Source organism: Micromys minutus, assembly GCF_963924665.1.
Source record: "Micromys minutus genome assembly, chromosome: 5".
Taxonomy (NCBI): domain Eukaryota; kingdom Metazoa; phylum Chordata; class Mammalia; order Rodentia; family Muridae; genus Micromys; species Micromys minutus.
In genome coordinates, this window is record NC_137974.1 from 80,584,059 (window position 1) to 80,656,147 (window position 72,089).

The 72,089-nt window shown below is 45.0% G+C and overlaps 1 protein-coding gene across 1 annotated transcript; it reads right to left on the reverse strand.

Moving 5' to 3' along the window:
• Nucleotides 1-20,382: 20,382 nt before the first annotated feature.
• CHST10 (carbohydrate sulfotransferase 10) lies at nt 20,383-34,097 on the reverse strand (the record flags this gene model as incomplete). The annotated part of the gene is made up of 5 exons (XM_080917350.1): nt 20,383-20,920; nt 23,251-23,356; nt 26,948-27,182; nt 29,338-29,429; nt 33,998-34,097. 5 exons carry the CDS (start codon nt 34,095-34,097, stop codon nt 20,383-20,385), a joined length of 1,071 nt encoding a protein of 356 aa, XP_080773476.1.
• Between the last annotated feature and the right edge of the window lie 37,992 nt (nt 34,098-72,089).

Genomic DNA, 72,089 nt, shown 5'->3' on the forward strand with positions numbered 1-72,089 from the left:
GTGAACATCTAGGTGCATCAGAACTGTGGTCTTAGTTTAGCTTTTGTTTCTGTTTTCGTTTCTGTTTCTGGTTGTTGTTATTTTGGGGATTATATTTTAGTTACATGTATATGTGTGTGTATGCACATGTGTGCACATACCTTCAGAAGCCTTATGTTGGAACCCCTTGAACTGGAGTTCCAGGCTCTTGAAAGCCATCCAGTGTGGGTGCTGGGATTCAAACTCAGGTCCTCCACGGAGCCATCTCTCTAGCCCAGGACCGTGTTCTTGTCTTAATCATATTGGTTATCTTGAAGGCAGCTCCTTCTTGGTCACCTGGGTTCATCCAGAAGAGCCTTGCTGTAAAGTCCAGCAGGTACAGCAAGGACAGTGCCTTATGTCTCGATGTTCAAAGGGGATCTAGCAACCGGCAGCACAGGTGTTTGCTAATGCCGCTGTGAGAAGTATTATCTCCTGTCTCAGGTCCTTCCTTAGCACTGCTAAACGGGACTGTGCATTTGAACCTGAGCCACAGGTAGTTTGCATCTTTATGGGGCGATACTCCATTTCCCCAGCCCACGGAGCCTTATTAGTAAACAGGAAAGATATACTCAGAGGTACAGTTTCTGTGTTCTGGATAATTATAACTTCAAGCCACAGCATTCATCTAAACATACTGAAACCAGCCAAAATGAACAGGTCAGAAGGAAGCCTAAGGATTTATATCAAAACCCAAAGCAAGAAACAAAGCCGACACTCTGGGATCAAAGTAAGTTAAAGAAAACGGTTCTTATGTTCTTCGTGATAAAGTGTTTGCAGGACTGCAGAAGACAGTCAGGACCAGAAGATGCCATCCAAAGAGAGCCAGAGATCAAGAGTTAGAAGTCCCAAGTTTGAATCCTGGTTCTACCTTAACACATGACAATTTCAAAGCCTTAAACTTGGAACAATCTTTGATAGAACAAAGGTTATAAAATGTATCTCGAGGAAGACTTCTGAGAATTAGCCAGGATATCTTCATACCTCCCACTTGGTTGATCCTGGAGTCAGCGCAAGGAGTCCCAGTTGCTTCCCCGTTTCTTAGCCCGAGGAGGTGTACAGACTCTGGCAGGGTACAGCTTCTGCCAGTCAGCCACACATGGGCTCCTTGTAATGAGAAGGCTGGAGAACAGAATGGCCCATCTATTGCAATACGATTCCGTTTCCCAGACAGAAGCCCTCACGGGGCCTTTGAGTGGTTCCCTGATGCATGGGGTCCAAGCCTGAGAACCCATCTCAACTTTTACATCGGCCAAAAAGATGCAAGGTAAAAGTGAGAACCAGCTTATTATCAGTTCTGAAAGTCATGGGACTGCCCAAATCTCTCCACTGTGTTTACATGCTTCATTCACATGTGTTTATTTTATGGACCCTTCTTTACTTTAACCCAGCTAAGCCTAGATACCCCCCTTACCATTTATATTACGGAGAATATGCCTATTTAAAAGGTACAGGGGATGGGGCTGTGTGGTTTAGCAAGGGTGCCTGCCTAGCATGGGAAAAGTCCTGAGTTCAACCCTTATCATTATGCACACCTACAGAAGTCAGGGTACCCTGATACCCCAATGCACATAGCACATAGTACCAGAAACACAAAGAAGAAAAGAAAACAGCATTGGGTATATGAAATCAGTGGGCAATTTCTATGTCCAGTGTGAGGAGCAAACTGGCAGGGAGGAAGGACTAGAAGAAAAACTTTGAGAGAAGTTTGTGCTGAAGAAAAATATAAGTCTTTTGGGTATCAGATTTTATGCACCTACTGGTTGAGCCAAATGGCTATTCAGCCCAGCAGCCCATAGCTCAGGAGTGTGAGCCAGGGAGGACCAGGACTTGTGTGACTGAGGACATGAAAAACAAGGCTTTCTCTTGCTGGATTGTAAAATGTACTGGACAATGATGATCTGCAAAAAGACAATGGCTGAGCAAGTGGGTGGGAAAAGCCATCAAAGCTATACGGCCAGCGGGAAACTGAGAGAAGGTTTTCCCGACATGCCTCGGAAACCAATAGGCTTATCTACACACATGTTGGCTGGTGAGTTTGTTCTCCTTTATAATGTTTTTAAGTATTTAAAGATATTTGTTCTTATTTATATTTATGCATGTTAAGTCTCTACCTGTATGTGGCACAGGTTAGTGAGTGTCCGGGAGCAGGAAGAGGGTATCAGAGCCCCTGGAACTGGAGTTAATGGTGCTGCCTGCTCTGGGTTCTGAGAACTGAACCCAGGTCCTCTGGAAGCAACGCAGCAAATGCTCTTAACCGCAGAGCTGCCTTTTCACCTATATTTTAAAATTATTTTTCTTTTCTAAATTCATCACTTTAGAAAATGGCAAGGGAGAATTTTCAGGAGAAAAGGGAATAAGCTTTGAAAAGCCAAATAAAGGCTAGTTCATAGAAGAAGGATGGGGGGGGGCGAGAGGACAAAGAGGAGGAAAGAGAAGGAAGAGGAGGAAGAGGGGAGGAGGGGAAAGAGAATGGAATCTGAAACAGACAAGCAGTGTTTCTCTGATTTCAGATAAAAGGAAAGGTTGTTGCCGCCACCCTGGACCAGAGTCATGATGAGAAGCAGTATTGTGATGTGTTGAGGAAAAGGGTGGGTATTGCCATGGCTAACAGCAGGAACAGATCACATTTTAGGAAGAATACAAGCTCAGAGTCCACAGAAGCTTCTAGAAGCTACTGCCATATCCCTTGTGTTCATGGGGTGTCTGTTGGAAATGATGCTGAGAGGCCACTGGGGTTTGTCAGCTCAGTGCGAGCTATGCCACTGCGCTGTGAAATGTTGCTTCTTCCTCGGGGTTTCTTTGAAAACAATGGTTCCTGAAATGTAAGATAGACAACGGAGGTCTGAAGGCTGAGTTTTTTCCACCGGGGCTAGAGGACTCACTGTGCTGGGATGGGTTGTCATGGTAACCCCTGGGTTCTATGGCAAGGAGTGCGCACAGAATGAGGAACAGCTAAATCTCTCTTTTCCAAATCAATCATGTTTAGGCACTGGAGAAGTCAACTCAAATAGAAACAGCACCTATGACGACGGGAACGAGGACTGGAGAGCATACATACATGTATATGCATACATATATGTATATATGCATATATAATGTATGTATGCATACACATACAATACATATACATATATAATATCTTGTTCATTCAGATATAATATGTGTACATATATATCATGCTCATTCATATTTACTATATATACATCCTACATACACAAACACACTCACATACATATATGTATGTGTACATACATATACACATATACATATATACACATATATATGTGTGTGTATATATATATATATATATATATATATATATATATATATATATATATACACATTATATATATGGGAAAATGCAAAAAGCTTTTGGAAAGACTGGTGTCATGGGCAACAAAGTTAAACTGAAGCCGAGGGTGAAAGTTTTGGCAGAAGGTATCTGGGAGAGGCAGACACATTTATTGCATATTTAGGTCAACTGTGGATCAACCCTTCTCACAGAGTTGCACAACAGAAGGAGACAGAATTAATTTCAAAAGTTAGTTTGAAAGAAAATTGGGCTGAAGGAAACGTGTTTCCAAAGGATCCTAAAATTGACTGGATTAGTCCGTGAAGCAGTTTGTGTGCCAGGCACTGATGAACCCAATAGAGAGACCAACAGGCAGTTAGTGAAGCTGTAACAGCTGAGTGTAATAAAAAAAAAAAAGGTAGAGAGATCTGCTCTAAGTCGCCATTATCCTGAGGTGGCCATCAACAAGCCAAGCTTGGCCTCTGTAGAAAAGACCTCACCAAAATAATTCAGCCAGTCACTAAATGAATAACAAAAAACAAAACAAAACAAAACAAAACAGTGTGGGAAGGGATAGTAACAGTCACTATAGCATGCAATGCACAGTTTCTAACACATACACACACACACACAAAGCAACAACAAAAGACCTATTCAAAGACACAGGAAAAATCGGCCGTGATTGTGATTTTACCTCTGGTTTTTCAAGAAAAGATTTCCAAACTGTCATTTAAGAATGCGTTCAGGTCCTAATGAGAACTGTGGCTACAGGTCTGAAAGAAGAAACAATGACTGTTACATTTCAAGGTCGCTGGGCTTTGAGTGGCTAAGCCAAGTACTTTGGTAGGGATTTACTAAGAAAGTTAGTAAGTCACAGACAGCCTGGGGGCTCACAGGAGAGTTTAAGCCTATGGGTCTAAGCAGGGGTTCCCTATGGTGTTTTTCAGGGAGGAGGGCTGGCCCCATGTTCTGTAGTTGGTGAGTATCCCATAGAGCTCTCTCTGTGTCCCTTATGTAACAGGTGTCCACCATACAGATGTGCCCCCTATAGGCACTGAGAGCTAAAAGTGCTTGGCAAATGTCCGTCCTGGTTACTTTTTTGTTGCTGAGATAAAATACCAGGACAAAAAAAAAAAAAAACTTAAAAGAAGAGAATGTATTCTGGACTCCAATTCCAAGGGGACATAGTCCAGCAGAGGGGGTGGAATGGTGACAGGAACGTGAGGCTGGCCAGCACATTGCATGGCCATGCTAGAAGCAGAGAGAGGACAGGAACTGGTGCCAGGCTACCAAACCTCAAGGAGCACACCCAGTGACATCTCCTCCATCCAGGCTGAACGTCAAAAGGGTTCCATAACATCCCCAAATAGTGTCACCTGCTGGGGACCAAGGGTTAGAACACAGGGGTCTGAGGGGGAAGCTTTCTCATTTTAACTGCAGGAACTTCCTTTGAAGAGGTGAGAATTACAGTCTTAGACAATGGAGGTAGAGGGCCAGCAGCTGTGAGAGGAGAACGTTCTGTAGGTGAGTTGCTGGCCCAAACTCAACATATATGAAGTATAGAATTTAGTAAGAAGATAGCATGGACACACACACACATATATACACACACATACACACACACACACACAGTAGAAAGCAGAATAAAGGAACCCCGCGCACGGAGTCTCAACAGTAGATTTGAACTGACAAAAAGGAGAATTCGGAAGGTTAGAGGAAAAGCCAGCGAAGAAAAGAAAGAAACCTCAGAACACAGGCCTCCATGAATCGTCCTAATGTACATGTGACAGAGAAGCAGCGTGTGACCATGAAGAGAGGGAGATCAAGACCTGGCCACACGGATGGAACTCTTCAGTGTGGGAAGCCAGTCTGTCGGTGGGCTTCACGGAATGACACCTACTGCTGCACACATCAGAGTTGAGCTGCCGAAAGGCCAGGCAGGAAGAAGGTCCTGAAGGCAGCCAGACAGAAACGACTGGTCTCTCCCAGGGAAGTCACAGCAAAATCGATAGCTGGCGTCTCGGCAAACAACGGAAGCCAGAGAAGAAGAAAGGATAATGTACTCAAAAGGCTCAAAGGATAACAAGACGAGCTCCCAAATCCCATATCCAACAAAGCTACCATTCAAAACCACAGGGGCGGCCAAGACATTTACAGACAAACAATGCCCAAGGGTACTACTTACTGTGGCCAGAATGCCTTTACCAAAAACTGCAAAGAAGTTTACAGACTGAAACAGGTGACCTCGGACCAGATGAAACGGGAACCGACTGTTGGGGAAGATCGTGTCGATCTGAACAGCAGCATGTACCATCTTTTACTCTCTTAGCAACTTAACAAGTAGCTGTAGAGGACGGTGAGTGTGGGACCTGTTGGTGAACCCTCTGCAGTGTGTACGAATATTCACAAATGACACAAGGTCATTCAGCTAATAACAAGCAAAGAGTAACAGGGTTGAGGTTGGGAGCCTACAGATAACAGAGTTACTGCTGCACAAAATAGGGTTGGGTCTGGAGGGAAAATGAACGCCAGGTGGTGAATTGAATGCAGAGAGACATTCAAGGAGATGCATAAATGGGGAATAAAGATGTTGATACAATAGGAGCTTATTCCTTCCTCTTCTTTCTTTCCTTGACACCTGTCAGTTCCTCAAGGCACCCCAAGGAAGTATCACAACCAAGGTGAGAGGTGACGTAAGGGCCCAGGAGGGCTGGGCTCTCTCCCAAGGACAGTACTCCATCCTTCTCTTCTTAGCTTCTGGGACTTTGCAATCACTGAAATTATTTTTTAATAATAATTATTATTAAATAAGTAAAAATAATTTCAATTATTTGTGTTCGAAAACTTAGATAATTCAAAGGATTATAAAAGTGCCCCCAAGTTGTTTAAAGTAATGTAGAAAACTTGTACAGGCTGATAACTATGGGAAAAGTAACGAACTATTCCAAAAGCTTGGTCTTTGTCAATGTTTTCAGGCATTTTTTGATGGTTACAGGGTTTGTTTCCCAAGGATTCTGGAGAACGGATAACTCTGTGGGTTTCCAGGACACGGACAGAAGGTAATGGTGCTGGGCCTAGCCAGCTCACAGTGATCCCGTGTAACCTATAGGGAGATGAGCCAGTGTGACATGTAGCCTTTCTCACATTCACCTGCTGCTTACGCACACTATCAGGATACTGCACAGGTGTGTTATTCTGTTCGTTCTGCCTAAATTCCTCATGCCAGGGAGCATGGCACATTCATCTCATCGTGCCTTCGCCTCAGTGCCTGATGCTTCTAGATCCTGTGCCAATCTATCTCGGTTTGGGAGTCCCTCTTCCTATGCCTTAGCTATGGTGCGCCATCTGTGGTGCTCTTTCCTCCAAAGGTGGGAGGGAAAGAAGGACTTCCTCCCAAGTCAGGGATGAAGTGACTCATTTCCTTGTTTCTGCTTAGGGTCATTGCGACATCTGTACTCCATAGGCACCCCAGGTCTCACTCCAAACTGAGAGCAAAGTTGTTTGCTTTGTCTGCTTTGGCAAGAGCTGGGCAAAGAGCCAACCGGACAGGGTAGTTTTCCGGACTGTCGCCATATGGTACCCACAGTCCCGTTGCTCCTTCTGTCTGATGGCCTTGAGCCTGGAGCATCCCCACAAGGGTGAGCACCCTCTGCTATACTTCTTGATGTGCTTGGCGGCTGAAGGGGGGGGGGACTGTGGTCTCCTTTCTTGGCTCATTTTGTCGTTTTCAGTGGTTACTCGGAATCCATGTCCGTCTGATAATCATCTTCCTCTAACAGCCTTGTTACTGGGCTGCTCGGTTAAGATAATTTTCTGTTATTTATTGCTAGGGAATTATCTTTCTGAGCTATTGTGTCTGTTGCTTTTATATCATCACGAGGTTGGATGTGCCCTTTTTACACGACAGTAGCTGCTGTTCTTGTTGCATTGATGGGATAATGGGGGGAATTACTGCATCAGAGGGCGAGAAGGGAAGCGATGTGAAAGAAGTAATGGGAACAGATGAAGGGAGATGGGGGGATCTGTGCTCAGCTCTCTCTCACTCTCTGATATTTACATCATCTAATTTCAGCTCCTTTCACAGCACCACAGACCCTCCAGTGCTTCTGGTCACGTGTTCCAAGTCCCGCAAATTGTGAACTAACCTATATGGGAGGGTAAGGTAGGTCCTATGCTAATACTTAAACAATAGCAATACAGGTAACATTGTTACTGTTTGATGTTCTGGGAAGCACCGGATGCTCTTCGCCTCTGCAGTGAGATAGGCCCTATGCTAATAATTAGACAATAGCAGTGCTGGTAACATTGTGACTGTTTGATGTCCAGTAGAACACCCAATGCCCTTCATCTCTTCACTGAGATGGGCCCTATGCTAATAATTAAACAATAACAATACAAGTAACACTGTGACTGTTTGATGCCACAGCCCTCTCTTTCCTCTTCCTGTTCTGAGGAGCTCCCAGTGTTTCGCCCATCCACTTCCTCAAGATCCTCAACTGAGTCAAGCTGCTCAAAGTCTTAGTCTGACTTACTATGTATCCATGGATGATTGTGAACTCTTAGTTCCCTTGTCTCCATCTCCCAAGTGCTGGGACTGCTGGTGTGTGCCACCTTACCCAGCTTAAAAGAATGCATTAAGTGGTGGCAATGTCAAGAATACTGTCCTTTATTCATTGCATCTGTTTTCCTGATAGGTGGGTTTAAAAACACAACTGTACCTAGTTGTCAACCGCAAAGTAGAGAAGAAAACCAAGATCTTTTACTGTCATTGTTGAATTTATAGTTGTATTATTTCCTAAGGCATCCAAGGTCTTAAGACATTCACTAAACCCTAAAGTTTAAGAAAATGTTATTAGTCCTTGTGGTACAACACCTCCACCTAGCAGGTGGTATTGTTGTACTGGAAGAAAAGCCAGCATGGCACACCAGGACAAAGTGATTGCTCACAAGTCAAGATGGTGAAAGAACAGAGAGCCCACTGTCCTAGGGTGTGGGATGGCTCCTGTTGCAGTGAGAAGAGAGCTTACAGAGGGACTGGCTGTGTTTGAAGCTTAGGAGAGTTTCAGTCCATAGCTGATTGGCCTTGTGGCTTTGGGGCCTACAGTGAGGAAAGGCAAGGATGTGGCAAGGAAAGGCTGGTCACATCATCATGTGGTGACATCAGGAAAGAGGAGAAGAGGGGAAGGAGGAGAAACAAGAGAGGCAGAAGTGAGATATTCACAGAGAGGAAAGAGATAACAAGAAACATAATGACAGAGACAGAGTCAGGCTGGGAAAGAAGAAAAATGGACTGGGGATGGACATAGCAGAGAGACACACATAGAGATAGCCCCTCCATTAAGCTATGGGTCTTTAAATGGATTGGTCCATTGGTATGGTCTGAGTCACCATGATCCAATTATATCCCAAGGACCCCACCTCTGAACACAGTTGCATTGGTCCCTGATATCTACCCATGAGCTTTTGGGGGTCATTTAAGATCTACCCATAATGCCCATTAGACTCTGATGTCACTGTGGGCATTGCCTCTAAGACCTCATCAAAGCTGCCTGGAAGCCAGTCTTCAACTAGCAGCCTTCAGATGAAGATGTAGAACTCTCAGCTCTGCCTGTATCATGCCTGCCTGGATGCTGCCATGTTCCCACCTTGATGATAATGGACTGAACCTCTGAACCTGTAAGCCAGCCCCAATTAAATGTTGTCCTTTGTAAGACTTGCCTTGGTCATGATGTCTGTTCACAGCAGTAAAACTCTGAGAGAGCTGGGGTTATTAGTGAATGCCAATCTAATAGTAAGAAAAGCAATGAAATGGTGTCTCTATGGAGGACACAGGGTTTAAGGGGAGAAAACACCTTTGCATACACAAAGACAGAGGGCACATGCATCTTACGTCCTTGCCTTGTATAGAAGCTATTGGCTTACTGATCTCATATCACATTCATATACGGACATACATGAAGTTTTGTAAAGGCAGCTTGTTTTTCCTGTTTACCACATCCCCCCTGCCCCAGTGTAGAATAATTTGCCTACAACTTGACTAGAAAGACCTCTCACTAGTGCAAAATGCTTAACCATCACTTAGTCCTGTTTGGGTGGCTTTTGTTGACATTGATGAATATCCAAGCCCAGATGGATGCAGAGAGACCACTTTTCCCGACTCTCATCCCAAACCCTAGGAAGATCCCTGCAGGCTGAAACAGGATGACCACAGCATGCCGGAGAGCTCTTTCCTTCCTTCTCTAACAGAAGCTCTGCTCTGAGCCCATAGCTGGGCTCTGTTCTTCTCAGAGCAGGATTTGGACTGATTGCAACTCATCATAGTTGTTTCTGGAGCTGCTCCAGCAGGGGATGAAAGCACTCTGACGTACAAATGACCAATGATTTGCCACCATCATCCCGCAGGTGCGGGCAGCTTTTTGTTAGGGATTGCCTTCTGAGAAGGGAAGTTTTCTGTTATTTGCTTTAAGAACAGATGATCGATAAAGCAGATAAAACTGCTTTATCGGCTCTGTCACGGCTCGTAGGTGTTTAGCAATCGCTCTATAAACTTGGCGCTCGTTCTGATCCCACCTACATTTAAGCAAACAAATTATGACCCACAGATCCTGGACCTAATCCCAAACAGCAGTATTTTCTAACTTTTTATCCTTAGAGCTTCCAATAAAATAGAGTGCCTCTCTCAAAGTGAATTTACTGAGGGAGGCAGGATTTAACCGGAGCCTGACAAGGAAGAGCAGCGCCCCCTGGAGGAAGATGTGGACGTGCAGCTGGCTGGGAACTTCCTACACAGGACATAAGGCTTGAGGACCTCCTAACATACCTTGGACGGAGTCTAAAATAACATACAGATTTGAGGTCCTCAACTACTTTTTTCTAAAGCTGCATCAGTGTCAGTATTTGGCTTTGTTCTTTATATAACCGGTGAGAACCAGTGGGGACGTTGGAATTGTGAGACACTACATAATTAAAATTAACCTCAGTGGTTTATGTAGTCTTCGTGGGAAGAAGGAAAAGGACATCACTCTTTTACCATCTAGAGCAGTTGTCCCTGGGTCTGCACATCCCTCTTGGCCGTTCTGTAGGCTGACCTTTCACCTAATTACCTACAACCTGGGTTGTAAGTATCTAATGCTACCGAATAACTAGAAAATGTACTGCTGAAAACATTTAGTTATACTCAAATTTAAGTGTTTAAGGTATGGTAATCACTTACTTTATTTTCATTAGTTTTCTTTAAGTTTTTTTTTTTTTTTTTTTAATGTGTATGGGTATTTTGCCTGCATGTGTGTATGGGCATGCAGTGCCCGTGGCAGCCAAAGGAGGGTGTCGAACCCACGTGGACTGGATTACAGATGTGAACCGTTAAGTGGGTGCTAGGAATCAAGCTTGAGTCCTTTTCAAGAGCAGCTGGTGCTCATAATTGCCGAGCCATCCCTCCAGTCCTTCTTTTATTAGGCTTTTAAAAGCACACAAAGCAATGGGCTTCAGGGGGAGATTGCATTATCTCGTCCCTGCTCCTGGAGAACTCATGTGATCTGCCTATATCCGTCTCTTCCGTTCCCCCTCCATGAAATACTGACATTGTCTCTAGTTTTACATTAACCACTTCCTTAAGTCACAACATTTGTTTTACTTCCTATACAAAAATAGTTGGGGTGGGGTGTCCCCCAGTGGCAAAATCCTTGGCTAGCATGTTTTAGCTCTGGATTCAATCCCAGCACCACAACCACGTGTGACCTAGCGGTAGCTTAATGTGATGACCTACTATTCATATAAAAACATATGCATGCATTCATACCCATTTTAGCCACTGGAATAGGGCATAACACCGGATGCACCTAAAGTTTTTCTATCCAGGACTGAATGGACAAGCAGAATGCACTGTTCCCTTCGCACACACTATCCACCCACGTTCTGATGGAACCAACAGGACGCACAACACAAGTGACCCTAGAAGACTGTGACACAAACTCTCAGAATGTGTAACCCCAGGGACATGAGATTTCTGGAAAAGACAGAAGATATGCATACAGATAGAGAGGTAAGTATTTTTGTGGGGGAGGGGGAGGGGAAGCTGGTGCGAATCAGACAGGATTGTGCCTGGGGCAGAGGAGGGAGTTGTGGAGAGCGTCTTGGGCACTACAAATCTCCGGAGAAAGCACTAATATCTACAGTGGCAGAAAGTCCTAGATCCAGGACAGATAATGCTGGAAATCCACTCACTGTCTACAGCCCAAGCTTGGAGTCTGAGGATGAACCTTCAAGACTTACTGGAACTGTGAAAAGGGCAGCGTCCAGATAACACACGGCTGGGCACCAAGCCAGAGGTCCATCCACAGAGCTCCTATTTACAGAAGGAGAATGCTAGGTTTATGGTGACCCTGTATTAGTGTCCCACTGCTGTGAAGAACACCATGACCATGGCAACGCTTATAGAAAAGAAAAAGCATTTAATTGGGGACACATCTCCTAGTCTCTCTCAAATAGGCCACTAATGACCAAGCATTCAAATAGATGACCCTATGGGGGCCATCTTTATTCAAACCACCACGGACACCATGTTCAAATTCCAACAGATTATGGCCAGTTGTCGTCTGTGCGTATACAAACCCATGTGGACTATTGAGAAGTATGACTTGACCCCGGAATCAGCACACATCTGTTTATCATGTGCAAACCAAGGAGGGAGGCAGAAGGACTACTCCCCGCCAGCACTTAGCTGTCCAGCATGTTTTCTGCAAGGATCTTGAAGAGATGCTCACAGGTTCTCACCCAGGCACTAAGAACCGCTTCTGTCTATGTGCACTGATAAATATCAGTACCAGGACAGTGTTGGAACAGACAGTCACATTCCTTTCCTTCTGCTTTTCCCATTCAGGTTTCACACGGACACATATATTTCTCCCTTCCTTTAAGCAGCTGAGGGATTCATCCAGAACCCTGGGGTCTTCATTCTGGGCAGGGCAGCGGGAAAGGAGATCCCTATGCCCCAATTTTCATGTGATATTAAGCTGCCCCCTGCTCACACATCAGCCTTTTAAACGCGGACGAAGATCCCAAAGCAGATATTAAACTTGTTAGTTTAAGGACTGGCAGGAAGTGTAGACTGTCTTTTATCTCTGGTTCTCTTCCTTAGGAAAGAGTAACAAGGCAAACAGAAGAGAATACTCATTTAGAGAGTGGCATCTGTTGGGTCAGTGAAGGAGCTTATCCAGACAAGGGGCTTGTTGCTAGGCCTGATCACCCGAGTTCCAACGCTGGTTTGCAGTCCAGATGTTTAGTCTGTTATCATGGCAGGACGCATGACGGCACGCAGGCAGACATGGTGCTGGCGAGGTAGCTGAGAGTTCTATATGTGGATCCATAGGAGGAGAGAGTGACCAATTAGGCCTGGCTTAAGTAAAACCTCAAAGCCTTCCTGCCCCTCCCCCACCCCCAACTGCCCCAGTGACCTACTTCTTCCAAAAAGCCACACCTACTCCAAGAAGGCCACACCTCCCAACTGTGCAGGTCCCTGTGAGCCTCTGGGGCCATTTTAATTCAAACCACCATAATACCAATAGAAAAGAAATACCAAGGGAGTCAACAAGGTTCCCTGAAGGAAACCATGGGTAGCATGTGCACATGCTCAGACATCTCAGTACTTCTAGAAGCTACACTGATAAGCACACAGTTAAGACTTAAATCCTCATTCCCTTTAAAAGTCACATCTTGATCCCCTGGTTCCCAATAGGATGGGGACCCCTGGGAGACAGATGTAGAAGAGGTCATAACTGTAGGGCTCTGAGGTGGGATAAATAGCTTTTAAGGGATGGGGAGACCAGAGCACACCCCACTCCTTCTGCCTTTGAAGACAGCAAGGAAGCCACCTGCAAATCACCAAGTATGGCGTCTGCCTGCATCTGGAACTTCCTGGCCTGTGGTCCAGTGAAAACAGAATGTTCTTTTTAAGCCTCCTATTCCAGCACCCCAGGCAGTGAAGTGGAAACTTCTGGTTTCTTTGAAAAGCCAGAATACTTTTCTGAAGAAGACACAGGTGAAAGGATGTTTTGCTAAAGCAAACATGTGATGAAGGATGGAGTCTTCGCTAATACGTGGATTGGTCCACCTTCAATTGCATTGAAGAGCTCCGCTGGTCAAGACTTCATAGAAAGAAACAGACCAAACACCTTCTGGTGGTGTTCTGGGGCTTCTTGCCGCTTCTGCAGACTCAGACTGATTGGCAGAGTGATGTCAGCTGATACACTCACCTGGAGTTTTGCTGAGACAGAATCACGAGGTGAGGCAAGAGCCATGGGAAGACTTGTGATGTTTGGAGGGAGTATAAATAGAACTCAGTGGACAGTGATGGGGGCTTTCATAACTAGCTTTGCAATGTTTCTTGGTCTCAAGTCTTTGCTGATCTTTACTTTGTTGAAAGAGGTGTAAAGAACTGGAGTCCCTGCTGACTCTTGCTGATTCTGCCGAGCCCTGGCTGTCTCTGCTAGGACATGCCACTGCTGCTGACTCATGTTTGCTATCCTGACAGTACTGAACCAGACTGCTGGTGTATTCATGGAGTGTTTGCGAGTGGATCGAGCTGCTGCTGCTGATTCCTGTGAACTGGACTGCTGATTTCCCAGTGCAGATGAGATGTGCTCCAAAGAACAATCTCTAAACAGGTCCACTTCCCCCGCATTCTTATAACCTCTCTTTTCCACTACTTCTGGCTGGTGGTGGGCTAGAAGGGAGGTTAAACCATTTAAGAATCAATTTTATAAGTAGGCTATACTGAGCACTTATAAATGTGGGTGGGAGACGCTGCACAAATCAAAGATGGAGGAATTCCGAAGTGCATGCAATGAAAGAGTTAACATTTTAATTTGGCCCCACTGACCCTGCCTTGAGGACAAGTATGCCTCAAGGCTAAGAGCAAAATAATGTGTTCAAAAAAATGGTCCAACCCCAGACCATCTAGACTCGATAAGGTCTGGCTCCGCAGTCCTGAGAAAAACAAAGTATGAAGGTCAGCATGCCCCAAAATAGAGTGGCCTAGAGCTAAATCGTGTCCAAAATAGACAGTGTGCCAATTTAAATTAACCAAAAAATTGCTATGCGCTTGTTGCTAACTGCTTATGTGATTTTCCCTATAAGTACTTCTCCCCATTTGAGTTTGGGGTTGACTCCTCTATCCCCTGTGTGAGATAATGTGTCGTCCTCGTAGCTCTGATCTCCTAAATACACCTCTTGCCTGATTTCATCAAGACTGGCCTTTCTTGAGTTCTTGGGTTCGCGTTTCCCGGTACTCGAGTGAGGGGCTTCCCCAGTGAGGGGCTTCCCCAATTCGAGTGTCTTTCTGCAACAAGTTTGGGTGTTATGGGAGATTCTCAAGGTGTGTTCTGAATACGGGGGTTGGGAGGTAGGGACTACAGAGACAGCTTCCATCTTCTTAGAGAGTATACCACAAAAATTGAGGCCTAGAGAAACAGCTCAGTGACTAAGAGACTGCTATTCTTGCAGAGGACCTGAGTTCAGTTCCCAGCTGTTAGTATCAGAAGTTGTTTACAGTTAGCCTCCAATCCAGTGATGACTGCGTTCCTAGGCAACAAGGACCCACCTACGTCAGTTGCCATGACTACCGCCTCACAGTCCCCACACATGCCTCACCTACATCCCCTATGCACGAGTCATTTCCTGGGTCTCCACCTGGATAAAAGACAGAGACCCTGACCCATCGCTCTCTTTCCTCCCCCTTTCTTCTTCGCTCGCTTCCAACAAAGGATCTCTTTCGTGGGAACTGTGCGGGCTCGGCGTGATCTATCCAGGAACATGCAGCTTTTCAACTAACACCTGCACCCACACGATGGCTCATAACCCTCTAACTTCACTTCCAGAGAATCTGATACCCTGTCTGGCCTTCAAGAGCGCCTATACATACGTATGTGGTACACACACACACACACACACACACACACACACACACACACACGTCTTTTAAAGAAAATAACCAAATAGTGATAGAAGGAAAAGGGATGTTGAGGCCATTCTGGGGTGGTCTCAGAGAGACGGCAGGAACACACTGTTAAAAACAGGACACTGTAGAGGGTGGTAAAGAGTCTGGATGGAGTGTGTCTGTGTCTTGGAGGTTTTGGTGGCAAGTGAACAGATGAAATATTTTGCTAAAATTTCCGGGCAGGGTGCTGGATGAGTGTTGTGGCTCCTCATGGCTTTCCACACAGATGGCTTCTAACTTAGGACCTTTTTCTTAACCTACGATATTTTGACTTAAATCTTTTGGGCTTTCCGATGGTGCGCATTCAGTGGGAATTGCACTTTGAATTTTGATCCTTTACCTCCGTTTAGCACCTTGTAGTGGGGAGCAGCAGCGGTGAGTTGTCAGCTGGCCACTGACAAGAGCAAAAACTGTTGCCCTACTGTGTGCTGTGTTGCTAAGCTACCATGCCCATGAACTAAGGGACTCAATTTTTCTTTCTTTCTTTCTTTCTTTTTTTTTTTTTTTGACTCAGGGTCTTTCTGCTTACAATGACTTTATCAGAAAGTCACCATCATAAATTGAGGAGCACCTGTGTGGTAAATTGTGAACACAGAGAAAGGAGTTCGGGACTTAGTTATTAAGCAAAAGGTATCAGAATATGAAGGCTTTGGACATTCTCAGGCTATTGAGATGTCGAGGACCAGAACACATTGAGACAGAACAGACTGGAGTGGCTCCTCAATCATGAGATGGGTGTGGATGTGCGCCATGGTCCTAAATCGGTCCTCTCTACAGTTCTGCATCTCTGCAGCTATGCTTGGCTGCCATCTTGACTACACCCAAATGGATTAAAACCCAAGCAGCTGGGCACACCACTGAGAGGGTTTCCTTAACTTAATCTGAATCTTTTGAAGTAAGAAGTTCCATGTTGAACCAGAGCTACATCTCCTGCTGACAACCTATGTAAGGAAGCTTGCTCTCTTTGCCTGCTTGCTCTTTCTGGCAAGACGGTCCCTCTGTCTTAGAGCCTGCTTCTTCAGGATTCTTCCCAAAACTAGATCTGTTGCAATACATATTAAAAATAGAATCCACGAACCCTTGCTAGCATCGTACAGCCATATGGCATTTGCAGTGTGTTTTCATCTCAGCAGCCGCCACCCTCCTGTCTCTCTGTCACCAGCTACTCTCTGGTCCCAGTGGCCACCTCTCCACCTCTATGACTAGCTCCATCTAACTCATGACTCTCCGCTGTGGATTCTGCTCCCATCCCCAACAAACCGGTAAAGTCAAGACTCTAGAGGCCCCAGCAGCGGCTGCCCTCTCGCAGCTCCCTCTGTGGACTTTGTTCACATGTCCTGCAACCACTCTGTGGTCACCAGCACAACTCCCACCAGCCCAACAAAATTGAAACTCCAGAAACTTGCAGTTTAACAATCAGATTTATCTCATTAATTTATCACAGTAAATTTACACTCCAAAAAATGCCCACACAATAAACTCAGATCCAACTGATATCTGTCCACCTAGATATATATGTCCTATAATAATAATCCATTCCTTATAAGATATTCATAGCTACCTGTGGCTAATTAAAGCCACACGGAGATTGATCCTTCTCCATCTTGCCTTCTTCTTTCTTGGCTTCTCTCCCCCTTTCCAAAACTCTGTCCCTGCCTATCTCTCTCACTGTCCAGTCACAAGCCTTGCCTTATCTTGTGCCTGCCCTCCCTGAATATCAACCACAACATAGATCAGCTGAGGTAACTAGCCTTATGTACTGAACAACTACTGGACTTTGCACTTATAAATAACCACTGCTCGATTAGCTGGACCATAGCTTGTAAGCCATGCTAGTAAATCCACTCTCCATATTTGTGTGTGTGTGTGTGTGTTTGATCCATACTCATCCATATATAATATCCATATAATATATATATGGATAGGATATTCATACAACACATATATGGATAGAATGTGCACACACATACACACACATATATGGATAAAATGTATACACACATATTTACATATGTGAATAGAATGTACACACATATACAAACATATGGATAGAATGTATATACACACATATATAATATATATACACACATGTATATATATATATATATATATAAATAGAATGTACATGCACATACGTATAGACAGAGTGTACACACACACATATATATGGATAGAATGTACATGCACATACAGACATATGGATAGAATGTATATATATACACACATATATAATGTATACACATATATATATATAGATAGAATGTGCACACATACACACATATATATGTGGATAGAATGTACATGCACATACATGCATATGGATAGAATATATATATACACACATATATATAATATATACACATATTTATATATATGGATAGAATGTACACACATATACACACATGGATAGACTATATATATACACACATATAAAATATACACACACATATGGATAGAATGTACACACACACATATATGGATAGAATGTACATGCACATACACATATACAGATAGAATGTATATATATATACACACACACACATATATATAATGCATACACACATGTATATATGAATAGATGCACATGCACATACACACATATGGATAGAGTGTACGCACACACACACACACACACACACACACACACACACACATACACACATAGAATGATATTCATCTCATCAATTCTGTTCCCCCAGAGAACTAACACAGAGGTCAGGAACAGAAATGAAACTGCCTGCTAGCCTGAAAGGAAAACAGACAAAACCAGGTCGGAGGGAAGAAGACAGGCTGCTGCAAACAGCTGGCATGCACTGAGAAAATCAGGGGCCTGCAGACTGGAGCTGCTTCTCATCTGTCCTGCAATGAGGCTGCCAACACCAGAGGGCAGGACCAATGTCTTGCAGTCTTTTGTGCACGTTCCAAAGCTTTAAGCTGAAGCTGAAGGGGACAGATCCATCCTCAGAGCTGTGAGGGTGGCTCTACTACCCCAGTGAGTCTAGGAGAGAGTGTGCTGCTCCCTTCCCCAAAGGATGATTTCTCAGCCATGAGACCCCGGGTCAGATCAGGTGTGAGGGTCTGATAAGAAGTCTGAGGTCAGGCCTGGGGGTGCAATGCTCTCTCTGTGTTGCCTCTGAGCAGTGTGGGAAGCAGAGCAGCTGAAGAAGCCTGAATTGGGCAGCGGTCCAAGAACACGGGGAAAGGACGGCCTTTTTGAATGAAGAGGAAGATGAACACGATTTTGAAGACAAGAAGGACCTTCCCAGAGAGAAATATCAGGTTGAACTGTTCTGGGGATGCTGGCTGTCTGAAATCAGGAGCTATGGTATGCAGAGATGGCCTGTTCCAGACCTACATGGTAAAAATATTTACATGTTTGGCAAAGTGTATTAGGAAAATGACCAGAATGCCAGGAAGAGAGACAAAAAAAAAAAAAAAAGCTAAGACCAAACCAAAACCAAACCAAACCAAACCAAATGAACAAACTCAGACATACTTTTGTTTCTGAGAGAAAATTCTGCTTTAATCAAGACCTTTAAACTTCACACACACATTGGCACTGTTGCCTGTCAAAACAGGAAAGAGACTTCAATTCAGGCCTGGAGTGATTTTTCAAGAAGGCTTTGCTAAAGCTTCACTAACAAATAACCCAACATCATGTCTGTGGTATGTCCGTTCATGAGGAAGGACTGAGTCTCCTTCTAGTCCATAGCTCCTTGTCTGGCCTCAGGACTTACATGTGGTCCTGGAGCCCTCTCCCCTGGGGACCATGAGGCAGATTTGGCACACATTTAAAATTTTATTTTTCTTTCACATTTACAAGTTCAGGAAGGCTTTTAGAGAGTAGGGCTGTAGCCTCTAGGAAAGGCTTGCACAATGCCTCTTAACCCTGGGCAGACGTGTGTGCCAGGGACTCACTCAAAGAAACTGTCCTGCCATCTTTAAATAGCCCTTTGCTGAGACAGCTGCTGTGGCTTTCTCCTTGCTGTGGCTGGCACCGGTGCCACGTTAAATGATTTGTTATCTGGATGACGTCACCAGAGGTGGCCTCACCCAGGATTTTATTGCTGATGAATCTGATTATCCAGCTTCTGGTCTTTCCATCAACGATGGGGGCACTGTGAGACTCAGGGCCGCGGAATCCCGTCTGTCAACGTGGACAGACAGATGGAATGCTGGGACAGCACTGGGCTCTGCCATGCAGGCATCACATGACTGTGTGTCGCTGTGGCATGTCAGCACGTGCTCATCTCTACTAACTGGAAATGCTTCGTCTTCTCCCCTCTCTCGGGACAGGAAGATCATTCAGGAGACAGGCGGAAACGCCCCTGCTGCTCAGTCAGATGGGGCAGTTGAAGACAAAAGCAAGTGTCAGAGACAACGGTACCCGATTCCTCAGAGGCCTGAGTTCCCAGGACTGGTCGGTTCCTCCTTCCCCGGGCCAAGTTCTAGTCCTCAAAGATGTTCCGATAACACCCCCACTTTCCAGAAGGGAATCCGTTCTGCAGAATGTAGCAGATACTGTGGGGTCAGAGGTCCTGAAAAATGAGCTATCCTGGGTCCTGAAAGGTCAGACCTCTCAAACTGTGATTACCACCACCCAATGTCACATGGCTTGAAGATTGAGGAGCCTGTGATCTGCTTCTGTGGCTACTGATGTGTCAGGATGGAAGAATGAGGTGTCGTTCTGGCTCACATTCAACTCCACATGGGCCCCAGTAACATCTGCAGCCACTCAGCATCTCTATCTCTCTTAAGTGCTGGGTCTGTACAACCCACAGGTCACGGGTGACACCACCCGGCCACTGGCTAGCTGACACAGCGCCGGTGACAATGTGACAGCTGCAGGAAGCAACTCCTAACATGTCTCTGGGTCTGTCCACCTGTCTGCACAACGTCAAGTCTTTCCTAACCTTTTATGGGGGTGACACAGGCTGGTGAGGGGAGTCACTAGAGCATCTGTCACCCGAGCTAATCAGAACCCAACATCACCCGTGCACTGGACCATGGTAGAGGTCCCGTGTTCTCACACCTCCACAAAGCCGGCCTCTCTAGCAATATTCAAGGGTCAGGTGCATTAATTGAGCAAGAAATCTGGTTTCGGATACCCAAAGAGCTTGAAGTCCCCTTCAAAACGCGCATAGAGACGCCGGATGTCTCGTTTGCTGATGCCCAGGAAGTACTGCTCCACCTTGGTTCTGTTGTATATGGTGATGCCGGGAGGGATGGTGGGATATGACACCAGATGGTCTATGCCAGCTTCTCTCAGGATGTATGGGGCGTCTGCCTCCAGGGTCTCGTGGTGTCCGATGACACTGTACTTTATCTCACAGGGTGCACAGAGTTCTACATAGGTTACCCAGTGGATGATATGGTCCCCAAACTGAAGGTCTAACCACCTGTGGTTCGGATCGCCCAGGTAGCGCACAAAATCTTCAAACTGGATCCCTCGAGTCTCTGTCCGGTTCTTCCGGTACTTCCTAATAATGCCTGGGGCTATCTCATGCCTGTACCAAGGCTCGAACCGTGGATTGTGGACAAACTTATCCTTAAAGGCAGAAATAAGTCTTTCAAAGGGATCCCTCACGATAAAAAACTTGAAGTATGTTTTCAATCTGAGGAAGAAAAATAAAATAAGGTCAGAGACGAGACGGATGTTCAAGGAGGTAATGGATGGGAAGGTAGGAGGGGGAAGGGTAACGCCAGGCTGGGCCCTGTGGAGCGTGCCTCACACGCACAGTGCACTCTTAGTAACATGCTCTGAATGTTGCTATCAACCCATTCTACAGGTGAGGAAACAGAGTCTTAGCAAAACGGACTGCTCAAAGCCTCTGTGGTTGATGTGAAACTGCTGAACCAAAGGTTTGTTTTACTTGGCTAATTTAAAACTTCAAAACCTTTTACAAGTTTGGTTCCTGGAGAAGAAATCGCCAGGGCTGGAACTGTGAGTCCATGTTTACTGAGGCTGGAGGCTTACTTTATGGGCATTGCTTGAAAGATTCCACCCCAGATTCTCAGGAGGAATAAAAATGAAGGGGGAGAATGGGAAGAGAGAACAGGAACCCAAGCTGTGCACTTCCCACAAGAAGGTGCCCCGGGCAGGCTGCAGCATGGTAGAGGCACTGGCTTGAAGGGCCTGTGCTGACATAACAGGGACATTAGTGACTTCACAGTGTCTATGACAATGACACCTTCTGCAGTGAGCTTACCTGAAAGCTGTCTTAATTCATGGAGTCTCATGAAGCCCCATGAAGATTCCTTTAGAGCCCAGTCCACACCCAGGACAATTTCTGGCATAAGTTTGTTAGTTGTAAAGACTGAGTCACCCAAGGCCAGAAGCAACAAAGAACAAAGGGCTTCAATGCCAGAAGGGCCACACCCAGGCTGGACCTGACACCAAGGGGCAGCTCTTCTAGTCTGACCCCTTTAGTCTGGCTCTGTGAAGTCACCTCACAGCTAAAAGGGAAGAGCTTTGCCTCTCATTAGCTTCTGACTCCATGGCCATAGTCAAGGGGCTTGTCCCCCTGTGGTGGACCTGCTCCCACTACTACCCTGTAGGTTGAGGTCTATATGCAGGTGAGGGCTGGCACAAATTAGGTCAAGGCCCTACATGATTGGACAGTGAGAAGTAAGGCAGGGACAAAGTTTTAGTAAGGCAGGAGAGAAGGGGAAGAGAAGGAGAATCAAGATGGAGACGGAGAAGGAGGATCCAGATCCCGGTGGTCTTAACTGGCCCTAGGTAGTTATGCATATTTTTAAAGGGAAGAATTCCTATAGGTCAATTGATTTTATCTAGGTGGGCAGTTTATATCTTTACCAACTGGTTGTGAGATTTTGTGTGTGGATGTACTGTGGATTGAGAATTTAACATAGAAACCTGATTAATAAATTACTGGTTATTGAGTCATGGTTTCACTGGGAATTTGGGAGTTTTTACCTTAACTACCAGGGGGCAGTTGATGAGAGTATGAAGAGAGTTCGTGGCAGGGAGCATCAATAGGCCAGCCCATGCTGGACTTCTAGAGCCCTGATTTTACCAGGCTGCAGGGAATGTGAGCAGAGTTCCTGGCTGGCAGAGAAACAGCCGTGAGAGGGTGGCTAGAGAGTACCTGGGGCTAGCGTGGCGTGGTGCCATGCTGGAGCGACCTGAGGAACGCAGTGTGTGTGCCAGGCACGATAACAATCTGCCAAGAGGACAGTGAGGGAGAGCGGCGTGGCAGAGAAGCAGCTGGGGGCACGCAGCTCACGGCTCTGAGGCTCCATGCAGAGTGAAAATGCACAGAACCAGTATCCAGCCTTTCTAATATTTACTGCAACACTGCCTCAGTGGGAAGTGCGTGCAGAAGTGGGTGTGGTGCCCTGACAGAGTGTGCAGCACTTTGTTTATAATGGATAGATGGTCCTATTTAGTAAGGAATCCATAAGAACTTAATGAAACCAAAACACAAAGTGCTGCCTACTTTTGTCAATGATCTGATGTAAACCTTAATGAGCTTTGTGACAAGGTTGAGAAAGGGATTCCCAAGTTCTCAAGAGGCTGAGATTTGCAGTGAGCATACACTAAGGACAATGTTGGCCCCTGCATGCCAACACAAAACAGTTGACCCTGTGGTCCCTGGAGCTCTGTGGATCACACAGCAAGTATAGACTGAGCCTTGAACCCTATAAATCACACAGTAAGTGTGGGCTGAGCCTGGAGCCCTGTGAATCACAGATCAAGTACAGTCTGAGCCTGAAGCCCTGTGGATCACACAGCAAATACAGACTGAGCCTAGAGCCCTGTGGATCACACAGCAAGTACAGTCTGAGCCTGAAGCCCTGTGGATCACAGAGCAAGTACAAACTGATCCTGGATCCCTGTAGATCACAAAGTATAGGCTGAGTGAGGCTGGGGATTTGTTGAAAAACCACCCTCCCTCTTCCCCTCTGAGGAAGTTGCCCTTACCGCTTCTGAATTCCTAATTTGCTGAAGGAAGAGAGACGTGGAAGGCCATTTTTCTCATGGTCATGGACCACATTTTCCGGGATCTCTTCAATGGAAGAAAATGCTCCTGAGGGGAACAAGAGGAGACAGTGCACGGATTTCCTCAGTACAACCCTTAGAGGTGCCCATCAGTGGGATCCCAGGCCCCACAATCTCCACGGCACACACGAGAAGCCCACAACCAACAGACCCCTGAAACTCCAGCTGTTCCTGCTAGAGGCAGAAACCAAATGAAGGACAGCTCTTTAATCTGTCAGCTGACTGGAGGGAAGAAGGTTCTGCTGGGAAAGAGAAGGAAACAGAAATAACCCTGTGCCCACGGCTCTGTACTATACCTAGAAGGCTAAATCTTCCTGAAGCTGACTGTTTATTCTATCAGATCTCTCAGATGTCAGGAGACATTGCCCCGGGGCACAACCAAAGTCTCATCCCCATGGCACACTGTGCTCTTGTAGCCCTACCAGAGCAACAGTGTGTCTCACGAACCCCAAGGAAGCCCACATGGCAAATGACAAAGGCTCTTGATTGTAGGGGAGGTGCTGATGCTAAGGTCCTGTTCCCCAATTGGTTCTTGATCTGTTAGTAAAAAAGCCACGGGCCAATTGCTGGGCGGGAAGGATAGGCAAGTCTTCCAGGTCCCTGGAGGCAAGCAAAGACATGAAAGGGGAGGGGAGACAGGGCTCACTATGCTTGTGAGGGAGAAAAGGTGACCAGTCATGTGAGATCTCAGGCAGAGTGGCTATACAGGCTGAGCCTACAGGAGGGGGTGTCAGGGATGTTCAGCTGGAACTTGCTGAAACTGAGCAACTAAAGTTTAGGGCAGGCGAAGAGGTACAGAAATAAGAATATTGATCAAGGCATGCTTCTTTGAGCAGGAGATAGTATCACCCAGAAACTGTGTCCAAAGGCAAGTTGAAATAGAACAACAGCACTTTTTATCCATTGATTCAAGGGAAGCTGAGTTGGGGCTGATAGCACAACCTGTTCCTGGAGCTCAGGCAGGGTAGCAAAAGCTACACAAAATGCTTGATGATAAAAACTCCTAGCTGGCATCAGAGGCACACCCAAGGAGGCAGTGGGACCAGGATGTAGGAGAGGAAGACTCACCCCCCCGCCCGCATGGAGACATAGGGTGATAGGGCCCTGAAGGGCTTAGCCAGCTTCTGTGAACTGTAACATCTGGCCTTATCCTGACTTAGTGCTGTCGAGCGTTGAGTCCCCACAAAGAGAAAGCTCTTTTGAGCCACCCATGCGAGATCACAGCCTCTACCCATCCATTCCTTTCTCTTCCAAGCACTTAAGCCCTGTGATGTGCTGTGGTTTGGCACATTTGACCATGACAAGGGATGTCAGACCCTGAGGAGACTCAATTTCCCCAAACTCTGTTGGTTAGAAAAGAAAGCCAGCCAGCACACCTCGGGAACTTGTGATGTTGGTTCCCCCATTCCGAAAGAAGCCACCCCCCCTTGGACAAATGATTATTTGTGGTTTGCTTTAGGGAGATCTGGTAGCACAGTAATGCACAAGCTGCCTCCAGGCTCCTTCAGTGCCACAAGAACCTGTTATACGTTTCAGAGTCTAAGGTGAGGATCTTGCCTCTTCTTGCCTCCTTCTGACCCTAAAGTGCCCCCAGCCCAGCCTCTGTGCCCCCACGCCCAGCCTGGCCCAGCTACTCATTCTCCTTGTCACTCTATATCTTCCAGATGCTCTCCCCTGTCTGTCTCCCCTTTGGCTCCCTTCCTCTCTTTGCCCCCATCCACTGCCACCTCTGCTCTTCTCCTCCCTCTCCCACGGCCAGGTCCAGTCTGCTGGCCATGTTCAATCTACTATTCTTCTCTCTCTCTGTTCTGGATCCTTCCAGATGCCCCTGGATGCTCTCTCTCATATGTATACTAAAACTTCCCCTTTACCCACCCTGTGGAGCCACCATACCAACAGTTTATACAAGGAGAGAATGGAGGACCCAGTGGTTTGGATCTGTGCCTGGGTCTGCTCACTGTGCAAGCACACTAGAGGTCAACCGAGGATGGCCACGGTCTGCTCACTGTGCAAGCACACTAGAGGTCAACCGAGGATGGCCACGGTCTGCTCACTGTGCAAGCACACTGGAGGTCAACCGAGGATGGCCACGGTCTGCTCACTGTGCAAGCACACTGGAGGTCAACCGAGGATGGCCACGAGGACCTCCCTGCTCTACATGGTGTGCCCATGCCTACACTTTTAGCTTTAGTTTGTTTTCTTGTTTTTCTTTTTCTGTTCCAGGAGATCACATAGCATGAGTCCACATGTTTCTTACAAACCGACAAGCTGACTTTTCATACCGGACAGAGCAAAGAGTTGGATGATAAGAGCTTTCTTGAGATAAATAAGATAAATTTAATTTTTCTTCTTGTCAACCATTTCGCCGGTGTCCATGTCAAGGAGGGTTCTTTGTCTTCGGTTTTAAAACTTTGTAACTGTACATGTACTGTAAATGATACATGTGATTCCGACACACACAGGCAGTCTGCTCTGCTCTGGTGAGTCCCAGAACTGTCAGAGAAGCTACAGCCGTAGGGTATGCTGACAGACATATTTCATATAGCCTTCTATTTTGTCCTATCCTGTGAGTGAGTTATGATACTTCCCACTGCCATGACCCATGTGAGTCTCTCTGTATGCTCCTTGTTTTCAACTTAACTTTTAGCCTTGCCCTCCCATTCTGAGATCCAGCACACTGGCATTTTCTTCTGGGGCACGTTAACTTCATATATGTATCCAGAAGGCTTTGTCCTTTTGCTCTGTGACTGACCTGTACAAAGTGCAAATGGCAGCCAACACTGGCCAGTCATGCCAGGAGTGGGCTTGGGAGCTCCGGGCACGATGCTGAACCCTAGAACCTGTCCCACGGTACCCAGGGTGTGACTTCTGCCTGTTGGAACTCAGCTGGAGCTGGGTTTTTACAGACACCCTATAATTATTTTAGGGCAGTTTAGACTAATGGGCATCGAAACATTCTGGTGTCCAAGCAGAACAGTGGGTAATCAGAACTGTAGCATATGAACTCAGTTTTCCAGGATTTAATTAGTTCCTTAGTAAACATCAGAGTTTTCTGAAGCAAGCTAATATTTTATGTCTCCGGTAGAAAACAAGGTGTAGCTTCCCTCTCTCCAGCCAGCACAGACTCAATCTACAAGTGAAACTTCCTGAGGCCCAGGAGGCAAGAGTCTCCTCCCAGGCTCTGGTTGTGGGTCCTTTGACTATAGGGTACCTCAGAGAATGTGGGAGCCTTGCTCCATTCAAGACAGACCCAGCATGAACCACAGAAAAGAGGGACTGATGGGGGTGGACAGGCTGAGTGAGAATGGCCAGCTTTGTGAAAACCCAGGAAATCCTGCCCTTAGTTCCGACTGAAACATCTCGGTTTCAGCCACCCATGGGACCGCAGCTCAGTGGTAGAAGGCTTGCCTAGCATTCACACAGTCCTGGTTTCCTGCCCTGTACTGTAAAAATGAAAACAAAAAGTTAACCCCACCAAGTTTTATAGCATGACAGGGGTGTGGAGGACAACAGAGAGCCCCCAGGAAGGTCGTGGGTCTTTTCAGAAGAACCCCCCACTTTGATGCCAGTCTCACCCCCTCTCCCATTGCAGAGGGGCACCCGCACATGCTATATGTACCATTTAGGACGATCAGCACTTTCTTCCACTGGGTGTTGCCCACTTTGGGGGTCTGACAGAAAAGAATCTTGTGCTTGTCACAGACAAATATCCGATCCAGGACAAACTTAGAGACCTCGGTGTGTGAGAGGTTCCGCAGAGCCTCCTCCTTGCAGGAGTTTCTGATGAGCTCCAGCCGCTCCAGATAAACCAGGGGCTCATTGGGATGGCCATGCGAAGGCATCTTCCCAGTTGGCTGTAAGGGATAGGGATGGAAGAAGCTGAGGGATTGTGGGTATCAAGCAGGAGGAGCTCCTGAAGCCCCCTTCTCCTGTTTTCTTCCCATCTCTGCAGGGACAAACACCATCTCCTCAGCCCTGCTGAGTTCAAAAGAGAGATGGGGCAGTTGCCCAGGAGGACAGATGTCACTTGATTCCTGTGGTTCTCCTACAAGACTGAGCCCATCGACTAAAGAGATGAGTAAGCTGGAGTTCCAAGTGAAGAGGCAGCATCAGGAGCTACTTCACAACGGGGAGAACATCCCTGACTGGAGCAGTCCTGGACCCAAGCCCTCGCCCACCTTCCATGACTCTGAAGGCCAGCAGGACCATTCATAGCTGCTGAGTCTTGACTGGGTGTGTGATAACGAGGTCTGATGATGGCGATACCCAAGAAAGCCTTAGCTGGGTCAAATGTGTGGCATGGAAAAAGAGCCTGTGTATATGTGTGTGCACATAAGCCAGTCACTGTATGTGTGTGGGGTAATGGGGGCTGAAGAGGAAGAGATGAGGGAAATGGGTCCGAGGAGCTGGACTAATAACATATACACTGATCATGACTCGTGTGTGTTTGTGTGTGTGTGTGTGTGTGTGTATGTGTGTGTGTGTGGAGTACCTTGAATAGACATGGTGTGTGTGTGTGTGTGTGTGTGTGTGTGTGGAGTACCTTGAATAGACATGGTGTGTGTGTGTGTGTGTGTGTGTGTGTGTGTGTGTATCTAAGACGCATTTGAATTTGCAAGCAACCACTACAGGGTAAGATCTATTTTCCCTGATACAGTGTCTTTCCAATGGAAGCCCTCGTCTCAAACTGCTTTTCGAATAGCTCACCTGCCCTTGAGTAGTCTGTATTCATGTATTTAAAGAGACTCCCCCACACACACACACACCACAGTTATCTCGAAAGAGCTTTGCAGGCCTGGTCTTTCCTATGTGAAATTCTTGCTAAGAAACCACGGTGGTGCCTGAGCCTCTGACTGGAGTGCTTCTGCCCTTACTGGGTTCTAATCTGCCATCTGTATACCGTGGACCAGGCAGCACCCACCCTTCGTCCCAGCCTAGCTCAGAACTGACGGACATGTTAGTGGTGGACACTTCACCCGTTCCAGGCAAACTGTGATCTGCACCTTCCTGACCCAGCATGAGGATTGACAAGAAGAGGGACCTTCCTGGGTGTACCCCGCTCCCTGGACAGGGAACAAGGAGGGTTATGTGTAGTGTCCCTGCAGAGGAAAACATGGAGTCAGAACCTAGCACCGAGCACTCTATGAGATCTGGGCTGGGCCAGTTATCTGCTATGCCATCCGGGGGCTTCTCTCTTGCCCTGGATCCAGCTGCTCATCCACAGAGTTTGGATTTGGTCCCATGTTCCCTCTGACCCCAGAATTCCACTCTGGGTCAGAAATCTTTTCATATTCCCAGTTTCTTCCTGACCCTGTTCTACACTCTTTATCCCCCAGTGAAGCCAATACTTCATCTGTCAGGAAGGGATTCTGCACAAACGACCCCTACGGAGAGCCACCAATAGGGGATGCAGCGTAAATGCCATACCAAACCCAAGCTAAAGTGAAGAACGGAAACAGAAAATAAAGGAACTCCAACTTGAATAGCCCTTGCTGTTCCTTGTCCAAAACGCTTGGGGACAGAAATGCATCAGATTTAGAACCTTTTTAGGACTTTAGAATATTTTCATTTACAAAATGAGATATCTTAGGGACTCGAATCCAAACCTGAAATTCATTTATATTTAACACACACACCTTGGTAATTGTATCCAATTACTGGGGATTGAGCCCTGGGCCTTGTACACGTTAGGCAGTAGCCGTGGCACTGACCGACAGCCCTAGCTATATAGAATATTTTAAATAATCTGGTGCACACAGCAAAGCTTTGTGGTGTGGGAATTTCTGCTGTGGCACCATGTTGGCTCTCCAACAATTCCCAATTGTGTGCTTCTCATATATCAGATTTTCAGATTCTGAATTCTCAACCTGTACCATAAACAAAGCTACAATGACATAGGAGGGAACCTGGGAGAGCCTCTGAGAAAGGCACTCCTGCATGACAGGTCCCCTGTCCAGTGTCCCCAAAGAAAAGCAGCTTCCAGTTTGGAGGGGCAGACCTTGTGCTCACCTTCGTGACTTCGGGAAAATGCTTCTCTCCTCTTAGCTTTTCTGCTTCCGGCATGGTCGTCAGGAACAGAAACTCCTGTTTGGCACTATACCCTGGAGGACAGATTAACATACATTCTCACGGAGGGCAGTGCACAGAAATGGGTGGGGGAAAGTGTCACCCCATGAGACACGGTACCCACACAGCCATGTCTCGCTGGCTTCCGGCAAAGGCAACTTAACTTAAAGGTTCGTCTATGAGAAAAGGAAATGGAACAAGTGGGCCTCAATGGACAGAATGAATCAACACCTCATCCCCACTCACAGCTTTGAAAAAGAACTCAAAACCATTCAGGGTCCTACCTGTAAAATATGAAGCCATGAAACTTAGAGGAACAAACAGGACAAAAACTTTCAGAAAACCCAATTTTATCAAAACTTAAAACCTGGGTTTTGCAAAGGTCTTTCCGCAGAGGATAAGCTGGGGGCTGGGAGAATGCATTTACAAGCCTCATACTTGACAGAGAGCTTGTATCTAGATGACACAGGAAGTTAACAGATGGGGCACTCCAGACAAGCCAGTGTGCACAGGAGCAAGACACATGGAGACTGAAGAGAGAAAGCTGAGGTCATCACGGACACAGGCCACCGGGCAAACACATCAAAATCACAGGAAGACAGTAGCAGGAAGCCATCAGAATTGTGAGAGAACAGAGAAGGCTAATGTGTGGAGAAACCTGCCCATGTATACACTGTTGCAGTATGAAAAAGCTGGTGGAAAAGGGTCTGGTAATTTTCTTGAAAGAAAATAAAAAGCAACATGCTACCAAGACTCAGCAATTGTGTTTCACAGCATTTAATCCAAAGAAACGAACATTTTACTTAGGTGGAAACAAAAATCCATATCCAAATGTTCACATCAGCTTCATGCATGGGAACCTCAAACTAGAAATTGCCCACATACCCTTCAATGGGTGGGTAGTTAGCGCACAGTTACATCTACACAACTAGATACAAATGAGCAACAGAAATCAAAGTGTCACGCTAACACTTCATGCTGGGCAAACGCTTGACAGAATTATGTAAGTGAGAAAAGTCAAACAGGCCCCCACTACAAGGTGTTCCTGAAATGACAAAACTGTATAGAGACCCAAGAGCTGAGGCTATGGAGGGGTTGTGAATACACTAGAAAGCACAACATGGCACCACTAAAATCCCACCACTTCGGAGGCTGAGGCAGGAGGAATGTGAGTTTGTACTCAACCTGGGCTATGTAATGAAACTTGAATTTAGATTTCAAGAAAATCTAAACCAGCACCAAAAGACAATCAAGGGTGATATGATGAATCTGCATGGTGACAGAGGTGTTCTGTGTCTGGGCCTCATCCTAACTGTGACACTGCAGCCAGGTCTGTGAGCAGTCACCATGTGGGCCAGACGGTAAACAGAACACAGGATCTCCCTGACCTCTGATATCTGCTTAAATGTATGTCTGTGTACCATGTGTGTTCCTGGGGCCTGAGGATCAGAAGAGGGCATCCAGTGCCCTGGAACTGGAGTTATAGATGCTTGTGAGTTGCCAATGAGGGTACAGGGAATCAAATCTGGGACCTCCTGTAGAGGACACACTGAGGCCCCTTTGTGCTATTTCTTACAACTGCACACCACGCTTCAGTGATCTCCAGGCAGAAAAAAATCAATTTACAAACAAAAATATAAAAGTAAAACTCCAGCAGTCATATTAGAATGTCCGAGTTCACACTGGAAGTCATGTGAACTGTCAGACTATGGGGTGGATTACAAGCCACTCAGTCAAGCAAATCTTGACAAGATTTTGTAGGAACAATTCAGGTACAATCTGGACATATCTGTCACTTTCTGAAAACAAACGTGCACTTTGAAAAAATTTTTCCAAATTTTAAATATACCATAAAAGCACATTAAATATATAAAAATATTCTTTCATTTAATAAAAACTTACCTCTCTTGGAGAACACCTACATGTTGCCTGCTTTACTCTTGCCCCAAGCCACCCCAGTCTGGCTATCTTTTGAAATGTATTTTATTATTTTTGCCTTTATTTGATTTCACTTTGTATGGATAGATGTTTTGCCTACTCCTGTATCTGTCCCACATCTGTGCCTGCTACCCAAAGGCTGGAAGAAATGGTGTGACACATGGTGAGCTGCAGTCTGGGTGTTGGGAATTGAACCTGGGTCCTTTGGAGAAGTGGCTAGTGCTGTTAACTGCAGCGCCCCCCCTCCCTCAGTCAGTCACGTGAGTGAACAGCTAGCTGCCTCTGGTTTGGTTCTTGCCTGCACAGTGAGTTAGAAAGCTGTGCTGTAATAAAACCACTCTGTTGAACATCTCAGTTACTGATGGGTTCTCCTACAGTCCCTGATTCACAGCCTCGGAAACCCCACAACCATTTTTTTCAGTGAAAGTAAAACCTGCTTGGAGATACAAGCCAAAAAGGGTAAAGTGTGTGATGCTTGGTGGAAGAAGGCAAGTAGCCACCCAAACTGGGCTCCTGGCTGTTCCTCAGTGGCTCTGACCCCTACGCTGACTGATCCAATCTCCACTGACTCAAACTGTCACCTTTGGACATTGACATGCTAAATGGACTTGTGGAACCTGTTTCCTTGTTCTGTGCATAGAGAAATGTGTTCTGCATGCTGAAGTGACTTAGAGACGACAGCCTAATTCCCACGCTCAGGGCACTGGGAAGTCACTGCCCTGGTGTGGCGAACATTTTCATGATTTTAAGCTCCGCTGATTCTCTTCCAAGCTAACCCAACCCTCTTTGACTACAGACAAAGGGGGAAACACAGCATGGCCTAGTTTGTGCTTTCTGAGGCTTGGCTGATGGGGAGCTCTCTTCAGCTGCTGCCAGCACCCCTGCTGTGGTCAGATGTCAGTCCCTCCTACCACCCAGCCCCTCAGAAGCAAGTGTGCAGCTTCAGGGTGGAGGGCCGATGCTGAGGCATGACTGGGCAGCTCCATGGCTAGGACTATGTCTGCTATGGCTGTTCATGGGTTTGTACCTACCATTGTGAATAGAGCACCGCTTTGCTTTGCCTTTCTAAAAGGGGTCATAATCATCTCTTCAGTGCCTGGCATGCTATTGGGTGATGCTGCACCCCTGCCTAGCATCTCAGCTGCAGGGAGAGAGTGGGGATAATCATCCAAAGTCAAGGGTTCTGCCCTTTGGCCACTTAGAAGTAACCCGAGGGGCTTCGATCAGCCCAAGGACTGGCTGAAATAAAAAGTCCAACAGATAAAGAAAACAACATATCCAAATATCCAAGACCTGCTCAAGGGTTGTATAGTATTTCAAATTTTGACAAGTCATGACACTAAATACCTATCGCTGGGTTGGATTGATTTTCCATGATACAATCTGGTTATTAACGCCAGGATCTTGTTCAACAGAAACAGAGATTGGCTAAGGATAGGTCATTGCACAAATGAATCTATGTGGTTTTACTGCTGAGCAGCAGAAGCGGCAGGCATGGATCAGCAGCAGATCAGCACAGATGAACTCTGGGTTCAGCTCAGGTGGCTAAGCAAGTCATGACAGATGGACAGACATGAAAACAGCATAAACACATCAGCCATCTCCCAAAGACTTCTGGACGATGTTGGGGTGCCCTATGTTGAGTGTCTGTAATCATCTGTTAGTACAAACCATGCTGAGGACCACCGCCTGGGCTAACATCGGGTTGCCCTATTCCCCCTGCATGTCTGCTTCCAGCCTTGTTTCTCCACAGGTAGAGTGGGACAGAGGAGATGGAGAAGGGGGGAAGGGATTAGATGTCCTTAGAATAGCTAGGAACACACGGGGAGCTCTTGGGAGTATAAAGGAGCCGATAGCCAACTGCTTAAACTACTATAGGCTGTTACTGCCACAAGAAGTGGGGACAGTTCTGGTAGAGACACATCTAATGAGCTGTGAACCACAGAAGGATGCACAAGGCTCTGTGCTCCAGCTCCTAGGAACTGGCCAATCAACAACCCTAATGAGCTGTCTCCCCCCCCCACAAGTGTCCCCTCCACCCCTCAGCTCTTGAGGATAGTACCAGAGGGAGGAGTAAAGAATCAGCTGGTAACGTCAGAGCAGGGAGTGCATCCATTTTGTAAGGGAACATGGACTCTTAGGCTCACAAATGACAAGAACACATAGCAGAACCAGCTGGCCGAGGCCCAACCTAGGATTCTTCATCCTCTCAAAGTCCTTGTCTGGTAAGGGAGATGCAATCCTCCAACAGTTTCGCCGTTCACATTGAAACAACCCTCCTTCCGCTATGCTGAAGCTAACCATCAAACACACAGGGTAAAGCAGCTGACACTCCCGCAAGCGGAACAACCTCGGCTGTGTGTCTTAGGACTTGGGAATGACTGATCCCATAGCACCCCTTGCTACCAGGTGCTCAGAAGTGCTGCAGGAAGGAAGCATCTTTATCTCAAAGGTGACCCCATGGCTTGGGCCACTAAGAAAGCATCTCATCAGGAGGAACTCACCCTACTCATCTTCCTTCCCACCTCCCCTTGGTTTCTGCTACAGGAAGACTTTGGAAGCCACATTGGTCAGGACAACCACCCTCTACGCTTGGTGCCTAGGAACAGTGTTGAGGGAAGGACTCCATCAGTCATTAATCCCCTTTGCCGTGAAGCATACCTACCATCCGGGTCTTTAAAGGTCAACGTGATGAACTTGCTGGCCACCATGAACATGAAGATCACCCAGAAGCATGCAGCCAGCAGGAGCCACTGGTGGTGCATGTTGTCAGACAGGGGCCATTCGATGATCCTTCCTAGAAGACACAAGGGAGATACCTCTGCCATTTCAAGCAATCAAATGTAGCACCGACACAGGCGATTTCGATGGAAAGACCCAATGAGCAATGTGAACACTTCTACTTTGCTACAGTGGGTATTTGGACTTGACAGTTAACTTATTTCATATTCAATGGACACTACGGAAGGGCCTGTCTCACAATTAAATCAACTTCCAACACTCCGTGGAGAAGAATAACAAGGAACGAATTTCATCCCAGGATCCCCCGAGACTTTGCCGCAGTAGATCTGCCTCCTGAGTCTTCTTTCCCAGGCCAAGGTCCTGAGTCACTCATGGGAAGGCCAGGGAGGAGCCATGAGATAGGTCTGTCACGGTGCAGAGGGCAATTCCTGCAGTACAGGTAGCATGCTGAAGCAAGCAGAAGATGCTGTGACCAGTGGACTGGGTGCATCCGCACACAGAATCTAAGAAAAGTAACACCTGTGCTTCTCTACCCACAGGTCATTTGCCTTCAAGGACCAATGCGGGTGGGTACTTGGTTACTAGCACCTGAGATGGCACATCTGTTAGTCCTTACTCACTGTTACAAGAACACACACACACACACACACACACACACACACAGAGAGAGAGAGAGAGAGAGAGAGAGAGAGAGGGAGGGAGGGAGGGAGGGAGGGAGGGAGGAAGAAGCATGTTTCAGTCAAGTGGCACTTCTTGAAGCAAGATGGGGCCATGTCAAGAGACCACACTAGGCTGTTTTCCACCAGCTGACTAGGTCAGCCACCTGTATAGACAAGAGAACTGGTCTCCAGCCTGCTGCTGCTAACAGTGGGTGATTTTAGTGGTAGCTTCTGATCCCTGTCTAGTCACAGCTTGGCTAAGATCCAGGAAATAATAAGCCTCCTTTCCTGATACTGTATTCAGGAGCTTCGCTGGGACCAGGCATCTGCAGTCGAGTTCCCTGCACAGCACCCGTGAGGGGTTCTCTGACATCCTGTGTAAGTAGAGCCATGCCAGGGAGCTTGCCACCCCCAACGCTGCCTGCACCTCTCTAGGATGTCTTGTCGGCACACTCAGGCAGCCCATGAGTGATGCCTAGTGTGTCTTCTGGGGTCTCCAAGCATGGGTGCCAAATTATACAGAAATATAGGAGTCCAGTTAAGTTTAAGCTTCACATAAACAAATGCACTCACAGGATCGACTCAAACAAGTGTAACCTCTATTTTTCTGTGCTTGTACACTGGGCCGAGTGCTTCTGGCATGTCCCCCCAGGCAAGGTCGCCAGTGTAAACACAGAGAAATGTAACACACCGTATTAAGTTTCTAGGAAACAACATATACGTTTTAGACATGTCTTAAATGTTGCACAGGACATGCCTAGAGAAGGGGGAAAAAGCTATTTGCCTCTTCTGGAATGTGTGAATTTAACGGAGTGTCTGAAGTTCGTCTGTTAGAATACAAGCCAAACCCCTCAACTACCTGGGGTAGGCTGCCACAATCTCCTGAAAGTCTCTTTCTCTCTCCCCTCCTCCCTGGAGTGGCTCAATGCAAAGTGGAATCCTAGACTTCCCTCTAAGCCCAGCCTGAGCCAGATGTCAGGCCAATAGCTTTCCTGATCAGCCTCCATATCCCACCACTGACTCGAGGCCTTCATCCACTCGGAGTCAAGTTGAAATAAAACCATGCTAACAAAGGAATAGTGTCAAGGGCTGGGTCGGCTCTAGGCTTTCCCTGAGGCTCCGATATATGGAGAAAGACCGTATAGTTCCTTCTCCACACCAAGAACATGCATGTCAGAGCCAGAAATGAGCTGCAGCTAGGGCCTTGGGGAAGCTGTGGCCATGGATCTTGAGAACCTAATGCTTTCTACCCTGAGGGGCTACGGTTATCTGTCCCCAAATTGCTGTGTGCTCAGTCTCTGACATTGTGACATGTCCCATGTTCTCCTTATTAGCTTCCTGCTGACTCTGTCCCATTTTTTAATATGGTATTGTATGTTAGACCCTGTACTTCTTAATAAGCTTGCTTGGCATAAGACACAGCTTGTACAAGGTCCCCTGACCTCAGTTTCCAATCTTCTTCTCATCCTGGTCCTCCCACTTAGGCAATGAATGACTTGCTGGCCCAGGTCAAGCACGCTCTCCCTACTGCAGACCCTAGCAAACCAGAGTGACAAACCCTTTGTTACCCTTTCCAGATTGTTCTATATTCTTCTAGTGTGGTGGCTAGAGGTAAGTACAGTCGTGCACTGTGTCCAAGGAGACACGAGAGGGGGGCCGAGTCCTCACCCCGCCCTTCTGCAAAGAGATGTGGGTTAAGATGCGTTGGATCCTGCAGTCCTGAGTCTGCTCAACTTCTCAAGACAATGACACTTAGAGGAGGCATCCCCAAGGGTTAGGAGAGGTGGCCTGTTGAGAGATCCCGCAGCAGAGAGGCTGGTAGGTAGCCAGAGGAGTCAAGAGGCCAGGGGAGTATCAGTGAGCTAGGTGCAGCTCAGAACAAAGAGGTCCTTGTGCTGAATGGCTCACCGTCCGGAGACGTGGACTTGTGAGCAAGGGAACAAAGATGATGGACTGGGCCGCCCCTCCCCCACACAAATTTGCTCACTCTGTGGAGGTGACGGGTGGGAGGGGGACACCTAGGAGCTGCTCACTTCCTCCTGCTCTGTTCACTCCTCATGAACCTCCTGGGCATTCTTGTCTCTAAGCAGCCTCGGGCCTGGTATCAGGTGCTGGGGGGTTTTAGTTAGAGAATTTAATCTCAGTGGGAACTAGCCTTTGGAAGAGGTTTTCTTTGTGCCTCTATGGGACAAGGATGGAGAAAGAGTTCCCTGCAGGGTAGAGCCTCCCCCACACTCCTGGTCGCCCATGCATGCCCTGCAGCTTTCTAATATCAGCTCCTCCCAGGCTGGTACTAGGCATGTCTATTCTCCTCGCTGCCTGGCTGGGTGGCTGCAAACGTGTCTCGAATGGCTGTCTGGCCACCAAATTTCTCATCCCCATAACAACATTGCCATCTGTGCATGCGCCAACGTGCCGGGGGTTCCCACGGAAGAGTCTGTTGCTATCCCCACACCGGTCACAAAACTCATAGAAACATCAAATGTGCTCTTTTATCTTCCACAAAGTTTAATTTCCTGTGCAATGTGTGTAAAATGTCCTCGAAGCTGACATTAAGACCATCCCTTCCTAGCTACTGTGCAGGTTCGGGAGGGAAAGGGAATTATTGGCAAGGCTCCTGGGTCCCTCCTACCCACTTCACAGCTCACCTCATCCTTAAGACACAAATGGGGGGGGGGCTCTTCTGGGGCATGAAAACTTATAAAGTTTATGTGCTCAAATGCTCACCCCTCTACAAACCAGTCCTCGGAGAAGAACATCAGCGCCAAGTTCTTACCGGTATCTCAAGAACAGATGCCCAGGCTAGACTGCTGGTCCATGACCTCATGTCTCGCTATGGGATCTTTGCAATGGCTGTTCAAGGTCTGCTCCCGACACCATGAGTTTCTTTCATCACTGGCCCAGTGATGTCCCAACATTGGTCTCTCTCATTTGGCAGCTCTTTTGCTAAGCACTGCCTGCTGCCCCTCCTACCTTCCCATGTATGAACCCAATTAACACACGAGCAACTGAACAGCACCTCATGCACAGAGACCTCAGGAAGCAGTTTGCCAATACTTGCATCTAGGTAAAGCAGAGTGCGGCCTTGAAGACTCGGCACTCCAGCGTCCACACAGGAGAGGCTGCTAGTCTGATGTCCAATGACTGCCATCAGAACAGCCTCAGCTCTTAGAACTTCACTACTTCAAGTCAGATTATACTGTCTTTTTTTTTTTAAGACTTAATTTTATGTATATGAGTACACCGTTGCTGTGTTCAGACACACCAGAAGAGGGCATTGGATCCTATTACGGATGGTTGTGAGCCACGATGTGGTGATGGGAATTGAACTCAGGACCTCTGGGAAAAGCAGTCAGTGCTCTTAACTGCTGAGCCATCACTCTAGGCCACAGATTATACTTTTGTAGGCACAGTGTGTGCATGTACCTGAACCACCACGAGTTTATGACACACTATGTATCTGTAGCAGTCAAGAGCCTTTGCTGCTCTTCCACAAGAGCTGAGTTTGGTCCCCTGCACTCATATACGGATGCTCACAATCGACTGTGGCCCCAGCTCCAGGGCATCCTACTAATGCCCTCTTCTGGCCTCTGTCAATACCTCCACCCACGTGTCAATACATCCCTACACGGGCCCAGACATCCACATAAATAAAAGTAAAATGAAATTTAGAAATGTTGATGGAGGAGCTATGACATCATGCCAGAACCCACAAACTTCAAATTTTGAGGAAAACACTCAGCTACATGGCAAGCCTACTGGATAGAACCAGTGTGCACATATACCGCCGGCATTCAGAAAAGGGAGTTGCAGGACTGCTGTTGACCCTATTTGTTAATAGAAGCTGCACGCATACATACTCTATGAGAGAATGTGGCTACGTGCCATGCAGGCTCATAACGCACAGAATAAGATCCTGAGATGGTGGAGGGAGAGTTACTTTTGCTTTAGACAAATTTTCGTTTTAAAAGTTTTCTTTTTCAGTAGCACATAACCTTCTCACAGTAAAAAAAAAAAAAAAAAAGAAAAGAAAAGAAAAGAAAAGAAAAAAAGATAAAATGTCAAAGAACGCCACCTATGTGCACGTACCTGTTGCTTTCAGCTGCTGGTTAATTCTTTCTACTTCACTAGTATTGGCCACGGTTTCTTTACCATGTACAGCTTGGGAAAAGGGAGTAAGTACTTTCCTAGCCAGGAAAAAAATGGTGAGCTGGCAAAGTCAATAGGCTTCAGAACATCTAGCAAATACATATTTTTCTTCCTTAGCTTTTATTTGCTTAAAAAAAATGAGCAACTGAGCCTAAATTGCAGAGAGTAACCTAATAAAAACTCTTCCCAAACATTACACTATGGTTTCTGTTGAAAGTATTTGGGTTTTCTTTAAAAGAAACAGGGTGCTGAAAGCAGGGTCAGAGCCCCTCCCTCCATGGGTCTGAGTTGTTTTACTTTAACCAAAACACACAAAACTTCAGACGAGGCAGGTGGGTTTTTCTCCATGACAAGATAGGCCGAGGAGGCAGTTAAACTAGGCTTTCAAAGGAGGCTGCATTGGCCACGGGGCTCACCTGAGGGACACAAAACAGCAGGTGAGACCAGGGATGGGAGACATAATAGTTAGTTTTCCACCTCATGGCCTATAGGAAGAAAACAGAATGGTTCTCAGAGATGTAAGGGAAAACGTTGAACACGGTTAAAATGTAAACTAGGCCAGATGCATACAATGTGAGCCAGCCACTGTGACTACAGCTTAGTCCTCTCTCAAAGCACCCACCCTCGGTCCCTATCTTACTCCTCTTTATAATATAGGGCCCTTAGAAGTGAGGTGGCTGGAAAGTTCCCGGGGGTTGGGGAGAAAGCCTCACCAATGTTAACTGTTCTGATTTAAAACTTCAATGAGGGGCTGGAGCGACAGCTCAGCTGCCAAGAACACTGGCTGCTCTTCTGGAGGACATGAGTTCAATTCTCAGCACCCATGTTAGGAAGCTCCCGGTCACCTGTAACCCCAACTCCAGGGGATCCAATGCCAACATCTGGGTCTTTGTGGGCATCTGCACATGCACATACAAGCACACAGACACATGCACACACAGAAATAACAAATCCTTTTTTAAGACAATAAAATAAGCTCCAGTAACTACACAGAGCCGGACTGTCACAGGTCTCCAGGCAAACCAGAGTGGATTATCTTCAGCGTGCTAAGTACTCACATACATCCCAGCTCTGTGCACAACCTTGCATCCTTGTGACTGTATAATCAGACCCCTACCTACCACCAACTGGAAGACGGAAAATGTCACCAGCTAGCATCAGAGGCCTATAGCAGATTGCCCTACTCTGCTCTGCCATAGCCCGAATAGATGGTGTTGATGTAGCTGAAACTGGTCTTGATGCGTGGTTTTCTTTGTTTTATAAACCTCAATGAAACTGTTACTATTAGAATGTGGTATGTGAACCGCTATTCCCAGCCTACGGTCATTCACACTCATCCCTAGAACAACTATGTCTTTTCTCTTAAAACTTCCTTTGATGATTTATTTTTATGCACATGGGGTTTTATCTGTGTGCATGTGAGGGTGTCAGATCCCCTGGAACTGGAGTCACAGACTCCAGTTGTGAGCTGCCATGTGGGTGCTGGGAATTGAACCCGGGTCCTCTGGAAGTGCAGCCAGTGCTCTTAACTGCTGAGCCATCTCCCCATCCCCAGAACAACTATTTCTTATTTCCTTTGAAGTGACAGCTGTGTTTTATCTTTTGGGCATGGACATATGCTTGTGTGTGTAAGTTTAATGGACAAAGTAATTAAAAAAGAGATCACTCTCCAACTCACTGTGAAAACATATGTTCTTTCATCTGATAAAATAGGGTTAGAGATACAACAGTCCCACGTGTCTGTATAGAATCTCAAGTCTAACAAACCCACAGGAAGCAAAAAGATGGTACCCAATGATACTGGAGAGAGGTGATGCTACAAGAAAGTACAGGAGGCTGTGACGTGGGCAGAGAGCCCTCACCAGAAGAGGGAGGAAGATGGGTCTCATGCCTGACAACATGCTTGTGATCTTGTGATTAACTTAAGAAAAAGAAAGCTTCATGTGGCTCAAGACACAGTTGAGGCAGAGTAAATGTGACTCAGCAAACACCATCCCTAACAATTGTTACAAGATCCCATTTTTGTTTTTTTGTTTGTTTGTTTGTTTGTTTTTTATGACAGGGAAGAGAGACATGCAGAAAAGTGGGGGATGGAGGTCTGATCTTAAATTTTGTTTTAAAGCTCAAGGTTATAAAGAGCAACTTTTCACCTTGACAATGGTCCATTTCCATCTGTAGAGGAGGGAACATTCTAATCGGTATAAACCAACCTGAACAAGTGCTCGGTCTACACCTCTATCTCTAAACACCAGAGTGAGGCGCCAGGGAGAAGCTCAGTCAGCCAAGTGCTTGTTGCATGGGGACTAGAGTCTGATCTCCAGAACCCACATGGAAGGGCTGAGCATAGAGACACAGGCTGGCAATCCCCAGTGCTGGGAAGACAGGCAGCAAGGTCCCAGCTTGTCACCCTAACCTTGTCAGCAGGCTCCAGGTCAATGAAAGATCCAGTCTCAAGCAAAAGAAAACCAAAGCTAAAACAAGGTAGGAGCTGGAGAGATGGCTCAGCAGTTGCTGCTCTTGCAGAGGATCCAAGTTTGGTTCCCTGTATGCACATCTATTGGGTTACAACTGCTTTTAGCTCAAATCTCAGGGGGATCAGATCCTCTCTTCTGGGTGCCGCAGGCACTGAATACCAATGGTACACATACATATAAGTTAAATTAAATAAATTATTAAAATAAATTAGTCAATTAAAAAAATCAAGGAATGATACCCAAGGTTCACCTCTGGGCTCAATGTTTGGGCACTTATGCCTCCCCTCCCCGTCATGCCAGTGATTGAGTTTGTGAAATAGATTATATAAGGCTTTGATGTGTCCTGGAGAAAGGCGTGCCCGGCTCACCATGGTGTGCTTTCCTTGCTGATTACAACAGCATCTAACTAATGAGCTTGGCTTCATGTTGAGGCCAGTAGCTGTCAGTCTTGGCTTCGTGTTAGAATCATTACATCGACACCAACAAACAGTAATGCACTGAATATGGACAAGTCAATGGAGGTGATGTCAAAGCAGGTTTCTAAGTTCTGCACAACACTCTCGGGAGCAGCCAAGGCAGGGGACTGCTGGTCTAGCCACCCTTTCTACCCATCAGGTTTTCCTCGAAATTCAGTGTCCATGTGAATCCCCCAGGGATCTCATTAAAATTCAAATCCCTGGCATATTCCAGAGTAATGGCTACTCTCCCTCCATTTTCAGGCCTGGCTGTAAAACCTCAAAGAGCCACGGCAGTCCACTGATGCTCTGAATTAAGTGTGTTCTTGATAAGTGGCTGAAAAACAGTTTAATTAGAACCTAAGACCATCTTCCATCACTGCCCCGAGTAGATTCTTTTCCAGCTCTCCCATCTATTGATAAGGAGATATTAGTACATCCTATTCTCTGAACCATGAATACAGATCATCCCCCTGGGGTCTCCCACCATCCCAAGCTGTTATGGTCTGGGCTCATAATGTCCATCTGCAAGGGGACCAGATTCTGGCATGCAGCTTTTCTTCAGAGTTCCTGACCAAGGCCAGTGCTTCCCTGTAACCAGATGATCAATAGCCTTCAAAAGGCCTGGTATTGCCGTAATTAACTCCCCACTGTTCGAGGAGCCAATACAGCCCCCCACCCCCCACGCACTATGCCACTTGCAGCTAATGGTGGTAGCAGAGTTGAGTGTGCCTCATACTGCTCTGAGTACAGTGCAGTCATGCACACAGAGCCCCAGCCCCCAGGAGCTGGCCTCTCCATCTTCAGAGCCTTCCTCCTTCCATCCAGTAAGTAGTACATGTGTCAAGATGTCAGCAAGCCAGAGGAAGGGCTCTGAAAAGCCACAGACAGATCTGGTGACTGTTAAGGAGGAAGAAAGCTGGGGAGAAAAGGAAAAAAAACCAACGAAGCCCACACAAAGCCTGCATCTCTTTTTTTCTTTCAAACAAAAGAGAGGCAGCACCACACATAAGAATGTCTGTCACCACCAGTGACAGCCACAGCGCAGGTACTGCCTTTGGATGTACCTTTCTCTCTCCTGCATTTTTAAAAAAGTGATGCCTGTAGATACATTTGTCTCCGCTGTCCATGCCCCCTACTGAAGCACAAAGCCTCGTCTGCCCTGTGATCCAGTCAGATCCCATCACCTTCTGCCTGGATGGTTTGGAAAGGCCTCTTTAAAAGGTCCTGTGGCACACAAGCCCAGTCACCTCTGTTTATGCAGGTTTTAGCCATCACTCACTCAGAAACACACCGTGTGCCATTCTGAGCCCTCCAGACGCAGCGACAAGTGTTCCCTGCTCCAGTACTGAATGCTAATAGAGAGGCTGACAGGCTAGGTGAGAGATCCCTACAGATCAGTAGCTGAGAAGGGTAAGGGTGGAAAGGCTAGGGCCTCGGAGGAAAGAATGGTGTTAAAGTCGTGGGCATTCATACCAGGGGAGATGCCAGTCACCACTCTCAACACTGGGCATGGGAACATGGGAACAACACGCCCAGGGAACTGGGAGCAGTTAGGTGCCTTAGAGCAAGTGTGCAGAGCTGCTGGCTACACCATTCAAGGGCGGGGCAAGGAGACAGACAGGTACATGCAGAGAGCAAGCAGTCCACAGGAATAACAAGGCTCGGCCATTCTAAGGACTAGCTCAGCAGCACCCTGATAACAAAACTCAAGGCCACATCTGGGACTTTCTGTTTGTCTGTAGAGGTGGGTGGGAGATGAGATTTCTGTTGTCTTGTTTTCTACCAAGATTCACTAGTTTGAACCTGCATTCTCAAAGATAGGGGGATGTTATTTTGCAATTAATTAAGTAGAGAATGACCTGGGTGTTTTGTCTTTGTTTCTCAGTACTAGTTTAAACAGACATAAAGTTACTTTTCAGCAGTGTTGTTTGCCCCAGCGACTAGCTCGTGCTTACAAAATGCTGGCCGGGCTCTGAGGACTTCTGGTACTTCACTGCCATGTGCTGTAGCTCCTGCTCAATGCAGACTCTTTGTTTTAGTGTTTGTGGGACTCTCAATTCGTTGATGGCAATCTTTAAATGTGAACAAACTGGACCAGTGAGATGGTTCAGAGGTCAATGTGATTGACAGGCCTGAAGACCTGAGTTCAATCCTTGGGATCCGTATGGTGGAAAAACAGAACTGATTCCCAGAAGTTGTCCTTTGACCTTCACACGTTGTGCCTTGACACACATACGTGCACACACACACACACACACACACACACACACACGCATGCACACACACATACACACACATGGGCACGCACTCGTGAGCGCATGCAGGCACAGGGTGTGGGCAAAATATATAAGAGTAAAAGCATACACCAATCACAAACATGGAAAAGAACAATCTGCCGGTCCCAACAATGACTCTGAACACTTTCATACCAAGACTGTGTGCAGATTTCAGCTCTGTGTTTACAACAAATTGATTTAAACACCTGGGTGGGAAAAATGACTGAACCTGCATCTTTGAATGTATACTCTGCTATAAGAAAGCTAAATTTGATTTTAAAAAATAAGCAAACAAAAACATTAGAAGGAGAAATGGAGCAAATGAGGAAGAGCTGAATGGAAAGTCTAGATGTGGATGCTGTGGATGCTGTGGATGCTGGGGAAGCTGTGGATGCTGTGGATGCTGTGGATGCTGTGGATGCTGTGGATGCTGTGGATGCTGTGGATGCTGTGGATGCTGTGGAAGCTGTGGATGCTGTGGAAGCTGTGGATGCTGTGAATGCAGTGGATGCTGTGGATGCTGTGGATGCTGTGGAAGCTGTGGATGCTGTGGATGCTGTGGAAGCTGTGGATGCTGTGGAAGCTGTGGACGCTGTGGAAGCTGTGGACGCTGTGGAAGCTGTGGACGCTGTGGAAGCTGTGGACGCTGTGGAAGCTGGGTCCTTACTCCATCACACATACCTCAGGCTCCACAGTTACAATGTTGAACTTCTGTAACACTTCCAAACACAGAGGAAACCCCACACAACCTGGTTGTATCAAGGAACTGCTAGGCTTGGAGGAACACTGGAGATAAACCAGACCCCGAGACTGATACAAGCGGATATCATCTACCCTGCCATACGTTTTGTTTTTAAATTGTGAAGTAGCAACACATTTATCAAATTACAACTTATTAAAGCACAGAACAGTGTGGGAATGTATCTCTATAGAGAGTTTTATTACACACCACTGAGCTTTTAAATTCAGAATCTTCCTTTGTCATCTCTGCTGTCATTTCAGACCCTGCCTTAGAGGAACGGGTTGTGCCTGGCTTAGCAAATGAAAACATCCTAACCATGTCCAGTGAGAGATACAAGAGTGGCCGGGGCTGAAGCTTGGTGTAATGGCGAATGTTGGCAGCCTGTACAATCAGACACTAACCCGTTGCTGGCTGCAATGCATGTCCCTATTATATTTAAGGAACCATTTCTAAGCCCGCCTATATACATACCCATCACCAGGTGCTTAAGTTCCCTAAGATGTCTCTACAGGAGAGAAAGGAGGCACTACGGATATCGAATAGTCATGATCTTAAATACCTGTCGGATTCACATTTTCCATCAGGGACCATCTGCAGCCTGGGTTTGGAGGCGTCACATTCTCATGCTGTGTTTGTTCCTCTTGAGGTTTATGGCTCCTCTGTCACTGTGTAGGATGATCTGAAATAACAGTGAGAATTCAAGGCCATCCTCAGCTGCACAGCTTGAAGCCAGAACAGGCTACATAAACCCCATCTCAAAAGCAAAAGACCCAGAGCCAAGTAACAATACCACCATTCAAAGTTAGGTCAATTTTCTTAATATAACTCAGTTTCTACTGGGAAACAGTCACTTGGAATACTCATGTATACTTTCTATAACAGGTTCCTCAGAGAAAGCAGGTAGTGTCTGTAGTTCTTGATAAGCAAGAATAGATTTCAAATGTGCCAGAAGAGCCAGCTATTTAAGAGCCAACCCTGTGATCTGGTGTTTTACTTGCTAGATGTTGGGTAAATACTTTTTATACAACACTATGAGTTATTCTAATGACAGACACACTCTGGGCTCTGTCAAGCTTTAGCCCCTGGCAGATTCTAGGCAAAATCCATCTGATAAATGATAATGGGATAAACGCCAACCTCATAGGATTAGAGAAACCACGGATTTAATAGAGTTGTTAGCAGAAAAAACAAACAACAGCCTTTATTCTAGAAACAAAACAAAACAAAAAAAAACCCCTCAGGGTTAAAATTAAAGTAATTTCACCTCACATATTTTAAGCAATTCCACACTGTGTGAGGGGAAAACAGATTGTCTGGTTCTGAAGGTATTAAGTTTAGGGTCTTATAGTCCTCTCTCCCCACTGTATTCCTGGCTTTCTCCTAATTCTTCATTGTATAATCTCACTGAGCTTCAAACATGACCCAGGTATTACTGCAAGTGGCACAGATTATATGCAAGTGTTTTCTGATGCTCTTTGGAAAAACAAAAACAAACAGAACCCTACTTTTCTCTCAGGGAAGTGGGGGAAGAAGCCTGTTCTTCAGGGTCAAGAGTAAACATCCAAGAGTTTTCTTTTCATCTTGAAATTCCAAATCTGCTTCAAGATAAACTATGTCCTAATTATCCCAGGCACCTTGGAAGGTAGAAAGCCATTTCTCTCTTTATGTCTTTCCTTTTTAACACAGTCACTAAAAAAAAAAAAAAAAAGGATGAAGTCGTGGCTGGTGATCAGCAAGCTGGAACGAAGCTGAGCTGTCTCGTTTTAAGAATGTCTCAAGACATTCTCTGCTTTGGCAGTTCCAACAGACCAGTGTAATAACCTAACTCCTGTGGCTAACCAGAACCTGGCTGAGCTACTTTGTACTCACTGCCCTGCCCTTTCCTGCCTTGGATGGACTTGGAGAGCGGAAAAATCACTAGCCTTTGGAAAACTCATTTCATCTTTCCAGCCAGAAAGCGCAGTAGTAATAGATGCCTAGACCTCCAACTTCTGACAGATCTCTTGGTGGTAAAGGTATGGGGCCAGCACACAGGACCAGCTGGCAGGGCTCCTTCCCCTAGCTCCCAGGGCTCAACCATGCGCTCCCTTAGAAGGGCTGCACAGGTTCCTCCCCCTTGTCCTCCTTTCCCTGGGACCCAAGCAGGAAAATGTTCTCCTCTTCCCACCCCACCCCCAATTAACAAATGCAAGTCTCCATCTCAGTGGGCAAAGGTAGATAAATGATGGATGTATCAAGTATCACCGATTCCATTCATCACTGAATCCGGCAACAAGGACGCCGCCTCGTTGCATAATTAAGTGATGAAGGCTCTTCCCAGGAATCTCTCCATCCAGCGACGTCTCTGAGTCGCCCCAGCACACACTTAGGTAGCTCGCGGAGGAAAAGCGACTCTACCATCCTTCTGTCCATCCGGCTTGGGGGTGGGGGACCGCACCTCATTGAGACCCGCCATCCCCGGGTTCCCAGCTCACCCTCCGTGCACCGGAGCTCGCGCTCCTCCGGGTCGCCTGCGCTCCGCTCCGGCCTCGCCAGCCCTGTGGGCGTCCCCGGAGCCCCGGAGGCCGGCCCCGCCCAGACCTCTGCGCCGCTTCCCGGCCGCCAGCCCGCGGGGTGCTGGGGTGCAGCAACGCCAGAAGGAGGAAGCTGGGTGCGTGTGAGCTCTGGGGTGCGAGACCGCCGCCCACCGCGGCCCCGGAGTGTGGGCCCGGTCCTGCGCGCCGCCGCCGCTGCCACCACCATGCACGCGCGCGCGTCCACGTTGCAGGAAGCCAGGAGGAGGCACCGCGCACCCACCATCCCAGGCCTCCGGGTCCCCATTGGCTTCCACTTACGCGCCTGTGGAGAAATTACACTGATGCACCAACCCAGAAAATACCTCTGAGAAGGCAAACGAAATCCATAGAAAAACGCAACAATATCAAGGATAACAAAACACATAGATCAATAATCATTTTGTAAAAAAAAAATTTTTTTTTGACTTGGAAAAAGTCAGATCGCTTAAGCTTTGGTGTTAGTACAAATCTTTATTCTTCCTTAGATAGTTACTTGCTTTCATTCTAGTTTGTTTGATTGTTTGTTTAAAGAACATACCTCAATGGAGCCCAGGCCTGAAAGTGCAGGTTGGCCTCCAGCATGAGGCAATCTTCCTGTCTCAGCCTCAGGAATGCAGGATAGGGTAAGTGCTAGCTAGGTACCATACCTTCCTCCTTCCCTAGCTTATTTTTTTATATTTAATTTTGTTATTTTTAATTATGTTTGCATCTCTGTGTGAGTGTGCGTACTTGAATATAGGGCCCACAGAGTTTATGGGATCTCTTCCAGCTGGACCTACGAGGGAGTTGTGAACTTACCTGGTGTAGGTGCTAGGAACTGAACTCGGGTCCTCTGTAAAATCCTAGCTTTTAACTACTGTGTCATCTCTCCAGCCCCGTCCACAGTTTTTTTTTAATGGCCCTAATTTTACTGGGTCTTATTACAGTCTGCTTAAGAAGCAAGGGTGACTATCTGGAATTGGTGGCTCACTTTAGTCCCACCATAGGGAGGCAGAGGCAGGCAAATTCTTGAGTTCTAGTCCAGCCTAATCTACAGAGCAAGTTCCAGGACAGCCAGGGCTACACAGAGAATCTCTTTTGGAGCTGGAACTTGAGCCCAGGTGTAATCCCCTCAAAGGTGTTTCAGCATCAACATGTTTGCCAAGTGATTCATAAATTCATAAATAAGCAATAGACGGACATTTCTTTTCTGAAGAATGAGATGGGCCTGTTATTTCAAAGAAAATGAGTAATATTCCTTGCCAGTGATAAAATTTAATATTTTGTGCTAATTTAAACTTTTGGGATACTTTTATCCACCACTATGAATTTAACAAGATTCTAAAATTTAAAGGTTTTCTTTTCTGTTCATACCAGTAGTATTATAACTAATATTATTTTAAATATATAGTTCATATGTGTATGAATTATATACACATACTCTTCTGAGATCTGAGATACACACACACTCTCTCTGTCACACACACACAGATTTTTTTTAAGATCATGGAACCAAGGACCAGCATTAGAGGATTTACGAGGCTAAGGCAGGAAGAACAGTGAATTGGAGGCCATCTTGGACTGACTGTTGAAACCCTCATCTCAAGAACAAATGAACAAATAAAAGGAAACAAACAAACAAGTCCCCCAAACATCACTGGATCAAAAATCAGGAAACTTGGGGTCTATGGCCTGTAACTGTCTAATAAGAAATTGCTGAAATGTTGTCTTCTGACAGGACCTGGCTGTCTCTCCAACAGACTTGCAGCAGCTGTGGGTACCCACGGGAGTCGTTCCTGAACAAGATCTTGGCGGATATACTTCTAGCATAGAGAAAGGAGGAGCTAGTGACAGTGTGGGGTGGTGGTGTGGGGACCATCATCCCTCTATGGCAACACAGGCAATGATAGGTTGCCCCTGTTCCAGTTGACAGCCTCACAAACATGCACATATAGGCAGCAGAAACTGGACTTGGTGGTTTACTAAACAAAGATAAAGGCATGAAGTTGGGAAGGGAGCGTGGTGATAGAGATTCAGGGTACGCTGGATGAGAGAATGGAGGGTAGACATGATTGTATTTCGTTGTAGACACATATGAGATTCTCAGAGAATAAATTTGAATAGAATAATAAAAGAATGTTCTGACACTTAACAGTTTTTAATGTTGGGGAATGACAATGCCATGACTCACTGTACTATTTTAAATTTTTGCTCTATTTGCTTTACTGTCCTTCCATCAGCAAGCACATAATGCTCTTTTGACAAAGTTCCTTCCCATCATCCTTTGCCACCCACTTCCACCTCTCATCAAATCCCTTCTTCTCAAGTCCCCTCCCACTTTTGCATGTGAGCGTGTGTGTGTGTGTGTGTGTGTGTGTGTGTGTGTGTGTGTGTGTGTGTAATAAAGCTGCTCCATCACCAGCCAGTAACAAAGGAGAAAGAGAATGAAGCTGGTCTGTCTGAGATCTTTGAGGTCATATTTGCAATGGCCCTTCTTAGCCTCTAAGAAGCAACCTTTGTAACAGGGTCACTCTGGGGGCCAGGCCTTTAACACACAGACCTTTGAGGAAATATTTGAGAACTAAAGTCTAGTGCCAGCTAAATATTAAGTCACCCACTAATTTTGCCTAGCCCTACTTTTCCTTACTTATACGTCAGGCAGCAAATATCTATAGAATATCTTACTCTACAGCAGCAATGGGAAATTCACAAACACTTCCAAGCTACCAACGAGTTAAAAGAGAGTTTCCAAGTAGATTGAGAAAATACTTTCAAGAGAATGAAAATGAAAGCACAGCAGGCCAGCCCCCAAAGCACACTGAATTTGTGTCCAGCTCCTAGAGTGTGCTTTAATTCGTTTCTTACTTCTGAATGTTTTTTGAAGATCTCGGTGCTTCCCACATGAAGTATTATGCTGTCTATAAATAGAGTTTCACTTCTGTTTTCCATGTGAATGATTCTTCTTCCTCTTCTTCTTCTTCTTCTTCTTCTTCTTCTTCTTCTTCTTCTTCTTCTTCTTCTTCTTCTTCTTCTTCTTCTTCTTCTTCTTCTTCTTCCTCTTCTTCTTCTCCTTCTCCTCCTCCTCCTCCTCCTTCTCCTTCTCCTTCTTCTTCTCCTTCTTCTTTTCCTTCCTCTTCCTCTTCCCCCTCGTCCTCCTCCTCCTCCTCCTCTTCTTCTTCTTCTTTTCCTTCCTCTTCCTCTTCCCCCCTCCTCCTCTTCTTCCTCTTCTTCTTCTTCCCTACCTGTCCTCATGGGCATCCAGGAAAACACTGACACAGCAACTTAGAAGACTGAGGCTGGAGTCACAAGTTCAAGGCCTGCTGGGGCTGCATAGTCATTTGAAACAGTTGTATTTTAGTTAACGTGTGACAGTGGCTCTTAAGGTTGGCACTCAAAGCACAAACACAGACTTCATTCAAAGTTTACAGCATCATTTTCCCCCAGAAGACATGTCTTGATCTGGTTTTGATGCTATAACTGCATATTACAGGTTGGTTAATTTGTAAAGAACGAACACTTGCTCCTGTCACAGTTCTAGGTCCTACGGGAAAGCTAGAAGCATGGTGACAGCCTCTGTCTAAGGAGGAGGCATTGGGCAAGGTCCTTTCCACTGCGCTACAACAAAGCTGAGAGCCTCTCAATCATGCTCAAAGGATGGGAGCTTACTCTTACAAAATTAATCTCTCAAGAGCCTATCCTTCCACAAGGGATCCATTTATGGGTGTGCAGGTTATTATCGGTCTATTATTCACGAGAACATTCAATCACTTCCCTGTGAATCCAACTCTAAATTCTATTAACACACAATTTTTGGGAGATTAAGGTTCTAACATAAAATCTTGGGTACATGCATCAAGTGATACCAAAAGGTCAAGAGACAAGCCAAAGAGGAAAAAAAAATCAAATCTCTCTATTTTCTCTCTCTCATCTATTTCTATCTATCTATCTATCTATCTATCTATCTATCTATCTATCTATCTATCTATCTATCTATCTATCATCTAACACTCTATTATCTACCCATTAATCATTTATCTCTATCATCTTCTACCTATCTATCATCTATGTATTTATCTATCATCTATCCGTTTGCCTATTTACCCGCCTATCTATCTTATACAAAGAGACACATGATAAAGGAATGTGTGATACCTTTCTGTGGCTATGACAAAATATATGAGAGAACTCACATTAAAAAAAAGAATGAATTCAGAGGGGTCAGCCCATAGTCATTTGTTGTTTCTGAACCAGTGGTCAGGTTTAAAACAAAAACATTATGACAAGAAAAAGTGTGATTGAGAAAAATCTCAGTTCATGGGTAAGGGGAGGGGAGAGTGAATAAAAAAGCAAAAGAACAAAGTGAGCAGTCATAGAGGAAGTGGGAGCTGTCGTCAAGGACCAGAATAAGCATATCCTCAAGGCTACGCCCCTGCTTTCTACACAGCCACCTCTTAATATCTGGTGATCCCTCCAATAGGTCCTCAGACTGACCATCAAGCCCTTATCACACGGCTTCAGGGAACATTTGAGATCCAAACCATGACAGACTAGCACCTAAATTGCCTACATATTTCTTAAATTTAATAATAAAAATGCAACCAGCCTCGTTTAAATGTGAGCAAAAGTTCTGCATAGACATTTGTTCAGCTGTGTAAATACCCGATAACCATGAAAGGATGCTCACCATCATTAGTAGCAGGGAAATGAAAATCAAAATCTTAACGAGCGCATTTCACAGCCACTAAAATGACTATGAAAACCACTAGAAGCAACTATTAGCGAATTGACATTTAAAAAAAAAAAAAGAGCTATTATGTATTTCACTGCCGAGATTGCACAATGGTAGTCACTTTAGAAAACGTATTCTGTTTTCGAAGTATTAAAAGTAGAGTTACCAATAACCCAGCCAACTGGTCCTCAGGATATACTCAAAATGCTCAAGAGAAGAAAAAAGATGTTTGTGCGAAAAATTCCTAAGATCTCCCATAAGCACCCACGATGCTCAAGGAAACAATACAAACATCCACTGCGTCGAGCAACGAATGCATTTTAAAAGATGTATATCCATATGGTGGAATATCTTTTGGCATCCAATAGGGATAAGGCATTTATACATTTATAGCCTATATAAACCTATAGCACACGTGAAGATTGTGCTAACCGGAACAAACACACAAAGGACAAAGGTCCACATGTTCTACGTGTCTCTCTGAAATATCTAGAGGAAGAAAATCTACAGCTAGCAGATGTAAGAGCTTCAGAGGGGTCAGACATTGCAAAGAGCTGTTAATAACACAGCAATCACGATTAGATTATTTTACTTTATATCATCTGCTTAAGACTGACTTTATTTTGAAAAATTTCCCCTTAGGAAATTGCTTCCCCACCCCCTTTCCTCAGAGAAAATCTAAAATCATGACAAACAAAATCCTGTTAAGTGACTGAGCTCTTTACTCGAGGCAGAAAAGGAGAAAGTATGTAAAACATAGGTCCCCGAAGGTTCTCACAGTAATCGATCATTCCTTTGTCAGAAACGGAAACACCTCGTGAATGTTAAGTACTATCAAAATATGGGTCAAGAACTTGGCATTCCTGTTACCTGATGAAAAGAAAAATAATGAATGTATCTATCTAAAAGCTACCAGGGTGGGGGAAGGGCACAAGAGACAATGGCGGTTTATCCAGAGTGAAGAGAAATGGAGAATAATCTCTGAGTAATAAAGATGGCTCCAGCCCCAGAGGCAAGCGTGACTCAAACAGGTGGGCCTCCTGCCTCTCCTTACTAAGTAAGCTCTTCTTCAGTTAGCCTAAGCTATTAACTTGACACAGACCAGTGTTATCTGAGTGAGTCTCAGTTGGGAAATTGTCTCCATGAGATTGGCCTATGAGCATTTCTTCAGGGTGTTTTGATTGCTAATTGAGGTAGGAGTACACAACCCACTACAGGCGGTACCATTCCTAGGCAAGTGGTCCTGGGCTCTATAAGAAAGCTGGCTATATCAGAAGCTTGGGAACAAGTCAGTAAGCAGCCTTCTTCACTGATTTCTTCTGTCCTGTCTTTCCTCAATGATGTGGTGTGACCCAGAAGTTTAGGATGAAATAAGCCTTTTCTTTTGGTTATGGTGTTTGCCATAGCATCAGAAAGTCAACCAGGACAGCTCATTTTGTGGTATATAAGCCAATAGCTCATTAAGAGCACCAACCTATGTGTAGGTATAACAATTTAAATACATACTCTCATTTTGGTCATTAAATGTTTTGGCTGAGTTGTCTGAGCTAAGGAGGGTTCCAAAATAACTCATAAACTGCCAGTCCTGTGTCTTTCTGTGATGGTGTTTCTGTAAGAGGTCAGCTTTTGAATCAACAGAAGAGAGAGAGAGAAAGTACGGACTCACCAGAGCTGAGAAATCCATCAACCCTGTTGAGGGTTTGGATGGGATGGGATTGTGGAGGAAGGTGGGATCTCTTTGTTCGTGGACTATGAGGCATCTGTCTTCTGATTGGACATTAGGACTATGATACTTTGCTGTTTGGGTTTGTGATAAGTTTTGCCATCATTTTTGGTGGTTCCTCAGCAAGTGGCAGGACTTCTTAGCCTCCATGAGTGCTTAAACCAATTCTGATAACCCTTTCTCTGACTCTGTGTTTTACACACCTCCCCCCCCCCACACACACACACGTATGCTGTTTTGAATGATGGCTGTGTTCCCATCTGACTTTACATTGTCTGTTTTTCTGTGGAAGCCAAGTGTCAAACTGAAGCCACTGTGGAATGTATATATTTGTTTCAGGCAAGAAGAGGAGCTTATGACACAATGAAAATATCATCTAAGCATTTATCTAAGATGAAAACAATAAGAAACGAACACACAGATTTTGTATATGTAGCATAGCTAGGGAGTTAAATACCTCTCTAGCTAGTTGAAAATGTAATTACTATTTTGTCTCTAGGTGAGGAAGGGTAGAACCTCCTGTTTCTGTTCCTTAACTTGTAAGAAGAGTAAAAATAGAAATAACATGACCAGAGTAAGGTGTGTATTACAACACCTATAATCTGGCAAGAAGATTGTGATCTCCAGGCTAGCCTTCATTGCATAGAAACAAAGAAAAAAGAGATAAAGTTTATATATATATATATATATATATATATATATATATGTGTGTGTGTGTGTGTGTGTGTGTGTGTGTGTGTGTGTGTGTGTGTGTGTGTTGGCAACAGTGTGTTGCTCAAATGCAACAATGGATTCATTTCTTACAGTAAACTATTTCTGGGCTGACACTTTGAAAAATTGGTTCTATTTCTTTTCTAATATTGAGTTCATATAGCTTGGAAAAACATAACCTTCACAGATAAGGCCTATTAATAATGAAGCGTGCACAGACTGTAAGTAGCAAGCCCCTGCTGTCTTCTGGATGGACACTATTTTAGGGCAGTTCTCAGAACGGAGGAAAAGCTAGAAGCTCGCTGTGTGCATGTCTTGTTTTCTTTACCATCCACGACTCTAGCTGGTGAAAATGTTATTTGTGAGGAACCATGAGGAAAACACCTTACATGCGTAAAGCAGACACGGATCTCTGTTCTGTCACCCAGAGGCTCTTACTCGAGCACTCAAAGATTAAAAACAAACAAGCAAACAGCAAACCTCTCCCTACTTATAAGTCCCATAAGAACAACGTTTGAGAATGCCAACTCAGTCAAGGCTCCGAGTTCCTGGACGCTCCCAGTACCAGACATCTCCAACCGTATACTAATTCAAGAACAGCCAATATAAGGACAAAGCAGAGAGATCATGTCATAATTGTCAGGAAACTCCTTTTGCCCAGTGAAAACAGTCCCCAAAGTTCCATCACTCTTTACGCCAGGGCCCCGTTCCAAATTTTGGCCTGGGCCCTCTTGGTTTCCAGTCTAAAGACTTCCCTGATTCTTGGGCAACAGAACAGAGCGTCTTGGAAACGACTGGCATTAAGAACCTGGGTGCATGTTCCTGCCTGCTTGAGAGCTCTTAGGAGAGACTCTGAAACACAGTGGAACAGTGGCATTTTATCTGTATTTCCATTTGAACAGAAATATTTCATTTACCCAGACTCTTCTTTCGATCACATTCCTAGATGCTCCAAGTGCTTTTTGAAGCTGGCTGGATGATTTTTTGACCCCACAGTCCAATTTATTAAAAATAGACCATTTCAGAATATACAAATTGTAATAAACCTGCCCTAGTTTTGGAAATCCTGGGCTGGAGGATGTTGGCTGCTTCCTCCCGCTCTTAAACTGCCTCGGTGGATAATCTCAAAGCCACAATTTCAGTGCTGCATTGTCTAAACGCCTTTCCTTCTTTAGTGAAGAAAAAGATCCAAAATAAAGGTAAAATTCATCCACTGAGCCACTCAAGTGATTTCCTTGGAGCCAGAGACGAGCCACACATGCAGGAGCAGGTGGGCATGCATGCAGCCAGCGGAATTACACCCAGCTTCTCTTCCTCCTGGTGGCTGGCAGATTTATTGTACTATAAATTTTAAGGAGCAAAGGCGGGCCTGAGCAATGCCCCCATCTCTTACGAGTCAAGGTTAAGAGCGCCTTCCAAGGCCACGCTATGCTGAGCTCTCCATTTGAACGCACTCAGCTAAAGGCAGCCGGATCATCAAAATTCCTCATTCATAGACAGTTATCGGATGCTACATGCCCGGCTTTGCTCAAGGTGCTAAAGATCATACGTGCCTGGCAACAGCAACAACGACAGCTGCACGTGCCGGTCTAGTGCCCGTGACATGCAAGCTGTGGTTTTGTAAGCAACATGTGACATTGGGTGAAGAATTCAATTTAATGCTTTGCTGCCACCATCGTGAAGAATAGCACCAACCGGGAAGTCGTGCTCCTTTCCTGGGAAAGATGACAATCTTTTCAGAAACTGTCACTGCGCGCACAGGCAGACCCAGGAACCCATGCACACTAGGTCACAAGATGGCGTGCATTTCCTTGTGGTGTGTGTCTAAACAACTTTAAAACCAGCGGTAGGAAACGTTACAGGGAGGGAGAGACGCATCATTTCACATCAATTCGTCTCTTCTTTAAATGTCTCTGTCATCTTTATAAGCTTGGATTTAAGGTCATTTTCTTGTGCTTTGACTGAGTTAGAATATCTGGGGCCTGTTGTAGAAGGGGCGCTGTGCTCTGAAGGTGTCAGATTGCCCTGGCTTCTGTTGATTGTATTCTTTGCAGGATCTTTAGCCATCTGGATGGCTTTGGTCCCCGGATGTTCCTGCTGTAGTAGGTATTGGGAGCGGGATTAACCTCAATGGTCCTAGTGTGGCAGGCCTCTGATCGGTGTCCTTGGGTTGTATCGTACCAGATTTGCAAGTCTGTACTGTTCAGGAGCCACAGATTTGATGGAGGTGGGCAGAGACGTAGAGGGAGAATGGAGGTCTCCCGGGATAGCAGGGTGCTCAGGGCAGGTTGGCTTGCTTCAGAGGACTCGGCGAGCAGAGAAGATGGGCAGAGGAAGGGAAACTTACTGTATGGCTGAGGCTCAGCAGATCCGACGAAGGTAGGCAGAGAGGCGGCAGGAGAATGAAGCTGTTTCACATTTTCCCAAAGCAAAGCATACCAGGGTGCAGATCTTCTGGGTCCCAGGGATTAGGCCATGCCCAGGGCTGTAGCTCTCCTGGGGAGTAAATTGTGCTGTAGCTCTCTAGACTCCCTTCCTTTATAGCTGTAAACCTATCTATTCCCCATACCCAGGCTCAATACAGCCTTCACACGTACCTTGTGACTCCCCTACCCCATGGCCTGCAGACTGGGTCACATGGTATGAACGACCCCTCAGTCGTGTCTCTGGTCCAGAAAACCAGAAGAACAAAAACCTTCTTTATTTTCTAGAATTGAAGGACATCTCCCTTTAGCACCCTGTCATATGGTTCCCCAACCGCTGGCTCTCCTACTGAAGCTCTTACCTTGAGTGAAAGGTTCTGTCTCCCTCTCCTCTGCCCCATCATGGCTGTCAGGAACAGACTGTTTGAATCTTTCTCCAACGAAGCTCATGGGGTGGCAATTAATCCTATTTACCAAACCTTTCCACCAAACCATTGGAGCATATTTTATTCATAGCAATGTGCATCTTACATTACGAGAGAAGCAATTATAGATCAGTATTTCTCAAGACCACAAAGCACAGGGAAAATCTTAGCAAAATAATAGCACACTTAACCCTGCGGTACATAAAAAATGGTGGGCTGGGGAGATGGCTCAGCGGTTAAGAGCACTGACTGCTCTTCCAGAGGTCCTGAGTTCAAATCCCAGCAACCACATGATGGCTTACAACCATCTGTAATGGGATCTGATGCCACTTTCTGGTGTGTCTGAAGACAGCTACAGTGTACACCTATGTGATAAATAAATAAATCTTTAAAAGATGGTGGTGCAATGTGAAGAAATGGACACTGCCCTGGAGGAATACAACATAGGCTTAATATTTTAAAACATCAAAATTCACATTGAAAGAGTAAAAATCAGAATAATAGTAATAATAAAGAAAAGATAATTTACTTCATAGACCTTCAACATCAATTCTCAGTACCCACTACTCTTGGTAACAATTCTGGCTAACATGGCATCAAAGAGAATTTCAATAATTAATGAAGACCATCAACAAAAACCTCCCCAACGCCAATGCTAATACAAAAAAAATGTTCTATAGTGAGCAGCAAACTTCTTGAATGAATAGGCAGAGACTTATAGACAATTGGGGTGTCTGCGGCAGAGAAGTCAAATTGTATTTACTCATGGACAGAATGGGAAAATCTTTGGGAAAACTCCAAAAGATTAGATATACTGTCAAGTAGTGCTGACAGCACCCAATAGAGTAGTTGGAGATTTTATAATAATAATACTATCTCTTCTTTATATGGTTAAAGAGAAAGCAGGTGTGTTGATTTTTTTTCTCATTGCTGTGATCAAACACCTGACAGGAAGCAGCTTGAAGGAGAAGCGATTTACTCTGGCTCACCGTGCTTCCGCTCCTTCCTGTCACAGTGTTGATGGCCCTCAGCTGTGGCAGCAGTAACAGCTTTATTTGCTCACATCTAGCAGGGTAGACAACAGAGAGAGAGGGTTCCCAGCTCATCTGGCTTCCTTATATTTCATATGGGTCCCCAGACTACAGCATGTTGTCACTCCATAAATGGCATGTTGTCTTTCCTCTGTTGAGACTCTCTGGAAATGCCTTGGACAACCCCAGGCTATCACTGGAACACATCTTCTTTGTGCTCGCAGAAAACACTTCCCAGAAGATTTCACCTCAATGGTGCTGGTCTCTTCTTAATCAGCACTAATTTCTTAGCTCCAGCTGAACAGCGTCAATAATCCCAATAATGCAAAAGTTTTGCTTTAGTAGTTCTGGTATCTTGTTAATCACAGCTGATTCTTCAGCCCCAGCTCACCACAACCACAGAATCTTCTTAACCAAAACAGCAACAGCCCTGATAAGAGTCTTTAATCTTCCCTCTGAAATTTCACAAGCCAGGCCTCCATCTTCTGCACTGTCCTCAAGATTATCTTCCAAGCTCATACTGAACATCCCACAGAGCTCTATGCCAATGGCTCTTCTAGCTCAAAGTTCCAAAGTCCTTCCATAGTCCTCCCCAAACATGGTCAAGTTGTCACAGGAATACCCCACTATGCTGGTACCAATTTGTCTTAGTCAGGGTTTCTATTCCTGCACAAACATCACGACCAAAAAGCAAGTTGGGGAGGAAAGAGTTTATTTAGATTACACTTCCATATCATCACCAGAGGAAGTCAGTACTGGAACCCAAGCAGGTCAGGAAGCAGGAGCTGATGCAGAGGCCATGGAGGGATGTCACTTACTGGCTTGCTTCCTATGGCTTGTTCAGCCTGCTTTCTTATACAACCCAGGCCTACCAGCCCAGGGATGGCACCACCCACAATGGGCTGGGCCCTCCCCCTTGATCACTAGTTGAGAAAATGCCTTACAGCTGGATCTCATGGGCGCATTTCCCCAAATGAGGCTCCTTTCTCTGTGATAACTCCAGCTTGTGTCAAGTTGACACAAAACAAGCCAGTACACTGGATCTCTAGTCTTTTAAGTAGGAATGTGTGTGAAAAAGCTGTGGACAAACCCCAGTGGCACAGTTAAGAGTCAGGATAGCAGTAACTCATGAGAGGTTTAGGTTAGGGTTAGGCTTGGATTAGGTTAGAATTAGGTTAGGATTAGGTTAGGTTAGTTTAGGCTAGGTTATGTTGATTTAAGGGTTAGGTTAGTATTAGGTTAGTATTAGGTTAGGTTAGTTTAGACTAGACTATGTGTTGAGAGCCATTTGTGCCGCACCCAAACATGGCGCCAGCTTCCCACCCATGACTCAGCAAACAGAGCCCAAGAGACATAGTGCACATGTACCACAGACGTCACAGCCCGCTCTCGAGGCATGCTAATGAGTTACTGGAGGGCACACCAATCAGGTAGCGACACGAGTCTCCTGGGCATATATAAGCAGGGAAGTGGGGCGCATGACAATTATGTTAGTTTAAGGGTTAGGTTAGGAGTAGGTTAGGGTTCAGTTAGGTTAGTTTAGGGCTAGGTTAGGTTAGTTTAAGGGTTAGGTTAGGATTAGGTTACGGTTTGGTTGGGTTTGATTAGGGTTAGTATAGGGTTGTGTTAGGTTAGGTGTAGATTAAAGTTACATTAGGTTTAGGGTTAGGTTAAGTTAGGTTAGGGGTAGGGTATAGTAAGGTTAGGTTAGGTTAGGCATAGGGTATAGTTAGGTTCTGGTTAAGGTTATGTAGGTTGTTATTCAGATGGAGCTCAGAGAGCTTATGTAGGGTGGCTCATAAATCTGGCGTACATTTACCTTGTAATAATCCAGCAACTGTTTTTATTTGTGAGGTTTCTCTGCTTTTATTCATATTCTGATGTTTAGGGACCAATATAGAGGTCAAGGCATACAAAAATTCAATTAATCAAATGAATAAGTAGTTGATATGTAATGTAGTTAATCATTCTATGGATTTTCTGATCCCTAAGATTGTTCTTGTTGAGGGCTTGTGTTGGGTACCCAGCTCACAACCTTTTTAATTCCAGTCTAGGACATGTGACGTCCTCTGCTACCTGCATGGGTACCAAGCACACACAGTATGCACGCATACATGCAGACACTCACACATTCACATAAAGTTAAACTTTCTATAAAGTTTAAAAATGTTTTCTAGACAAGCAAGAATGTCATCTGAACATGGAGACGGTTTTATTTTTAATCTTCAATCTGTATGGGTGTCTTTATTTCTGATCGTTGTCTTTCTACTCAGGTGAGACGCCCACCACCACATCGAATAAGAGCCGGAAACTTCAGGCATCCCTGGGTGCTCCAGGTCTCAGAGGGAAGCTGTTCTGACTTTCAATATTTGGTGTACTGGCCATGGGTCTGCTGTAGAAGCTCATTTGTAAATTGGAGAGGGTCCCATTTTTCCTATTATTCTGAGTTTTAAAAAATTGTTTTGTCACAAGTAGTGTTGAGTGTGGTTAAATATTTTAATATGCTGATTGCTGAAATTAAAAATGTTCTTTCTCAGCCTGTGTGTGTGATGGGTTGCCCTGTCTGAATAATCTTCAAAATTTGAACCAGCCTTGCATATATGGAGCAAATTGTCTCATTTTCTTGCTTATTTATTTGTTTGTTTACTTATTTATTTTCTGGCTCTCCTGGGCTGCTAGTTTATTCAGTTCTCAGTTCAAGTCCTAGGAATTTGCCAGTACGTTAGTCCTTTGGCCACTGTTAGCCTAACTTCTCCCTTTTGCCTATTAGAGACCCACCTTCCCAATGACTGGTAACATCTCTTGCATCAAAAACCTATACAGGCTTAGGGCTCCCTGTGAACATGACAACTTAAATACAGTCATCCACAAACACAGGCAAACCTGGTTTTTCACTTGGTTAATGGATATTTGGATATCCAATCAAAATCATCCAAATGCTTAAGCTAGATATTAAAAACAAAAAAAATCTCAACTTTCCATTCAGTGATGCATTCTACTCTTTAAAGATTCATAAGACAGTCACATCTTTTCAAACACATGCTTCCTATAGTTGATGGGATGTATGAAATGGGTTTAAATTTTGGGTTTTTTGTTCTGACAAACATGGTAGTGACTGGTCTTCTAGCTGGTAATGTATAGCTGTGTATCATAAGAATTATATAGCCTTCAGCCAATAGGAAATGGAGTCAGTCTACGGGTTGGTGTGCAAGAGATATACAAAGACAATTACTAGCATGAAAAATAGAGGAATCAATGGGCTGATCCCATTTGATTTTGTATTCTGGGAAGTGATTGCTTCCTCCGTGGTGAGTATTATGCATGCCTCAGTGCATTCTGGGAGCATATTCTATCCAGGATGGGTAATGAAAATACTATTAGAGTGTAGGCTAAAATGGCTTTACAGTGTGGCCCTGATGTGGAGAAGAAAAAATAAAAAGACGCCTAAGCCTGTGACATCTGACTAAGAGTGAGCTCGCTGCGAACATTGTCATAAAGCCGGAAAGTCAGAATGCGCAGGAAGCAGAACGGACCGGTGCTCAAGGGTGTTGTTTGCAGACTGCTTCTAGAAATGACAAACGTGCATTCCTGAAACGTTTCATCCTCCAGGTGGGGTCATGAGGACGTGTAAAGTGTCCTTATGTCCCCACCTGGAGGATGAAAGCAACTGCTCAGTTCCTGCAGGTGACAACTGGAGCCAGGTTACAGCAGAGGTCGCCCAAGTTACCTCCCTCTGCTTCAGAGGACTGTTCCGCTGCTTAACTTCTTTTGGCATCAGACGTCATAACCATTTCCCGAGGACCAGGATAAAAGGGCCAATTTGAGTGCTGAACATTCCTGACTTGATGGTGAGACGGAAGCCTGGGATCGTGATAACACCGACAGAAGGCGGGTCTCCAGAGGGAGTAGAAAATGAACTGTTGAACAAACAAGAGAAATGGCCTGGCTCTGCTCTGTTGATAGTTTGGGACTATCAACCCTGGGTCTAAAAACCATATAGTTGGGGTTTCTAAAAGCCCGGTTTACAGTAGAATCCCCGACGATGCTGCATAAAAAGCAGCTCGCTGGTCTCTACACCAAGGCATGGATCCAAGAGCTAGCATAAAACGTGACCTACCATCTTCATGCGCTTCCAAATGTCTCACCAGCAGGATTTCTGGAGATGCATTCAAAGAAACCTTGTCCCTAGCACAGGAGACAGTAGAAGGACAGAAGAAGTAGAAGGACAGAAGACTGGAAGAAAAATGCACCTGAAACCCTGGAGGTGGGTGGGCGTTGAGACTCGCCAGAGTGCTTTCTCTAGACTAGGGTCTGTGGGTTGCACATGTCCACATTTGCTTGCTATGGAAATAGTAACACGAGGCAGTAGTAGAACCCTTAAGAGCTGAGGCTTAGCTAAGTAGTAGTGATGTCGAGAGGCAGACAGCAAGATCTCTATGAGTTCAAGGCCAGCCTGGTCTACATAGTTAATTCCAGGACAACCAGGGCTATGTAGAGAGACTCTGTCAAAAAAAAATGAAAACAAAACAAAAAGCAAAACAACAACAAAAACAACAACAAAACAACCAAAAAGCCAAAAAAACCCCAAACAAACAAAAAACAACAACAACAACAACAAAAAAAAAAAACCCAACCCAACAAACAACAGGAAATGACAACAGTAAGAAAAATAATTGAGGATTAAAGCTGGTACTGTTGGAAGGGCTCTGCTAGTTCCCGAGGAGGGGTTTTGACAAGCACACAAACCGGGTTGTCCTTGCTCTTGGATCTCTTCCTCCCGAAGCTTCCACTGTTGCCATGACATTCACTGAGGGGTTCTTACCAGAGCTGATCGGAGGGCAGCACTGTACCCTTGCATCTCCAGAACTCTGCCTAGAACAACAGCTTCTCCTCAAAAGCCCCAGCTTTACGTGTCTTGTGATGGCAGCTATGATGACAGGTTTTGATTTTTAACCTGATGAGATGAAGAAATGTCTAGATGGCCCAGCTGTTAAGAGTAGTTGCTGCTCTTGCAGAGGACCTAGATTTCGTTCTCAGCACCCATATGGTGGGCCACCACTATCTGTAGCTTCAGTTCCAGGGGATCTGATGCCCTCTCTGGACTCCATAGGCAATGCACACTCAGGGTGCACATACATACATACATACATAGTGGTAAAACACTTATACATACATACAGAGTGGTAAAACACTTATGTGAATAAATAAATAAATACATAATATATAAAATAAATAAATAAATAAAAAAAATAAATAATAGATCTAAAGAAAATAAAAGAAATGCTTAGGAACTGATGGAAAGTTACTTTGGGTATGTCTGTGAGGATATTTCAAAAGAGGATTGCCCAAAGATAAATACCTGCTGTGAATATGGGTGACATCAACTTCTGAATAAAGGGTACAAAATGAGAAAGCCACCACCGACTGCCCTTCCTTTCCATCCACATTGTACTGTAGACCTTCAAACCATGGACCAAAATATACCTCACACTGACTTTTGAAGGATCTGGTCACAACAATGAGAAAGGAAACTAATAGAAAATTAGCATGGAGAAGTGTGCCCATGGTATGACTACCTGGCCCTGAAGGTCTAAGGTCTTTGAAGTTGGCCTTGGGAGGAATGTGAACAGTTTAAACCTATCATCCAGTGAGACACTGATGCTGTAAGGAGGGTTTGTTGAGCCATTTGGGTGGGAGCTCAGGAGACCAGAATGCCTATAAAAATCCTGACAGCAAGAGCTTGTATTCATGAGTTTCATAGGGAAAGAAGGAGTTGAACTAGAGACTGTGCATGTTATAGTCTATCAAAGGATCTAACTTCCTCCCACTTGTGTCCTGAGAACTTGGATGGAGCTGAGCTCAAAAGTTATGGGTTTATTTATTTATTTTTTTTGATGGAAGAAATTACAAGACAGAGTATTTTTAACTGTGATATATAACTACTACTTAATTTAACCAGTGACCCCCCCCTCCCCATAGAATTGAGTATTGAATGCTTGACTCATAGGGAGTGGCACTATTAGGAGGTGTGGCCTTGTTAGAGGAAGTGTGTCACTGTAAGGTCTCCTATGCTCAAGCTATGCCCAGTGTGGCTTTAGTCTCCTGCTGCCTGTGGATCAAGATGTAGAACTCTCAGCTCCTTCTCAAGCACCACATCTGCCTGTGCTGCTATGTTCCCCCCATGATGATAATGGACTAAACCTCTAAATCTGTAAGCCAGCCCTGATTAAATGTTTCTCTTTAAGAGTTTCTGTGGTCATGGTGTCTCTTCACAGCAATAGAAACCTTAACTAAGACGGTTGCTCATTAACCTTGTCATTATAAAACCTGAGGTGCTAACTAGAGCAATAAGACATCCTTTCTTCATATGGAAACAGACAAACACACATTCAAGAGTACTAAAATAATCCTGAATAATACAAGTCCTGCTTCAAGGATCACTATTCCTGACCTCCGCTTGTGCTACAGAGCTACTTGTGGTAATAATGACCACGTGGTATCGTCATAAAAACAGACACATTGATCAATGGAATCTAATTGAAGGCTAAGGCATCAATTTGTATACCTAATGACATCTGATGTCTTAAATTAAGGAGCCAGAAGTACACACTGGGAAAAGAAAGACAGTATCTTCAACAAATGGTGTTGGCCAAACTTGATTTCTGTGTATCCAAGGGTCCAAAGTAATCCATATTTAGCACCCAGCACAAAACTTACCTCCAAGTGGATCAAGGGCCCCAGGATAAAACCAGAGACACTGAACTTGATAGAAGAGAAATTAGGGAGCAGCCTCGAAGTCACTGGCACAGGTTATGGCATTCTTAACAGACCATTAGTAGGCAGTAAGAACAGCAGTCAATGAACGAGACCTCATGAAACAGACGCTTCTATATGGCAAAGGGCACTGTCATCTGGACAAGGTGGCAACCTATGGGATGGGAAAATACTTTTACCAATTCCATATCTGATAGAGAGCTAATATCCACAATATATAAGGAATTTTTTAAAAACAAGAAAAATCAAGAAAACAAATAGCCCAGTTTAAAAAGCAAATAAGGTAGAGATGGAAGCAGAGAGTTTTCAAGAGAGGAAAATCAAATGGCTGAGAAACACTTAAATAATGCTCAACACCCTTAGTCATCAGGGAATCATAAATCAAAACTACTTTGAGAAACCCTCCTATATTTGTCAGAATGGCCAAGATGAATAAAAAAAAAATGCCAGCTAGTGCTGGTGAGAATGTGGAATAAGGGAACACTCATCTGTTGCTAGTGGGAGTTCAAACTTGTACAGCCATTGTAGATATCAGTGTGGTGGCTCCTTGGGAAGACAGGACTTGACCTACCTCAAAGTCTAGCTTTCCCACTCTTGGGCATATATACAAAGAATGCTTTGTACACCTAGAATATCCTAACCTCAAGGACACTTGCTCAACCATGTTCATTACCACTCTAGTCATGATAACTGGAAATTGAAAACCTACTTGTCTGGCAACATATGAATAAATAAACAAAATGTACATTTGTACAATGGAATATTACTCTTTTGTTAAACAAATGAAATCATAAAATTTTCAAGTGCAATGGATGGAACTAGAACAACAACAACAACAACAACAAACCAATTCTGAGTGCTATAACTCAGTCCCTGAAAGACAAATATGTATTTGATTGTATGTGGACGTTGGCTGTAAGATAAGGTATAATGTGTAGAACCACAGAGACTGTGTATAAAGTAAGGGGCTGGGTTGGAGGAACAAATCTCTTGAGAAAGAGGAAATAGAATGTGTAGTTATGGTTAGATGGGGTAAGGAACTGGAACAGATGATCAGATGAGGATGGGGAAGAAGAGGAGGACAACAGAGGGAATTTGGGGAAGGACAGCTACAGTTAAGGGCTATTTGAGGGATTGTATGGAAACCTGGTGTAGCAGAAACTTACTAAATTATAGACATGTATGAAGGCAGTCTAATTGACATAACCACCCAAGACATAGAGCCTCAACTGGACATCTCTCCTCACCAAATGAAGCTTCAGTTCCAGAAATGGGTCACATCTGATCAAGTTGTCAGCCAAAGATGACCTAAGGACATCCCCCAGACAATCCAGGCTGTTTCAAGGACTATAGGGTTGCTCTCTGCAAACTGATGTCAAGTATCCATCACTTAAAAAAATACCTGCAAAACTCACTGAGCACAGAGAAGTAGAGGCAGTGCCTGAAAGAGCCTTCACCCATTCTAGATAGTGCTCCTGGTCATAGAAGGTACTCTGTGTGCTGCCAGAAGGGAAATGTGAATACCGTCCTAGCTACAAAACCTTCCATCTATAATGGCCCCCTGCCTGCCTGCAAGATACACTGGTGCAATAGTGTTAGAAAGCCTGTGGGCGTGACCAACCAATATCTGATTTAATTTAAAGCCTACTCTATGGGAGGAAACCCATGCATGATGTTGGTTTGGTCACCGAGAACCTGAGATTAGGTAGCCCAGAGACCTACAAAACAACCAAATATTGCCATTCTGTGAAAGGAACGTAGAAATAAAATGAGATATTCTGTTACACTCATAGATCATTGTCCTGTTTAGTCATCTTCAGAGAAGCACATGGGGACATCCTCCTGCAGCACATGGGGACAGAAACAGGGACCTACGACCGGATATTATGCCAAATGAATGACCTTCGAACATTTAGCCCTAAATGGGACGTCTCCAGCAAAGCCATCTTCTCAGGGGTCAGGGAACCCCGTGAAAGAGGATTGAGACAGAATGTAGGAGCCAGAGGAAACGGAGGACACTGAGAAGTCAAGACCTTCTGAATACAGCAGGAACCTCACATGAGCAAGCTCACAAAGAGGCAGAAAGAAGTTGACATTTCTAACCCAGCATCTAGTTCCAATTGATAACCAATGAAAAATTAGTTTTCTCCATGGCAGTCTCAATGGGGAAACATTATTGTTGCGGCATAGCAGGATGGCCAACAGAAAATGAACTCAAGGGCTTCTTTAGCACTTCCTTGTCCCACAATGTCATGCCAGAGATTTTACATTTCTCCTTCTCCTCCTCCTCCTCCCCCTCCTTCCTTCTTCTCCTCTTCTTCCTCTTCTTCTTATTCTCCCCCTCCTCCTCTTCTTCCTCCTCCTCTTCCTCCCCCTCCCCCTCCTCCTTCCTTCACCTCCTCTTCTTCTTCCTCTTCTTCTCCTCTTCCTCCTCTTCCTCTTCTTCTTTTACCTACAGTCTTCAAATGTACATTATGGCTTTCAGTTTTTTGTTTTTATGGGATTCCTGGATGCGCAAATGAACTTTTTTTTTCCCTCTTGTTTTTTCTTTCCTTTTGCCTACTGCGATGTATTTGTTTTTATGATCTCATCTTATTGCATTTTTATCTCTTAGAAGCCCTGCTTGTTTTCTAACAGGAGTCGGGGGGGGGGGGGAGGAGGGACTCAAAGAAGAGGAGGAAGGAGAAACCGTAACCAGAATGTATTGTATGAAAATATTATGTATTTTCAACAGAGAACCAAAAAGCAATCAAAGGCACAAATACATATTGAGAGATTTTAAAGTTGCTAGGAATTTTTTAAGTGGGTAAACAAAGATAAAACTACACTGACCTATTTGTTTTGAGATTTGGGCAGAAATTAGCCTGAATGGACCAGATGTGTTAAGCTTGCAGGGGGAATGTCTTTCGGTTTTTTACATCCCTAGCATGTCAATTCTCAAACAAAGTTTCAGGTGACTATTATATAGACAAGATGGAGCTTTTAGTCTGCATATTTTCTATTTTGGAGGGCAAAAACATGAGTTTTAAACCCTATGTTTTTTTAATTACATGATACTAAATATGTATTAAAAATATTTCAAGGGAGCTGGAGAGATGGCTCAGTGGTTAGGAGCACTAGCTGCTCTTCCAGAGGTCCTGAGTTCAATTTCCAACAACCACATGGTGGCTCACAACCATCTGTAATGGGATCTGATGCCCTCTTCTGGTGTGTCTAGAGACAGGGACAGTGTACTCATGTACATAAAAATAAATAAAATAAATAAATACCTTTTTAAAATTATATTTCAAATATTTCAATCTCTTTCCAATGTTACCTGAATACAAAATGTTTCATTCAGCCTGATGAACTTAGAGTGTGGTAAACATCAAATAAAAACAATGAATAAAAATCACTGATTTGGGGGATATTTTGAGTCCCCCTTGTTTTCGTGTCATGGAAAGTAGGAGTTGAAATGACAGAGAACATGTATTCTAGTCAGAAGGAAACTAAGACACCAGTAAAGCTGGAACATGACCTGACTTGAGACAATTGCTGTCTGTAAAATACCATGGAAATTATTTGAGGACAAGAAGTTGTTACTAACCATAGTCGATGTTTTGTTAATGGAGGTTGTGGAGACAGCTGTTTGATCATCTGATGCATTATTTGCATTTCAAAATATGACAGCCAATAAATACGAAATAACCTGAGGGGGAAACTCCCAAAATAAAATCAGACAAGAAGGTTAGAAGGAGATACAGGCTGCACCAGGTGGGAAGGGAAGAGAGCACATTCAGGCGGGGGTGGGGTGGGGGGTGGAGACAGTGTCAGCCAATGGGAGAGGTTGGTTGCTACTTTGACCAACCAGCTTTGTGGGGTTTGACCGTCAGATTCTGAAATAATTTTTTTCTGAGGATGCCTGCTCTTCAGATAGATGGGAATTTGCCACCTCAAAACATATGACTGCAGATTACAATATGCCGCTCCAAAATAAACCTCTTTTGCGTAGAGAATATTTTGAGCTAATTATTCCGGGAAACAGTAATCACAGCGGATGCTCTTAAAACAGAAGTTATCTCTGTGTAAGAGAAATTCACATTTACAAAGGAAATATCTGTGTGTAAGACAGTCTCTGTCTGCAGCCAGGAGGAAGGGTGTGGAAAACAACTAACCAGAATTTCTTCCTGACCCATGCTTAACAAGACACTTCTTGGGCTTCTCCCCAAAGTCAAGCCTTCACCATAACCAGACTTCTTGAAATCTAAACTACCTGTCTGAGATTTATTCACTTTCCCAGGTACCTCCCTTGTACAGAGTGATCAGTGTGTAATGTATTAGTTACCTGGGAATGAGGTAACTAGTAAAGAAGGGAAATATTTTTTATACATTGTCTGGTAAGGCCTGATCTCTACATCCAAAATGACACCCCTGTGCTTCTAGAGGTGGGAAGCCCTGTGTCTTAACATGGATGACAGGGCAGAAGACTGTTCTTCATGAACCATGAGCCTTTCAGTAAAGGTGCTAATCCTAAATCTACCCTTTAATACTTTTGCCACATGGCTTTTGTCCAAACACAAACTAAGCTGTTCCAACTTGAATTTTTAAAAAGTGACACCATCATTAAAATCATGATACCATGTCACAAAACAACTTGCTTTTCTTTGGTTGATTTGTTAATCTTTCTTCATGGGTGTCTGTCCCAGCTAGGCAAAATTATTTTTTCTTTTTCCTGTCTTAATTACTTTGGACCAAAGGTAACTTAGCAAGTTATACTTTGAACACAGAAACTTATCATTGATTTATGAGGTGAGATTTTTACATCCTGCATTTTAAAGCCATTCTTTGAAGGCCTTCTGAGCTTTAATATTACAAACATTTATAGAGGAATTCGTTTTAATGTGAATCTTTCTTTCTTTCTTTCTTTCTTTTTTTTTTTTTTTTTTTTTTTTTTTTGGTTGTTTTAGTTGGGTACTTTGTCATAGCGACAGGATAGAAACCAACACAACTTTAGTGGTGTGCAATTGTGATGGTTTCAAATCTAGGACCCAAGAGGGCTGGTGTCTTCAACTCTCACTGACTTAAAACTCCAAACCAAACATGAGACCAACCCTGGGTTAGTTACCTGAAGAATGAGAGAATGAATACCCAGAAAAGGAACCTGGGTCCTCTGTGTGGTCAGTTATGAATGAGTTCAACTGACACCAGCCCACGATATCATGATTCCACAAGTTCCAGATATTCCATAACAACGCCCTCCTGGAGCCCATGCTGTAAGGACCACCCCTCGAGTCCCACCCATGCTGTAAGGACCACCCCTCGAGTCCCACCCATGCTGTAAGGACCACCCCTCGAGTCCCACCCATGCTGTAAGGACCACCCCTGGATCCCAGCCCAAATTGCTGACCTGATTATTTAGATGGCTCGCTTCTGTTATCAGAAGTTGATACCAGAGTGTGTTGAGTGCTGTTTTTAAAATCAGTTGTCTGCATTATGTTATAAAGGACTTACTCCTATAATGCATACAGGACCTACTTAATCTTTTAAAGAGCTGAATATGTTTACATGTAAATAGTCAATTCATTTAAGATTTCATCTGTGATGTGCAATTCACCCTCCATGCGATTATTAGAACGTCTTGGAATTCCTAATACTTATATATCTCATGCCTGCTCACATTAATTATGTAACCTGGATAAAATACAGAACTTTCAGAAATGAAATGACATTTCATCGGTCTTTTTTTTTATAATCTCCTCATTTTAAGTTTTGCTCAAGAACAATTTTTCAGAGGCCATAACTGCTTTTATAAAAGAGTCAATCTGAGTTCCCAGGGCCCGTGTTGGGCAGCTGACAAACCTAAGTGTAGATCCAAAGCCCTCTCTGGTCACCTCAGACAAGCCACATGTGTTTAGAAGTCGAAGGACAATTTCTAGTCAGTTTTCCTTCCAGCCTGTCTAAAGCAGTGACGTTCTCACTGTTGGCAGCTGTGTTGAGTGCCCCAGATGGGATGGCTCAGAAACTTCTAAAGGATATTTCGGTCTCTATCTCCCAAATCAGTCTAGGAGTTCAGGGATTGAAGACATATGTCCCCCCCCCCACCATGGCCTTAAAAAAAAAACAAAAAACGAAAACAAAACTAAAAACCAAAAACGTGGTTTCTGAATGCAGCTCATTGGGCTTGCTCAGCATATCCCTGTGAGCAGCTAAGCCATCTTCCTGGTTCCGCTCCCATTTACAATATAAGATTTATGTGGGGCTGGAGAGATGGCTCCGTGGGTGAGAATACTGACTGTTCTTCCAGAAGTCCTGAGTTCAATCCTCAGCAACCATCTATTGGGATCTGATACCCTCTTCTGGCATCCAGCTAGAGCACTTATATACATAAATAAATATTACAGAAGAATTTATGTAAGTGTCCATACCTCTCTATCTTTTCAATTTTCTTTTCTTTTCTTTTTCAGCTCAGAGTTCTGTGCATGCTGGGCACACACTACACAACTGAGACACACTTGCACACTTGCAACTCTTATATTCTTTGACGTGCTAGTTAGGCTAGAGTGGCCTCAAGAGTCTAGATATGGGACTAAACAAAGGTTACGTGAACAAAGTTTTGGGTCAGCAAGATGACTTGGAGGTTAGAGATGCTGGCTGTCAAGCCTGATAACCTGAATTCAATCCTTGGGACCCACATAGATGAAGGACAGAACCTGCAAGTTGTCCTTTGATTTCCACACACGTGCATGGCACCTGTGTTTTCAGACATTTGCACATAGACATCGTCACTCTTTCCCTCTGGGTCTGTCTCTCTTTTCTTTATGTACACACAAGAGAAAAAACAATTTAAACAAAGATTATTTTACGGACAATACCAAACATATGACTTTTTCTAATGTTTAGTTTATGATCATATGAAAGCAATCCATGT